Raw genomic sequence first — 60,948 nt, forward strand, 5'->3', positions numbered from 1 at the left:
GGGGTGACGTGAGAGAACTTGGGAAGGTTGAACACCAGACGGGCTGCGGCGTTCTGGATGAGTTGTAGGGGTTTAATGGCACAGGCAGGGAGCCCAGCCAACAGCGAGTTGCAGTAATCCAGACGGGAGATGACAAGTGCCTGGATTAGGACCTGCGCCGCTTCCTGTGTGAGGCAGGGTCGTACTCTGGGGATGTTGTAGAGCATGAACCTACAAGAACGGGCCACCGCCTTGATGTTAGTTGAGAACGACAGGGTGTTGTCCAGGATCACGCCAAGGTTCTTAGCGCTCTGGGAGGAGGACACAATGGAGTTGTCAACCGTGATGGCGAGATCATGGAACGGGCAGTCCTTCCCGGGAGGAAGAGCAGCTCCGTCTTGCCGAGGTTCAGCTTGAGGTGGTGATCCGTCATCCACACTGATATGTCTGCCAGACATGCAGAGATGCGATTCGCCACCTGGTCATCAGAAGGGGGAAAGGAGAAGATTAATTGTGTATCGTCTGCATAGCAATGATAGGAGAGACCATGTGAGGTTATGACAGAGCCAAGTGACTTGGTGTATAGCGAGAATAGGAGAGGGCCTAGAACAGAGCCCTGGGGGACGCCAGTGGTGAGAGCGCGTGGTGAGGAGACAGATTCTCGCCACGCCACCTGGTAGGAGCGACCTGTCAGGTAGGACGCAATCCAAGCGTGGGCCGCGCCGGAGATGCCCAACTCGGAGAGGGTGGAGAGGAGGATCTGATGGTTCACAGTATCGAAGGCAGCCGATAGGTCTAGAAGGATGAGAGCAGAGGAGAGAGAGTTAGCTTTAGCAGTGCGGAGGGCCTCCGTGATACAGAGAAGAGCAGTCTCAGTTGAATGACTAGTCTTGAAACCTGACTGATTTGGATCAAGAAGGTCATTCTGAGAGAGATAGCGGGAGAGCTGGCCAAGGACGGCACGTTCAAGAGTTTTGGAGAGAAAAGAAAGAAGGGATACTGGTCTGTAGTTGTTGACATCGGAGGGATCGAGTGTAGGTTTTTTCAGAAGGGGTGCAACTCTCGCTCTCTATTGTATTGTATTGGGTATTGTGTGTAGATGGTTGAGAAACAAATATAAAATGTAATAAGTCAATGAGTATAAATACTTTCTGAAGGCACCATACAAATGCACAACAACAAAATTCAAAAAATAAAAAAAGGGGATTGTGCCTTAAATTCTCAATTCATGGAACACACCAACTTGGTGATGCTTAGAGGGAAAAAAACCTTTCTCCGTGTTTGTTCTGTGTGCAAAAACCCTGAGGTATTAGGGTGCACTAATCTTTAAAAGGTTAATTTATTCATAGAGATTTTGACAGAGATGTATGGCCAAGCCAACATCTCAGGCAGCTCTTCCCAGAGGGAGACGGCTGGTGCGAAGAACAGAAGGGGGAAAGGGAGGAGGGAGAGGGAGAGTGGTAGAGAGGGAGGGAGGGAGAGATGGAGTGCAAGAAAGAGAGAGAAAGCATAGGGAGTCAACATTCTATAAACACAAAGACATAATTACCTCATAGAGGTTGGCAATGACTCTGCCCTTTCACCCAGTACACTTACAACACCATACTTCTTATTTTAGCTCGGGGAGAGTAGGGGGGGACTTGAACATACATACAGTAAATTACACTTAGTACTGATAACTGTAGCGTAAAAATGTAATACAGTGTCAATATGACAGATGTCAGTGTGTTGCAGAGTGTAATATAGTACATGCCTTTACTTTGATCTAACAAAATAAATTGAGGTCCGAGCACGCCCCCAATCTCATTGACAGGGCTGTAGTGGAGCAGGTTGAGAGCTTCAAGTTCCTTGGTGTCCACATCACCAACAAACTATCATGGTCCAAACACACCAAGACAGTCGTGAAGAGGGCACGACAAAGCCTCTTCCCCCTCAGGAGACTGAAAAGATTTGGCATGGGTCCTCAGATCCTCAAAAGGTTCTACAGCTGCACCATCGAGAGCATCCTGACTGGGTGCATCACCGCCTGGTATGGCAACTGCTCGGCCTCCGACCGCATGGCACTACAGAGGGTAGAGCGTATGGCCCAGTACATCACTGGGGTCAAGCTTCCTGCCATCCAGGACCTCTATACCAGGCGGTGTCAGAGGAAGGCCCTAATAATTGTCAAAGACTCCAGACTATTTTCATTGTCCCCCACTTTTTATGTGGCTGCTACTCTGTTTATTATCTATGCATAACTCTACCTACATTTAACCTCAACTAACCTGTGCCCCCACACATTGACTCTATACCCCGTGTATGTAGCCTTGCTACTGTTAGTTTACTACTGCTCTTTATTTTATTTTTTTACTTATCTATTTTTTACTTAGCACTTATATTTCTTAAAACTGCATTGTTGCATAAGGGCTTGTAAGTAAGCATTTCACGGTAAGGTCCACACCTGTTGTATTCGGCGCATGTGACAAATCAAATTTGATGATAGCATTTCTGTTCAATGGGTCTTTCCAGGTAACGATAGACACCCATTGATTCTCGAAGAACGTAACTTATAAACGTACATTTCAGTTATTTAGCAGACGCTCTTGTACAGAGCAGCTTACATTAAGGCCGTGCATTCACGGTTGTTTCACAACACAATCATTGCTTAATACATCAACTATTATGTAGTGCATAGACTGTCATATTTGTCCAAGTTTGAGAGGGGTTACATTTCCCCAGCCCCATCCCTCAGCTAACCAAACAAAGTGGCAGGGTCAGGCTGTTGAACTGACAGATTGTGCCTTTATTAACATGTCATCTACGTTTTAAATAATTAGGTTTCGGGCGAATATGACCATTAAATATGGACTTTTAAATAGCCAAACCCATATTTAGAGAATGGGCTTTTGTAAGTTTATGACCTTTAGAAAATGAGGTAATACACAAAATGCCTACCTGTGTCAGTTTATAAACTCGCGCTCCACTACAGGAATTAAGCCACATGCATACAATAACCCCACGGTTTAAGCTAAATGACGCTGAAAGCATAACAGTGAGATTTCTCCATTTTTAATGGATAGGTTAAAAAAAAAAAAAAATTTTTAAGTAAAAATAAAACAGCGAAGTCTAAACAATTAGGGCTTTTGCTTCGCTGACCAACAAGAACCTAAACACCAGAGGGGTCCGCGTAGTGGCATGTACAAAAGGTCCCCCACTGGATATGTCGGGGCAGAATGAAGTGATTCTTTGTGAAGCTGGGTTTACGCCATCCATAGGAGGGTTCCATACATATCAATCATCCATGTCAGACTCTATAACCGATGATCTGTTGCTGCGACTGACTCGCTAGGTAACACATGATTTCATTTGTCCCATGTTTTTTTTTGTGTGTGTGTGTGTGTGTATGTGTGTGTGTGCGTGTGTGTGTGTGTGTTTGTGTGTGTGTAAAAAAAAAAAGCCCACGCATCACTTCCCATGGCCACATTCGACATTCAAATGTTTACCCAGGGCCTGCATTCTCTGGCTACGTTGTTCCAACTGCTTTGCTTTAAACCAGGGTGGGGTCATCATCATACCCAATTCTTTTACTTTTTGAATGAATGACCCGTCTTGTACAACTACTTCAGTAAATGGTTCTGTTCCATTCAGAAGTTAATGAGGAACTATTGTGGTACAAATGTCAACGTAAAAGGTGGCCATATGGCAGTCACCTAAAGTGTGAACGTACGACAGATGTACAGGACACTCTGATCTTTTGGAGTCTTCCTAGCACTAGAGAGGTAGAGATTGTACATTGGTCAGCTTGCCTGGAACATGCCTAAGTGACATCAGTGAAATGTTCCATTGCCTCCGACCCACGTTCGTTCTATTCCTGGTTTCCAGATTGAAAACGGCATCATAAGGCTGGCATGGGAATCCAGCACAAATGTGAATGTGCCATCACTGATTATGTTTAAGTGGGCCATGTGAAGTCACACTGACACAAGCTAGTATCCATTAGTCCCAGCCCCCCTCCACCTGCTCCAAAAGCATACAGAGCCTTTTATAAGGGGGGGGGGGGTGACATGCCCTCCCTCTTTCACCTCTCACTCCTTTCTCCAATCTTAGGCCAGGTTTCCCCTTCTCCAAAAACCTCCCTTGCCCTGGGCGCATCTAATTGAAAGCCATCTCTGGGCTGAGAGAGTTCCGTTTCTTCTTTAATCCTTCCACTGGGGGAGGCTCACATGGTCTCAATTACCCCAGCACACTGGTTCTCCTCCGCAGTACCCTCTCCCTCTCTCCCCTCCTGCTCCAGCCTGCTCCTCTGCCAGCTAGCGCACCGGCCTGGGCCCTTTTTCAGCAGTTTATGTTATTAACCGCACGCTGCCTAGTTCCTGTCCGTCACGGGGGCCTGGAGATGTTATCGCCAGCGTATACAGTTACCTCCAAAATATTCCATAAATTAGATTGGGATTGGCAATTCGGAATATGGAAGTAGGGTTTGGGGCAGCGGGGGTGGAGGGGGGCTGGTGTTGAGGAGGGAGGCTGCAGTGCGGTGTAAGTAATAGCAGGAGAGGATCTCTCGTGTTTAGGTTGGACGGAGAACCGGCTGGGAGGTATGTCACTGGCAAAATGAAGGAGAAACACACGAGAGGGAGAAAGCGCTTAAGGGCTTTGGGACGAGAGGGAGAAGAGACCCAAATTCATTTTCTATTTGGATAGAGATTCCTTCTGGTGGGGATTTGAATATCTGGATTCCAAAGACGAAGCGGGCAAGGGTCGGACATCGGGATATATCGCCGGTGATAGCCGTGCATTCCCCTTGTAATGAAACAAGGCTGTGACTTTTCAACCCCCGGCCAGCCCCTGTCAATCCCCAGAGCATGGCTAAAGGTCCTGAGCTGAGACAGCCATCTGAGATTGGATTAGTAGGAACCTGTGAGGTCTCCAAACAATGGGCTCTCAGATGATCTGAACGACACAAACAGACAGTCTAAGTCAAAGAGTTTCAAAATGCACAGTGATAACCAAACATTCATTAGGGATGGAGAGTATTCTGTCAGACTAGATCACAGATAACACACACACACACACCTACCTTTGACTGAGTTTCAACTAGTCTGTTCCTAGACCTAGCCTCATCCCATACTGTTTCACCTCATTTCTACCAGTATGTCACATGTACAACCAGAGGGGGGAAAAAAACACACAAAAAATACAAATAAACTCTAGACCACCTTCACTCCACACACAGAGATGCATACAAAGCTGACCATAATTCTATCCTCCTGATTCAGATGACGCAGATGCTACGCGGACTGTTTTGCTAGCACAGACTGGAATATTTTCCTGGATTCATCCAATGGCATTGAGGAGTATACCACCTCAGTCACCGGCTTCATCAATAAGTGCATCGACGACGTCTTCCCGACAGTGACCGTATGTACATATTGAAACCAGAAGGCATGGATGAGAGGAAAAATCCACACCGAGCTAAAGGCTAGAGCTGCCGCTTTCAAGGAGCAGGACACTAACCTGGAAGCTTATAAGAAATGCCGCTATGCCTTCAGACGAACCATCAAACAGGCAAAGCGTCAATACCGGACTAAGATTGAATCCTACTACAGCGGATCTGACGCTCGTCGGATGGGGCTGGGCTTGCAATCTATTACGGACTACAAAGGGAAACCCAACCGAAAGCTGCCCAGTGACGCGAGCCTACCAGACGGGCTACATTTTTTATTTTTTATGAATGAACCTTTATTTAACTATTCAAGTCAGTTAAGAGCAAATTCTTATTTACAATGACAGCCTACCAAAATGTAAAAAAACTAAAAAATAATAAAGGACAAAACACACATCACGACTAGAGACAACATAACACTATATAAAAGAGAGACCTAATACAACAACATAGCATGGCAGCAGCACATGACAACAGAGCATGGTAGCAACACAACATGACAACATGGTAGCAACACAACATGGCAGCAGCACAACATGGTAGCAGCACAAAACATGGTACAAAAATAATTGGGCACAAACAACAGCACAAAGGGAAAGGAGCTATAGACAACAATACATCACACAAAGCAGCCACAACTGTCAGTAAGAGTGTCCATGATTGAGTCTTTGAATGAAGAGACTGAGATAAAATCGTCCAGTTTGAGTGTTTGTAGCAGCTTGTTTGTTGTAGTGAACTGAGATGTGTGTGCTTTGGGGACCTTTAAGACTTTTATGCTCACTTCGAGACAAGCAATAATGAAGCATGAGAGCACCGGGTGGTCCGGATGACTGTGTGATCACGCTCTCCATGGTCGATGTGAGCAAGATCTTTAAAACAGGTCAACATTCACAAAGCCACAGGGCCAGATGGATTACCAGGATGTGTACTCAAAGCATGCGCTGACCAAATGGCAAGTGTCTTTACTGACATTTTCAACCTCTCCCTGACCAAGTGTGTAATACCGACATGTTTCAAACAGACCACCATAGTCCCTGTGCCCATAGTCCCTGTGCCCTGTGCAGGTAACCTGCCTAAATGATTACCACCCCGTAGCACTCACGTCGGTAGCCATGAAGTGCTTTGAAAGGCTGGTCATGGCTCACATCAACAGCATCCTCCCGGATACCCTAGACCCACTCCAATTTGCATACTGCCCCATCAGATCCACAGATGACACACTTTCCCACCTGGACAAAAGGAACAACTATGTGAGAATGCTGTTCATTGACTACAGCCCAGCGTTCAACACCATAGTGCCCTCAAAGCTCATCAATAAGTTAAGGACCCTGGGACTAAACACCTCCATCTACAACTGGATCCTGGACTTCCTGACGGGCCGCCCCCAGGTGGTAAGGGTAGGTAACAACACATCTGCCACTCTGATCCTCAACACTGGGGCCACTCAGAGGTGCGTGCTTAGTCCCCTCCTGTACTCCCTGTTCACCAACGACTGTGTGGCCAAGCACGACTCCAACACCATCATTAAGTTTGCTGACAACAGTGGTTGTCAGCAAACAACGATGACAACGATGAGACAGCCTATAGGGAGGAGGTCAGACTGCCAGGACAACAACCGCTCCCTCAATGTGAGCATGACAAAGGAGCTGATCGTGGACTATAGGAAAAGGAGGCCTGAACAGGCCCCCATTAACATAGACAGGGCTGAAGTGGAGCGGGTCGAGAGTTTCAAGTTCCTTGGTGTCTACTGTATATTACGAACAAACTGTTATGGTCCAAACACACCAAGACAGTTGTGAAGAGGGCACAACAACACAAAAAGATTTGTCACGGGTCCTCAGATCCTCAAAAAGTTATACAGCTGCACCATCGAGAGCATCCAGACCGGTTGCATCACCACCTAGTATGGCAACTGCTCGGCATCTGACCGTAAGGCACTAGAGGGCAGTGCCTACGGCCCAGTACATCACTGAGCCCAAGCTTCCTGACATCCAGGACCTATATACTAGGCGGTGTCAGAGGAAGACTCCAGTCACGCAAGTCATTTACTGTTCTCTCTGCTGCCACACAGCAAGCGGTACCGGAGCGCCAAGTCTAGGACCCCCAAGCCATATGACTGCTGAACAATTATTCAAATGGACACCCGGACTATTTACATTGACAAACCTCCTCCCCCCTCTTTGTTTTTACACTGCTGCTACTCACGGTTTATTATCTACGCATAGTCACTTTACAAATGACCTCAACTAACCTGTACCCCACGCACATTGACTCTGTACCCACTGTAAATAGTCTAGTTATTGTTATGTAATTATCGTGTTACGTAAGTAAGCATTTCACGGTAATACAACACCTGTTGTATTCGCGCATGTGACGGATACAATTTGATTGGATTTTTTAATTGGCTTCAGCACATATAGTATAAGACTATTGGACCTGCATGTACTTCCTAGACGGATGTCAGTGATGAGGATATCACACAACTCAAGCCAAGGTTTCCAAGAGTGTTTATTTGGAGGTTGATTCTAAACGTGGACCAGACCTGTAGAACTATCGTTCAGACCACACAAGACAAAGAAATGTTTACTGCACACACATCTTCTGTCAAAACACTGCTGAACTCCATAACACAAGTTCAAGTTAAACCTGAATTTTCATTGTCATTCCCAGACGCTAAAGTGTCACAGAATTGGTTTAGGGCTGGAATTAGATTGTTATCAAAGCTGGAGTACAGACACCTGCACTACTGCAAGAATCTCAATACCTTTCTCATTAACACCTGCACCAATCCCCAGGGGGGGTCATTAACAATCCTGTAACTATCCAGTATCCACAAGAAAGTAATCAGACATCCAAACAAAAATACCGGTAGACACTCCCTCTCTCCCCATAACACAGTGTACACATGCACTGGAAGACCTACCCTCGTCTCCCCTCCTCCTCCGAGGTGCACTGCCATGTCAAAGAAGAGGAAGCTCAGTGATTTCTGTCGTCGTTAGGCCTGTTGGGGTGGAGGTGCCCTCTGAGAACAGATAGAGCTCAGAGAGCCTGTTTCACTGTGGAGAGAGGGGGGGGGGGGGAGAACGAGGAAATGAGAAACTGTTTAGTCCCCTGCTCAAGCGAAAGCAGGCAGGCAGGCAGCAGCTCAACTAAGGTAAACACAAGTGGGCCGCAAAAAGGGGGTCAGGGGTTCAGCCGCCGCCCGGGGCCAGACTGATCTAAATTCTGTTACCTGCTTGACTGTAACTCCATGCATGACTAATGTGGCGCGCTGTCCCTTTAATTAGGGCTGACCTCCTGTAGAGTCACTGGCGTTTTACAGCCGGGCATCTTGAGAACGGGGGCCGCTTCCAATTTACCCAACACTTGGATTTAAGTTGTTCATCTGCGTATTGAGCATCTACCTGGTCAGGCAACCCTCTGTGAGGGGAATCATTGAAAAAACCCTTTATTTGACTGAGCGCATCATGGAACAGCAGCTAACCATTCACTTTTAGGGATTTCTCAGCACGTCAGTTTTACAAGGGAAAAGAGCACAAGCAGAATTGTGCTGGTTGTTAAGACAGCGGCCGTTAAGCACAAGCAGAATTGTGCTGGTTGTTAAGACAGCGGCTGTTAAGCACAAGCAGCAGCTCTGCTAATAATCCGCAATTCTGGTGACCTGGTAATGGCACAGGTTATGAGACAGGGAGAGAGGAGATCGGGATCACTCTTCAGGCCAAGACAGCCTACAACAGCTAAGATGATATGACCACTGAGAAACTTTGAGAGGATGGGTGGAATAGCTGAACTAAATGAAGGACATTTCAAATGAATTTACATTAAGATTCTGATCAATAAATTCCAGTTTAATCTACTAACATCCAACATTCTTGAATAGGTCAAATATTCCGTCCTCCATAAATTGCCTACATATACTTTGTGTGAACAGTAAGAAGACAGAAAAAAAAAAGAGGTAGGAATTTAAAATCAGAAAATTAGCATTTAGGCTAATTGCCTCTGACCTCAGATCTGAACAGGGGAAGTGAGCGGGAACAGAGGATGTCAAGCAGTGAGGCTCGTGCTTCAACAGAAACTGCAGGCTTGTTCCCAGAGGACAGATGACTACCTCTACATAATATACCTTGACCTGTTGATCCCAAGCATTTAGGAATTATGTCTAGTCTCAAACAAGGCCATTTGAAACTGTTACAAGTGATGGGTGATGCCCTATATACACTTTTGTTGTGTTAACGTTGACTTTAAAAACCGCTAACTGATGCATGATCTTCTATGCCCTGGTCAAATCAATATGCCAGCTGACATTGACGATTTGCTTAAAAAGTTGTACATTGAAGCCATATTATCTTGCCCACTTCAATTATTTCTGTTGGTCAAACGGACTGTTGTCGAATGGTATTTTGGTGAATTACAGGAAGTGTTTTGATTTGGCTTGAGCTGGGAAGTGCATCAGAGAATACAAAAAGGTCAAAAGGTCATTTACACTACGAGACGTAATGTGGCATTGAGATCGTCGCTTGTAAATCGACATGATTTGATTTGCAACATTTGTCCAGACCAAAGGGCATGGCCTTGCCAAGTTTACATGCGTCATTACATTGGTTTCACTGGAAATAACATTACGTGTTCATGTACAAGCATCTGCAGCACCAGCAACACTTGCAATGACGCTTAAAGCCTCAGAAGATATGACAGTCTAGGAAGTGTTCCATTCTGTTAATAATCCAAACTCATCGCGGTAAAAATGCCAGGCTCCTGTTAAAAATCATATATATTGTACAACGTCAAAACATTCAGTGGTAAACGACATGTTCAACTGTGGTTCAAATGCATTGAGCCAAATGTGCTTTTTGCCTGCACATCATTGATGGTGAGACAACCGGGTCTTCATTTTGGTTTCCTGATCCACGTGAAATGAACAAGGTCTAACAAGAGTGTGGCACTGGAGTCAGAGAGCCCCACCGTCCCAGACAGGACTACAGCTCCCCTCTGCTCTGTGGAGCATACTGCAGGGGCCTGCCTGCATCTGTCCGTCTGTCCTCCACTCTGGAGTCAGAGAGCCCCACCGTCCCAGACAGGACAACAGCTCCCCCATGCTCTGTGGAGCATACTGCAGGGGCCTGCCTGCGTCTGTCCGTCTGTCCTCCACTCTGGAGTCAGAGAGCCCCACCGTCCCAGACAGGACAACAGCTCCCCCTTGCTCTGTGGAGCATACTGCAGGGGCCTGCCTGCGTCTGTCCGTCTGTCCTCCACTCTGGAGTCAGAGAGCCCCACCGTCCCAGACAGGACAACAGCTCCCCCTTGCTCTGTGGAGCATACTGCAGGGGCCTGCCTGCGTCTGTCCGTCTGTCCTCCACTCTGGAGTCAGAGAGCCCCACCGTCCCAGACAGGACAACAGCTCCCCCCTGCTCTGTGGAGCATACTGCAGGGGCCTGCCTGCATCTGTCCGTCTGTCCTCCACTCTGGAACATGTGCTTTTGGTTACAGAATGTTTTACTGCTGAACAATGTGTCTGCCTTGGAGCTCGGCACAGCGCATAAAGGGCACTTTGTCCCTGGTGCCCACACGGGAAGAAGTCCACCCCATCACACACACACACACACACACTGGGCCATGATGACATCAGCAGCCCGTGCTGGCGAGGCCCGCGACGATAAAGCCTTTTTCACCCACCTATCAGAGCGAGTGTGTTAGTGCCGTGCCCCTCGTAGTCCCATAATTCCTCCCCTTTTTCCTTTGTCTGACTGACGTCTGTGTGCTGATGTGTCCATTTGCAGTGAGGTGATGTTAAGGGAAGTGTGTCTGCTGCTGCACCAGGTCCTGGTTGTAAAAAAGGACCGAGCACAAGCTACCAAACCCCTGCTCTATGACAGATGGATCATTGGATCAAAGTGAGAACAGCAGAATTCTGCAGAGAGCCAAGTGCTCCGGACTGAAACGAATAAAGATCAGACGTACTGAGCGGTAGGGTCGTATAAAAAAAGAATGAAACAAGAACTACAAAAAAATTGAATTACATAGGCGCATGTAAAAGCCAAATAAAACTACAAAGGGAATGACAAATTACCAAATTATAACAATGGGATCGCAACAGCCAATATACTGCGAGAAAAACGGCACAACTTCAAGAGATGTGACCAGCAAAAACATGACCAATGTGGCTCCATTCATCCAAAAAGGTGTAAAGTGAATGAGATGATGATGATGAGAGCGCAGGTGACTAGTAACCCCAGGGGTGCAGGGGGAAAGGGGGCCAGACCTGGCATGACGTCACTCCTGTTTCTCAGCACCTCTCCATGGCTCAAAAAGAATCATTCACATGCATTGACACAGCTGCTGTATGTAACGGCTAGTGATGCACGGGTTGACTCGTAACCCACAGTCCACCCGGTTATATACGCGGGGAGGGCAGGTTTAGGGCCATGAAATATTGTGTGGATGAAGGGCGGGTGGGTGGTGGGCGGGTTGAATACACAGAAACATTTATGGATTTATTTATTTTTAAAAGGTAAAGTTATCATTCTAGTGCAATTTATATCTATAATGTAATTGAGTTTTTTTTAGCACCTCTACAGATGGTGTCCATCTTCATCAACATCATAAAAGCTGATAGTATTTCAAACAGCATTCATTGAAGCATTCCTTCTACTGATTTATGATATTCTGGTGAGTAAGGGTTTATTTTGTCTTCTAGGGCAACATCAAATCAAATTTGATTTGTCACATGCCCCCGAATACAACAACTTTAGACCTAACTGTGAAATGCTTACTTACAAGCCCTTAATTAACCAACAATGCAGTTAAGAAAAAAAAGTGATAAAAGTATTTACTCAAATAAATTGAAGTAAAAAATAGATCGAATTTTTGCTATTTCTTATCTAAAATCACTTCCCCAAAAATCTGCACCCCCTGTCGACAAATTGTTCCGCTGTCTGACTGTAGCTTCAGATTTTCACATATAGTTTGGGCGGTTGCGGATGGGTTGGTTGTTAGCCATTGTGGGCAGGTACGGTTGAACAAACAACTGACCCGCACACCACTACTAACGGCATCACATTCAAACTCCATTTCTCAGCCGCATCCCTACTGCTCACATGACGGGTTCAGTCCAAATCGAGAGCACCCTGTGACACCTGTAAGGCTAATGCTATTGCATCGAGTTGCAGCGAATACTCATAATGGGACTGGGATTTCACCTCTCACTGAAAGTTGCTGTCCATGGTTATGATACCACACCATGATCCAGATATTGTATCAATTGATAGGGAATATTTTACACCAATAAAATAAACCTTGCAGAGTTTCTGACGCTGGTACTTTGATACCCCACAGAGTATAGGTTAAACCACTTGAACTTGGTTGATGGGCAGACATACATGTCTACCTACTCCTTCACCATGTCCATATCACTTTCTCCATGTGATGGGAGGTCATCATCTAACCAGGCCAAAAACATGTGACACACACTCTGCCCTCCCAACCCCTGAACACGCCAACAGATGGAGCCAGGTCAGAGTAGAGCAGCAGAGCCACAGGAATTCTGCCAGTGCCCAAAGCTCTGCCATTGTTGTCACTTGAGACTTCGCCTCGGAGGGAAAGCGCATAATATCAACACAGACCACAATGCTTCTGTAAAGGCATTAGATTTTCATGTATTCAGCTTGACATCTGTGCAGTTGCTTTAGCTTTGACAGATCTCACAAATCAAACATGAACGTGAATAAAAATTGAAATGTTTCCGTTTCATCGCCCTCAAAGCTTCTTATCTGCTGACATGTGAACACAGGCAGCTGAAATGTCTGTGATGTGATAAGTGTGCATGTGTAAAGTTCACATGCGTCATTACATTGGTTTCACTTTCATGCCATAACATGCAATCTACTATACAGTCAGATTCACAGGGATAATCTGCAGCTGAAACAACAGTGTTTCCCCGCCTCTGCTTCGGTATAAAAGTTGAGAGATGGGGCTGGGGAAATGGAACCACTTACATTCCTAAACAGTTCAATGGATACAAGGAGAGAGCATCCGTGACACACTACAGGGCCAAAAGTATGTGGACACCTGCTCGTTGAACGTCTCATTCCAAAATCATCTCTCCTGGGAAGGCTTTCCACTAGATGTTGGAACATTGCTGCAGGGACTTGCTTCCATTCAGCCACAACACCATTAGTGAGGTCGGGCACTGATGTTGGGCGATTAAGCCAGGCTTGCAGTCGGTGTTCCAATACATCAAGGTGTTCGATGGGGTTGAGGTCAGGGCTCTGTGCAGGCCAGGAAAGTTCTTCCACACCGATCTCAACAAACCATTTCTGTATGGACCTCGCTTTGTGCACAGGGGCATTGTCATGCACACATTTCCACTTCACAATAACAATACTTACAGTTGACCGGGGCAGCTCCAGCAGAGTAGAGACTTCATAAACTGAATTGTTGGAAAGGTGGCATCCTATGACGGTGCCCCATTGAAAGTCACTGAGCACTTCAGTACGGACCATTCTGCTGCCAATCTTTTTATTTAACCTTTATTTAACTAGGCAAGTCAGTTAAGAACAAATTCTTATTTTCAATGGCGGCCAAGAAACAATGCGTTAACTGCCTTGTTCAGGGGCAGAACGACAGATTTTTACCTTGTCGGCTCGGGGATTCGATATTTCAGTTACTGATCCAACACTAACCACTAGGCTACCCGCTGCCCCCATGTTTGTCTATGGAGATTGCTTGGTTGTATGTTCAATTTTATATGCCTGTCAGCAACAGGTATGGCTGAAATAGCCATATCCACTCACTTGAAAGGGTGTCCACATACATTTGGTCATGTAGTATATCAAAATGATAGTTTTAATCATGCAGTGTTCGTTTACATTTGCTTTGTTCACAAACAGAGTAAAACAAAGATTATATTTTGAGTTCTGATGGGGTACAACAGTTGAACTAAACTTATGTGGCATTTTTATAAGTTATATTCTTCAAGAATCAATTGCTACAAATAATTCATTTATAAATCCAAAAAATCATGTCGCACCCACAGATTGTCCCTTTAAAGTAGGGCCTAGGTCTACAGGAAATTAACAAGGTTTTATATGGGTGTATTCATTAATTGGATTCCGATGCAAAACGTTTTGCAACGGAAATCCTTTACCGTTTACTTTGAACCAAGCGGACACAAACTTAGCCAAACAGGGAGGGACCTACCTACATTGTCCAATAGAAACTCTGGTCTTTGGAGTAAACGGTTTCCGTTGCAAAAACTGTTTACCATTACTCTAGGAACCAAACGGAATCAAACTGAACGAGACCTACCAGGGGTGTATTCATTACACCAATTCTGTTGCAAAACGTATCTTAAACAGAAGCAAACGGACGAAACGAGGAGGGACAATAGGTACATTTAGAAAACACTTTGCCACAAAAACGCGAGTTTATATTGGACAAATTCAGGTAGGTCCTGCCCCGTTTCGCTTACTCGGTTTGCTTCAATATGATTCCTAGAGAAACCGGTAAACATAAAACGTTTTGCAACGGAATCTGACTAATGAATAGGTCTAGACCCCAGGTGTTATGGGGTTGTACCTGGCCCACTCAACAAAAGTGAATGGGAGAAACTCATCCTCTACAATCTGTGTGAATTGTCATATTGATAGCATAATTGTTCTAATATATAATCCAGGAGGGTGAACATTTGGTGGATAGGCCTAAAAAGGTCCCATAAAACCAGACTAGACCTAATACAATTGAAGGGATAACGACCTGACTGAACTATCCAATATAAACAGAGTTAAGAAAATGGAATTAACAACAACAAAAAACTATTTCAATTTAGGTTTCGAAATTACACCAAAATTCAATCTAGTGATAAAATAAAAATCATTACTCACTCTGTCTGGTGCTTGTCGATTCGGTCTCGCGCAAAGGGTTTTCGTTGTCATTTAAGCATCTTTTCATTAATTGGAAACTTCAATTATCCCCAGTCCCCACAAATCCACCGAGATTGAATAAATTACCTACTACTACGGTCACTGAGTTGTAAACAGACATTTGTAATTTAATGGTTTTGGATCGTTCAAATAGCCCGTTGATAAATGTTGCTATTGTGGTGGTTCCTCCTCAATGCTCGCCTGTTTAACTAAAATATTATTACCTGTTTAACGTCATTACGCACCATTCATTCAGGTATGCGTCCTGAAATAAAATAAAAATACTAATAGCCTATTAATATAATATTCAATAAATAAACATATTTGACAGATTACATTTCATCTTATAAACAATTTTGTCCCTCATGTTATATCTGTACTTTGAAAGTTAGGTTTTAATCCTAAAAAGAGTAACCTGCTCTACGCAAATGTTATATTGATGTTTACCATAATAAAAAGCAGTAGTATATGACATTAAAATGTAAATCGCTCTTCTTAAATATAGGTTTGTTTCAGTTGGACACATATTACTCCTCTCTCAGACGGAGGAAGTGTAGTGGCCAAAAACTAGATTTTGTCGCCCTCCTCTGGTAAGTGTGGGCCACGCATCACCACAGAGCATAGCAAATAAATTGTAAAAAATCAAGACAGAAACTGTACAGTAATATGCATACTATTTTGTACACTTTTACATATACAGACATTAAAAAAAGAGTTATATGTTCTATGACTTTCCACACAGACTTTGTTGGCTTAGACAGAGACAGTATATGCTGTAATATATGCTGTATTCTTTATTCTCACACTACCACTACTTAAATGCAAATTTGTGAGTCTTTTCATTGAAATACATTAAATGTGATTTGCATCAAAGCACAATTAAGAGAGATATAGCTTATAGAGAATGAATTATGGGGAAATTACATGTAATAATGTTGACCTCAGAGCCATCCACAACAATGGCAACAAAGGTAGCAAAACCCTAATCTCATTTAATACATTCCCGGGGCTTACAGCGAACACTTCAAATCTGAGAGAAATGTTGGTGGAGAGAATTATTAAAATTGCTAATTTGGCTGATAGGGCTTGTTTCCCCCACCACTAATGATAATTAACATGCAAATGAGTCTGGGGATCGTAAAGGAGGCACAGTGGTTCTCTGTTCATTACTGACTTAATTACTGTTTGAACAGTGGAATATCATGGTTATAAATGGGAGCGTTTCAGGTAATGGGCAGGACAATAATTAGGGTTATGACACCTAGAGAAATGCTCCGTTGTTGGTGCCCCAGCGAACTGATGCCACAGCCATTGAGCACATTACTTACTTGGCATACTGTAAAGGTGAAGTGGACAGTGGTTAATACACTCTATTTGAACTGATCATAAGACCAACTAAGAGATTCTGCAAAGTGACAGCTGGACTGATGTTTGATGAGACAAAGTTAATGTTCATTTATTAGGTGCTCAAGTGAATGGCCAGTAGTCCTAGAATTTATACTGAACAAAAATATAAAATGCAACATGCAATAATTTCAATGATTTTACTGAGTTACAGTTCATAAGGAAATCAGTCAATTGTAATAAATTAATTAGGCCTGAATGTATGGATTTCACATTGCTGAGCAGGGGAGCCAGGCCCAGCCAATCAAAATGAGTTCTCTCCACAAAAGGGCATCATTAGACAGAAATACTACTCAGTTATCAGCTGTCTGGGTGGCTGCTCTCGGACAATCCAGCAGGTGAAGAAGCCAGATGTGGAGGTCCTGGGCTGACATGGTTACATGTGGTCTACGGTTGCGAGGCAGGTTGGATGTACTGCCAAATTCTCTAAAACAACATCAGAGGAGGTTTATGGTAGAGAATTGAACATTCAATTCACTGGTAACAGCTATAGGGGACATTATTGTAGTCAGCATGCCAATTGCACACTCCCTCAAAACTTGAGGCATCTGTGGCATTGTGTTGTGTGGCATAACTACACATTTTAGAGTGGCCTTTTACCCTCCCCAGCACAAGGTGCACCTGTGTAATGATCATGCTGTTTAATAAGCTTTTTGATATGTCACACCTGTCAGATGGATGGATTATCGTGGAAAAGTAGAAATGCTCACTAACAGGGATGAAAACAAATTTGTGCACAAAATGAGAAAATCTTTGTGCATATGGAACCTTTCTGGGATCTTTTATTTCAGCTCATGAAAATTAGGGACCAACACTTTACATGTTGCGTTTATATTTTTGTTCAGTAAACATATGAAGTACTCGCACCATCGAATATTCTCTCCGGTATAGTAACATTTTACATTTGGTTAAACTTTTCTCTCTCTAGATTACATTCAACAGCAATTTAAATAAGTTATCTTTAAATCACTTTAAATTCTATAGTTCTTTAATTAAGCACTATATTTCCATATCCAGCTCCTGACAGGTGCAAGAGGACTCATTAGTGATTTACAGCCAATAAAAATGTATCTTAAAGCAAAGGAGCTAATTGGACTGTAAATGTCATTATCCTGTGTATTCAATTATGCTCCCCTGAGCTGAAACTAATGTTAATCAATACAAGTCACCGATTCCACCATAACGCAGATCCCTGCAACTCGAAGGGTTAAGCCAAATACAATGAACACCTTCTCCATACACATTTCATTCTTCTTCATCAACACTCCTTTAATGCACTTAACTAGCTTTTTTACATGAATGGTTAACATGACAAAATTACAGTAGTCACTGCATGCAAGTTTACACATTACAATCTCTCAAACATCTATCCAACATAGTATTTGCTTTGTAACTAGGGGGGAAAATAAACTAAAAGCCAAATTGTCAAGTACAAAAAAAACAGAAGCAGCAAAGTATAAAGTGCACATTTTCATTCAGAACTTTCCAGACCACTTTCCAACTGCCTTGGCACAACCACGACCCCAACGCGCGCACAGCCAGACATATACCTGAAGGACAACTGCCATTAGTGACACTATTCAGAGACATTAAGGTTGAGAGACATTTACAAGTCATAAATAGGCCTTTCAATGATAGTGCTAATGCCTGAATATCAGATTTAAAAGAGAAAGAAGGATTATGCCAACATAGCAAGTACATGTACCTTTCGCCATCTAAAATATCACCTGCTAAGAAGCAAGGCTTTGGGGTGCAGAGGTTTGATCATGATAAATAAATGGTGATGTTTCCACTATAACGATCCTTTAGAGTCACTATGATGAAAAAGCACAGGCTCAATGACCACACACTGAAAGTTCTTTTTTTAAAAGATCCTTACTTGTAGTTTATTTGCATTTGTCATTTTAAATAGAAGCCTGTTTGTAAATTATTATAAAGCCCAAAAGGGTTGTTTAGTGTCTTAGCGCTAAACAAGCAGTCTAAACAGCTACAACTTCTCAACAATGATGGCTGAATTGCTACAGGCAACAGCTCGGACAGAGCGTGATCCACTCTGTCCAACACTGATTTACACGGAGCAGCAGACAAATCAAAGAAAGCAAGCAGGACATAATACAGTGCACGACCCCAAGGCATGCGAGTGCATTCAGAACGGACTAACGCCTCCATCACCTAGTATGCTAGTCTACGCTCTTTCATATAGCCAGTGTCATTTCATAGTCTGAATATAGAGTTACCACCACACCGTGGTGCAGTAAGCTTATAGGAATAAATCACTTTGCATTTCTGCTGCACTTTTGGATGTTCCCTGGTATTTACAACAAAAAGGTTTAGTTGTTTTGTGTGTGACCACCTTCAGATTGCCATCATTTCAGGGTGGCACTTAAATAATCTTCTGTGTTCAAAGGCATGTAACGTCAAATCAAGTACACAAACGATCTGCAACATCTTTTGCAACGCATGACAACATATCATATGGCTGTATTTGGTATCAAATCAATTCCTCTTCCATAAAATGTACTGATAAAAGATGTTATCTTTAAATTAATGGGAGTGCAACAAAAATATTCTAAAACGTCCTAAAGGAGAGAGTGAATGATTTGAAGGGGTCGTCCATGTCTAGCAGGGTTGGGTGTCAATTCATTTTCAGGCCATTCCAATTTCTGTTGTATTTTGTTACGATACGGCATTTTCAAATTCATCCATTGAATTTCAGTTCACTTCCTGATTTGACCACATTGAAAACCAAATTGACCCCGACCCCATTGTCTAGGTAGCGAGGACTCCCTCGGGTTAACACAGAACAGTCGTGGTCTTTTCGCGGTCAACGTTCTCTCCACGGTTCATCTCACGGCCGGTCAGTGGTCACTTCTACCGGCCCTGCTGCAAGTACTGCTGGGTGAACATGTTCAACTCACTGTCCAGCCAGCCAGCTTTATTCCTGCCAGGGGACAAGGCAACAACATACTCAGATAGGTACACACCATCAAGACAGTAGTAGTGCCTTGTCTTCAATGAAAACAGATGGTACTTTAATATCACACTGCACAAAAATAAAATCGCAACATGCAACAATTTCAAAGATTGCGTTACAGTTCATTTAAGTAAAATCAGTCAATTGAAATGACTTCATTAAGCCCTAATCTATGGATTTGACATGACTGGGCAGAGGCACAGCAATGGGTGGGAGTCAGGCCCAGCCAATCAGAATGACTTTTTCATAGGTGAGAATTGTCTGGTAATTGAATGATTCGAATATTCGACCTGAAACATATAATTGTATGGAATTGATTAGAATGTATAAAATCATAATCAATAAAAATGTTTAGTCCTAGTCAGAATTAGGGTAAAACAATATGTCTTTATGGTATTTTAAACACAGACCGTCTGAGCTTGGTGCCAACCTGACTAGAGATTTGGGAGAGAACGGGGAGTACGTCTCAAGGACAAGGTCACCATCTCTGTCGGCTGGGTAGTGAGACAGACAGTGTGTGCGTAGCAGGATATGTGTGTGCGTCTGTTTGTGTGCATGTATGTGTGTATGTGCGTCTGTGTGTGTGTGCGAGCATGGCTGTGTGAATGTGGGGGCGTGAGAAGTCAGAATTGTATTCTTGACTTTAGAACGTTCCGTGAATAAACCTTTGACTATTTAGCTGGGCCGCCGTCTGTTTCATTCAGATCTTACAAATTCTGGTTTGCAGACAAGAGTATTATAATTCAATTGGGTGATGAACCTGGAGAACATAATTCTCTTATCAGTTTTTCCCCCACAAAAGGTCTTTATTACAGACAGAAATATTCCTCAGCACCCCTCACAATCCCACAGGTGAAGAAGCTGGATGTAGAGGTCCTTGGCTGGTGTAGTTACATGTGGTCTGCGGTTGTGAAGCCGGTTCGACCTATTGCCATATTCTCTAAAACATTGGAGGAGGCTTATGGTAGATCATTTCTCTGTGGTAACAGCTCTGGTGGACATTCCAGCAGTCAGCATGCCAATTACACACTCCCTCAACTTGAGACATCTGTGGCATTGTGTTGCATGACAAAAATGCTCATTTTAGAGTGGTCTTTTATATACCCCAGAACAAGGTGCACCCGTTTAATGATCATGCTGTTTAATCAGCTTCTTGATATGCCTGTCAGGTGGATGGATTATCTTGACAAAAGGATAAATTGCTCACTAACAGGGAAGTAAACAAATTTGAGCACAATTTTAGAGAAATAAGCTTTTTGTGCGTACGGAACATTTCTTATTTCAGGTCATCAAACATGGGACCAGCACTTTACATGTTGCGTTTCTATTTTTGTTCAGTGCAGTTAAGCCCAATTATTTTCTCCCCTTTACTATGAGCCCGTTGTAGTTATTGAGAATGCCAAGGAGCCTTGATCACTGAGCAATGTTGACTGAGCAGTGTCCGAAATAGTACCCTATCCCCTATGCAGTGCTCTACTTCTGACCAGAGTCTTTTGGGCACTTGGTTTTATAGGGAATAGGGTGCCATTTCAGATGCAACCAGTGTGCTACCGAGCGTCTTACCGGAGCAATTTGGCCTTGCTCTGCAGCGCATCCAGCAGCTCGATCTTCGTGTTCATGTCGGTGATCTCATCCTCCAAGTTCTGCCGTGTCACGTCCACCTGCTGACACAGCTGAGCAAAGGTGCCGGCCAGCTCCCTGCAGACAGACACACACCAGCAGCTCAGGGCCACGCAGTCTCAACTCTACTTAGTGAACTCACTGAACAAAATTCCTGTAGAGCCATGTCAACTTCAGCATGTCCTCAAGCGTTTAGGCATTTTGAGGAACAGCGCTCTGAGATTCAGGGGCCATATGTGTACCAAGCATCTCTGAGTAGAGGTGCTCATCTACTTTCGGTTTGCCCCTATCCGTGTCATTTTAGGCCTCGTGATATAGAAAACGAAAACTGATCGTAAATCAGGAGTCCTTGGGTCCTATTTACGACTGTTAAGTCAGCTTTGTTTTCAGAATGACCTACAACTGCAAAGAGCAATAGGCTCACTCAGTAGCTTATAGGCAAACCAGATCCCACTGCCAGTCCCTCTCACCACCAGAGGGCTTCTATGAGGCATGTTCAGAGAACAACTCCCACACGGCAGGAGACAATCTATTTATATAAAGCAGGCTTACATAACGTTGTGTGACAGATTGACTGGCCAGTGGTTCTATGAAGAGGCTTTAGCAAATTCTATACTAGCTGTCAAACATGCAGAACTGAACTACGGAGAGTGGCAGTGTGGAGCCCTGGCAAACATCCCCATCTCTTTGTTGAGGGGATTATATTGGCCTTGTAAGACTCGGTTGTGGTGGAGTAGGAGGGCAGCGGGCAGATAGAGAAATAGATGGAGAGCAAATGGATAGAGGGAGAAGGAGAGATAGATAGGAAGGGATGTTTTTTTGACTTTACCTCCCTTATCTCACCTCATTTGCTCACATTGTATATAGACTTATTTTTCTACTGTATGTTTGTTTTACTACATGTGTAACTCTGTGTTGTTGTATGTGTCGAACTGCTTTGCTTTATCTTGGCCAGGTCGCAATTGTAAATGAGAACTTGTTCTCAACTTGCCTACCTGGTTAAATAAAGGTGAAATAAATGTTTAAAAAAAAAGAAAAAAAAAAAAAGAGGGGATGTAGTGAGAGAAGGAGTCAGACAAAACAGACCGCTGTAGATGGGGTGTCCATTACTCACTGCTGAACCTGGTGGCTGCAGTTGGAGCCGGTGTAGCTGACGATGAGCTGCAGCTTCTCGCTGGCATAGTCCACAAACTGGCGCTTGAAGGCCCTCTCCTTGGCCTTGGTGGTCCAAGTGAGGCGCTCGTACACGTACAGCAGGCCGTACAACCCTACCGAAAGGGCAATCAGACGCCAGCCCACTGCCTTCCAGATCTGACACACACATTTTCAATACTTAACATTTTCAAATGAACCGTTGTTGAGTGCAAAGGAAGAACATACATTTCATGCCTGGGTTAAACAGGGAAAAACATTGAAAGTGTCAACTCCTTTCCTACTTGTTTTCGGAGACGATACTTTTGGTTTAGGGCATTGTCAACAACCATTTGCACATTCTTTAAAGCCTTCACGGAGTGTCTCCTCTATCCTTACCACGCCACCGACGACTATGATGCCCATGGATGTACGGGAGGTGAGTGAGGCCAGGCCGGTCACCATGGAGACCATCAGCTCCTCCTGGGTCATGGAGTTCTGGGGGAACGGGGGCATGCTGGTGCTGACCGGGGTGAGGGCCATGGGCCGAGGAACCTACAGGACAGACACCAATGAAGTAAATAGACTGTGCGTAGCTGATGCTACGTCTTGACCAATAAGAGCCATCAAAAGCCACCGTTACGCCATCATCATACTCCTCCTTTGAGATTTGATAACCGGAAGTGAATCAGGGGGGGGAATGATATCCCCACATTAAAATAACCAACTTGTCAGCAATGCCACAATGTGCGGAATATGGATGCAGCCAGCACCAATTCAAGCGATGCGGGAAGACATTTCATATGCAAATATCGAATGTAGTACTTTATGGTCCATTTTAAGAGAGACTGCTCCTGACAGCTTGTGTGGTACGGTGTAACCATAGAAACGCACGTAAGCCAATGTATGTATGCTAGCTAGCTTAAAAAGCGATACTAAGCATGGATGACGTGGCGATACGTGTGTGTGGAATTAAACTGCTATTCTTATGGATTTTCTAATTGTCCTTTCACAGCGGTTGAACAAATATTGTGCATTGACAATGAATGTTGTTCACGTCAGCAGCCAGCCTGGTGCTGCTCTGTGACATGCTGTATGGAAAGAGGCAACCAGTGAACTCCGTGTTTACAGTCTATAGATGGGTTAGCTGACAACGTCACAAAACCACCTGCGCGCTTCAAAATGGGGCAGAAGTCAGAGTGCTGTTGTGATTCTGGAGGGCCAGATCGCTTGCAACAATGACAAACTGCCATGTGGGGAATCGGAAGTGGCTCGTTTCAGCTCATTTCACTTCGTTCTTGACACCATGTCTTGTTTTGAGGCGTTTTGACTGGATTTTATGTCAACGTCATTTGGGCAAAAATTCACTCGCTAACCAACAACTGTAACAAATGTATTTGAGAGACAAGTGCTCATTGTGCAAATGTATTTGTTTTCAATAAACATAGATGAAATATAGCTTACATGTCAACAATCTCAGCCAACAGTCCATTCTGACCCATAGTTGCGCACACGTCGGTTTTGTAGCTAAACAACCAACCCATCCATGAGTGAACCAGTTCCTACGTTTATTGTACTGATAGTAATTCATGGCTCTTTTTACTGCCTTCGTGGGGGATTAACTTGACAGAGTGATCTCAAAGCACTGAGGAAACACAGGAATAACAACCCAGAATGGAGTATGCTTGTCTGCTCCCAAAGAGGATTCGCCCCTTGTTCCACTGAGAAAGGTATTATTTTATCTTCTCTCTTTACAGGGACAAGATGCTTTTCAAACAATAACAAAGCGGTCACCCAGCCAATGACTTGGTAAATAGCTGAGGGATGGTGCTGGAGAAATGGGACCACTCAACATGAATAGACAAGAGCTATGGATGACCATCCATGAAATCAAAATGATAGTTTTAACCATGTTTTGAGCCTATACAGTGTTTGCTTACAATTACGTCATAAAACAAGCTTATATTTATTTTTGGGGGTTCTGATGGGGTAAGAAAATGTAAATAAACTAGAGGCATTGTAAATTCTATTCTTTAAGAATAAATACATTTAAAAAGTCGAAAAATTGAGGAAGCAATCACAATGACGCCTTTAGGGTCAGGATTGGGGGCTGGTGTAAACCTGATCCTATATGTGTGGTGAAGGGCTACCTCTACCTAACCCTTTTCTTAAGGAAATAACACGCACACACACCTGGTCGTTGTAGCCCATGAGGGCACGTCGTGTGTTCTTGGGTCCCAGAAAACGGTTGACCAGCATGGTCCAGCCCAGGGAGAAGTGGAAGCCAATGTCCTCCTGGAAGTCACTGCACAACTTGTCGCAGGCCAGGTCGTAGCTGAGGGTGAAGATCTGCTGCCTCGGCACCAGCTTGTCCACCTGCTCCTGGACCGGCCCTGGCAGCAGGGGCTTCAGACCATCTGAGAAGGGGGATGCTAGTTGAGAACATCTCCACGTGGTTTCAAATATTGAACAACAATTTAATTTACTGGGAATATTTCAGCCAGTGTGGCTGGTGGACCAAACGGTTCCTTTAAGAATGGGATGGGGTTTGGAATTGTGTGAGTGCTGCTGCTGCGGGACTGACCGATCATCTCTGTCTGGGTGGACTGCAGGGCGGCGGTGATGGCTGTGGAACACCTCTCAGACATGTTCCTGCCCAGGCCCTCCTCAATGTGCCTGTGGAGCTCCTGGAAAGAACACGCACACAGTACAACATCACCACCGCAATCTCAATGGTTCAGTCCAAAATGGACACCCTATTACTACCTATGTAATGCACTAATTTTGGCCTGACCCTTACACTACAGCCACTTCCAAAATGTGCACCCTATTCTGTACATAGTGCAACACATTTGGTCAGAGAGAAAACAAACGGCACAGTATGACATTCTGAACAGACACGAAAATATAAAACAATCCAAGTTCATGGAAGTTTGCCAATCTGAACACACCCTTAAAATGTCAAAGGGTGTGTTCAGGTAATTCCAGGGTGTGTTCAGGTAATTCCCTGCAAAGGGTTGTTCTCTTAGAGAAGATAGACACCAGGACAAAACAGGCCCTAGGGAGAATTCCACTAACAATCTGAAAAGGATTGAGGCCTACGGCAAGTGGCCCATCCTCCTCCTAGAGACCTACTTGGTATACAGGCTTTTGTTCCAGCCCTGCTCAAACACACCTGATTCAGCTAATCAAAGTACCGATGACAGCCGATTAGTAGAATCAAGCATAAACACCCGGTAGCAAAAGGAGCAGGAGGAGTTGTGTGTGTGTGTGTGCTCGTCCGAGCGCGCGCTCGTTTGTGTTGGAGGCCAGGGAATCACTCACGTTCTTGTACACCTTGAGCACCACCTGAGACGGATGGAAGTCCATGTGGAAGTCATCCACCAGCACAAAGAGTCGCCTGATCTCCTCTGCCATGGCGTTGGACACCTACACACAGGTAAAAACACACACACACAGGGAAGGAAGAACAAAGTTCACTAGACCATTCTTAGAATTAAATCGTAGCGCGGGAGCCCATTTTAAACCTACCTGTCGCTCTACTTCCTCTGTGATCTTCTTGATCTTGCTCTTGCAGTCCAGCGTCAGCAGGTCCAGCTGTTTGTCGATGAACTCCATGCGGTCCTGGCGCTCCTCCCTGGTTTCTAGGCAGTGAATCCTGAACACACAAGGTTCACAAAACATGGAGCACAACCGGTTGCCTCGCACGGCAGCCGTTCCCCATCACTTCTATCATATCGGTTCAAATGAAGGAAAGGAGACAAGGAAGACCTTAACAATTGAGGCAGCCTGGGTACTTGGCTTGACCTGAGAACTCACCTCTGCTCCTGAGCCGCCACGTGCACCGAGTCCATGATGAGCCGTAGGGTCTCCGAGATCTGCTTGGCCCTCACAGTGTGCTGCTCAAACTTGGTCTTCACCGCAGACTGAGAGATACACTCCTACAAGAACAGGGAAAAACAGAGCGTTTCAAAAGAGGGCCTAGTGAATGGGCAGAAATATCCCGACACATTCAATGGCTTTCAACTGTAGAGCTCACTCTCTCCTAACTAGAGCATGCAGACATGATGTGAAACAAGTGATAAAAGAATGGTGTTGGATTGGAAGTGAACTGCACCGGCACTTGAGCAGAGTTCGGTACATATCTAATGGGAACCGAGACGAAGTATTGTAAACTGAAAACCCCATTCACTCAGGTTATTTCATTAGAAAGCCTTACCTCGAAGCGCCTCTCAAAGTTCTGGAACTCAAACATCCTGGCCTGGAATCCCTCGGCCAGAGCACCACCTGAACAAGTAAAGAGTGTGTTTATTTTTTTTTGGGGGGAATCTCATTTTCTTGGATATTAGATCATTGTTTTTCTGTGAATGTCTACCTGTGTGGCTTACAATGCATTAGGGAAGTATTCAGACCCCTGGACCTGTTCCACATTTTATTATGTTACAGCCTTATTCTAAAATTGATTAAAATCTTAATCTACACAGAATACCCCACAATGACAAAGCGAAAAAAGGTTTAAACATTTTTGAAAATGTATTTTTTAAAAAAAAACTGAATTCACATAAGTATTCAGACCCTATACTATTGAGACTCAATTTCCATTGATCATCCTTGAGATGTTTCTACATCTTTATTGAAATCCACCTGTGGTAAATTCAATTGATTGGACATGATTTGGAAAGGTACACACCTGTCTATATAAGGTCCCACAGCTGCATGTCAGAGAAAAAAACCATGAGGTCGAAGGAATTATCCGTAGAGATTGTGTTGAGGCACAGATCTGGGGAAGGCTACCAACACATTTCTGCAAAATTGAAGGTCCCTAAGAACAGTGGCCTCCATCATTCTTAAATGGAAGAATCTTGGAACCACCAAGACTCTTCCTAGAGCTGGCCGGACAGTCAAACTGAGCAATCGGCGGAGAAGAGCCGTGGTCAGGGAGGTGACCAAGAACCCGATGGTCACTCTGACAGAGCTCCAGAGTTCCTCTGTGGAGATGGGAGAACCTTCCATCTCTGCAGCACTCCGCCAATCAGACCCTTATGGTAGAGTGGCCAGACAGAAGCCACTCCTCAGTAAAAGGCACATGACAGCCCGTTTGGAGTTTGCAAAAAGGTACCTGAAGTACTCTCAGACCTTGAGAAACAACATTGAACTATTTTGCCAGAATGCCAAGCGTCACATCTGGAGGAAACCTGGCACCATGCCTACGGTGAAACATGGTGGTGGCGGCATCATGCTGTGGGGATGTTTTCAGCGGCAGGGACTGGCAGAATAGTCGGGATCGAGGCAAAGATGAACGGAGCAAAGTAGAGATCCTTGATGAAAACCTGCTCCAGGACCTCAGACCGGGGAAAAGGTTCACCTTCCAACAGGACAACAACACTAAGCACAGCCAAGACAACGCAGGAGTGGCTTCGGGACAAGTCTCTGAATGTTCGAGTGGCCCAGCCAGAGCCCGGACTTGAACCCGAGCGAACATCTCTGGAGAGACCTGAAAATAGCTGTGCAGCAAGGCTCCCCATCCAACCTGACAGAGCTTGAGAGGATCTGCAGAGAATGGGAGAAACTCCCCAAATACAGGTATGCCAAGCTTGTCGTGTCATACCCAAGTGTGTGTGTGTGTGTGTGTGTATGTACCTGCTTCTGGCATCCCCTGAGCCTTCTGAACGCGGGCCTGTAGGACCTCCTTTGCAGACACAAAGAAGATGCGGTCGCTGGCCTGGGCCCGGTCCACCACGCCCAGCTCGTCCACCAGGAAACTGCTGCAGCGGTCCATGTGCTGCCTCCTCACCTGGGGGGGGGAACAGAGTGACCGGGTTCAATAGAGCTATTTTGTGTTTACCATCAAACGTCACGTTCGAGTGATGTGTGCGCATCCCGACGTCAGAACGCTCTGTAGCTGGATAGCTGACGTCAGGACCTTGACAAATTTGCAGTGCGTGAGTGAGGACCATGAGGACATGTAAGACTGATGGCTATGTTCAACAATAGTATTCATCTTGCTTTATCTGGGATATTGTACCTTGCCTCACTGGCATGTAGCAGGTTTCTAGGTTATCAAATCTCTAACATATGTTGACAGTCTGATTACATGTTAACTCACACGAGCGCCATTTGAAGTTGCAAGTGGCCGTATCAACTTCTATGTAAACAAACCGCTTTCTGATGCACACGCAACTTTTCAAACACACACACAGCAGGAAAAATGGTATATACATACATACACACGTGTAAACAAGCCTACAGGCACATGCTCTTCCTTCAACAAGTTGTATTGGCAGCCCTGAAATGATCACAACATATGGGATGTTCACTAAAGGGCCGGGACGTTACCAGTATCGCGATACTTGTTAGTGTCGTGCCAAGGAAACAAAAACGCCAAGCGGTATTAACTTCTTTAGGAAAACGGGCCTAATGTTGAAAACAAACATCATTATGTTGTCATCCAGAGTCACGATTATTTATTTTCAAGTCTATAGCACACAATAATTTACATACAGCAGGTTTTTTTTAAGTACCAGAGAGTCAGTTATGTTTTTATTTTTCCCTGTGGAAAAAGTATTGCGATACTGGCATCGTTACAGCCCTCATGTTCAACCTGACATTTATTTCAAGGACATAAAGCCAGACTGAGGACAGTCAGTCTCAGTTCAGTCTCCTGGCCAATCTCCAGGTGTCGTGTCCGTGTTGTGTTGGGTTGTATTATATCAAACAGCTCAAGTGTTTCCCTTGTTGGACGACTCAGATAACCGTTTAAAATTGATAATTTCCCCAAGTTACCTAAAATGTCCATAACCCTTGAGAAAGGCACTTTAACCTAAATTGCTTCTGTCAGTCTCTCTGGATAAGAGCACCTGCTAAAATGACTCAAATGTAAATGTATAAGTTATTAACAAGACTGTGGTGGATTACAATCTCTCCTGGCCCATAGAAGACGTTCAAGATAACATCCAACTTCTTTGGGTGAAGTAGACGGCACAGAGAGAGGTGGGTTGAGTATCACAAGCCCGAAAGGCAGGCAGTCCCACAAGGTCTCGCTCAACCACCGGCATGATACGGCCATGGGAGGTGCAACCCTATACTTGAAATCAACACTTTGGCAGACCCTAGTGCCAACCCTACCTCAACATTAACTTAATTGCTGAATCTAATACTGTACTCTTGCAGGGAGTAGTTACCCCATGTACTCGGCTCAACCACGACCCAGAATCTGGCACAAACCCATCTAGCCTCTCCTTGTATAATGTTACCCAGAACACCTTTCACCTCTTCCATTTACTAGTGCAATTATTAGCCCAAATAAATATCGCTAATTCTCACCAAAACACTGGTATCTGGTGTAACCGTGATCTAAGGGTCAAAGCTAACGCTAATTCAGCTCAGAATTCTCATTGTAACCCTGACGGCGAATTCTAACTCACAGTTCACAATGTACACCATTTTAAAACCGTCCAAACTCCATTCGCAACCGGATTCATTTGGTAAGAGAGATTCAGTCAATAATAGGAATAGACTGTTCACCATCTATTTTAAATACGATTTGAGAAGGTCCGGTCTGGGTATGTGACAAATGTTCATGTTTCAAACTTCTCTCGTTCAAACGATAATTTTTTTTTTTAAATGACGTGAATTCACAATTCAGATATGGTCCTGTGTATGACTGCAAATCACGCAAATCAATCTACCGCAGTTCTGGCAACATACCATAGGGTTGTCACTAGTTACCACAGCCACAAAGTCATAAACCCTGTCTATTTTTACAATTGATCGTCTTAAAAATTTGATTTTAAACCCAACCACACCTGGATGGTGTGTTTACGGACATATTCAATCAATCCTTATCCCAGTCTTCTGTCCCCACATGCTTCAAGAGGGCCACCATTGTTCCTGTTCCCAAGAAAGCTAAGGTAACTGAGCTAAATGACTACCGCCACGTAGCAGTCACTTCCGTCAACATGTTGTGCTTTGAGAGACTAGTCAAGGACCATATCACCTTCACCCAACCTGACACCCTAGACCCACTCCAATTTGCTTACCGCCCCAACAGGTCCACAGACGACGCAATCACACTACCCTAACACATCTGGACAAGAGGAATACCTATGTGAGAATGCTGTTCATCGACTACAGCTCGGCATTTAACATAATGGTACCCTGCAAACTCGTCATCAAGCTCGAGACCCTGGGTCTCGACCCCGCCCTGTGCAACTGGGTACTGGACTTCCTGACTGGCCGCCCCCAGGTGGTGAGGGTAGGCAACAACATCTCCTCCCCGCTGATCCTCAACACTGGGGCCCCACAAGGGTGCGTTCTGAGCCCTCTCCTGTACTCCCTGTTCACCCACGACTGCGTGGCCACGCACGCCTCCAACTCAATCATCAAGTTTGCGGACGACACAACAGTGGCAGGCTTGATTACCAACAACGACGAGACGGCCTACAGGGAGGAGGTGAGGGCCCTCGGAGTGTGGTGTCAGGAAAATAACCTCACACTCAACGTCAACAAAACTAAGGAGATGATTGTAGACGTCAGGAAACAGCAGAGGGAACACCCCCCTATCCACATCAATGGAAAAGTAGTGGAGAGGGTAGCAAGTTAAGTTCCTCGGCATACACATCACAGACAAACTGAATTGGTCCACTCACACAGACGGCATCGTGAAGAAGGCGCAGCAGCGCCTCTTCAACCTCAGGAGGCTGAAGAAATTCGGCTTGTCACCAAAAGCACTCACAAACTTCTACAGATGCACAATCGAGAGCATCCTGGCGGGCTGTATCACCGCCTGGTACGGCAACTGCTCCGCCCTCAACCGTAAGGCTCTCCAGAGGGTAGTGAGGTCTGCTCAACGCATCACCGGGGGCAAACTACCTGCCCTCCAGGACACCTACACCACCCGATGTTACAGGAAGGCCATAAAGATCATCAAGGACATCAACCACCCGAGCCACTGCCTGTTCACCCCGCTATCATCCAGGCGAGGTCAGTACAGGTGCATCAAAGCTGGGACCGAGAGACTGAAAAACAGCTTCTATCTCAAGGCCATCAGACTGTTAAACAGCCACCACTAACATTGAGAGGCTGCTGCCAACACACTGACACTGACTCAACTCCAGCCACTTTAATAATGGGAATTGATGGGAAATGATGTAAATATATCACTAGCCACTTTAAACAATGCTACCTTATATAATGTTACATACCCTACATTATTCATCTCATGTGCATACGTATATACTGTACTCTATATCATCGACTGCATCCTTATGTAATACATGTATCACTAGCCACTTTAACTATGCCACTTTGTTTACATACTCATCTCATATGTATATACTGTACTTGATACCATCTACTGTATCTTGCCTATGCTGCTCTGTACCATCACTCATCATATATCTTTATGTACATATTCTTTATCGCCTTACATTGTGTATAAGACAGTAGTTTTGGAATTGTTAGTTAGATTACTTCTTGGTTATTACTGCATTGTCGGATTTATTACATACATCACTAGCCACTTTAAACAATGCCACTTCATATAATGTTTACTTACCCTACATTACTCATCTCATATGTATATACTGTACTCTATACCATCAACTGCATTTTTTATGTCCGTATTCTTATTCATTCCTTCACTTGTGTGTGTGTGTAAGGTAGTTGTTGTGAAATTGTTAGGCTAGATTACTCGTTGGATATTACTGCATTGTCGGAACTAGAAGCACAAGCATTTCTCTACACTCGCATTAACATCTGCTAACCATGTGTATGTGACCATTAACATCTGCTAACCATGTGTATGTGACCATTAACATCTGCTAACCATGTGTATGTGACCATTAACATCTGCTAACCATGTGTATGTGACCATTAACATCTGCTAACCATGTGTATGTGACCATTAACATCTGCTAACCATGTGTATGTGACCATTAACATCTGCTAACCATGTGTATGTGACCATTAACATCTGCTAACCATGTGTATGTGACCATTAACATCTGCTAACCATGTGTATGTGACCATTAACATCTGCTAACCATGTGTATGTGACCATTAACATCTGCTAACCATGTGTATGTGACCATTAACATCTGCTAACCATGTGTATGTGACCATTAACATCTGCTAACCATGTGTATGTGACAACTATTTTTATTTGATTAAAACCGAAAAGCAACAAAAATTCATGAATCTTTACAATATAGCCAATTGACTGTGGTTGTGCCATCTAGTCCAAACCCTTACCAGTGTTCCCCACCCATTCAGCAACAATTCTCTGCTGTGTGCCTCTCCATGTTCTCACTTCTAATCATTGTGATGGATCGTTGCAGTGCTATATGTAACAGCGTGTTCGTAGACGTCCAACAATCTGTTAACGCCACGTATGGTGCGCTTTGTACAATTTCTCCATCCGGACCGTCACAATTTTTCGACATGGCATCTTGTTGTATGTTTCTAGACATTCCATTAGGGCAACATTGAAGCTGACATCCTCTACCTTTGACAATGGCTGCATATCAAATGCAATCATTTCTGTAATCGGTGTTGTGATTTTCTCAGTCTCACAGTGCCTCCCTTTCAGCATTGCACCTCTACTGCCACAGTAGCTCAATTTCACCTCGCAAAGTTTGCATTTCACCACCTTCTCCTTTAAAAACTTCTCAAAGTATTTCCATACAGGACTTAGCTGCTGTCGCTTCCGTCTCACTGACAATTTTTCCAACTGTTAACAACGATGACGTGCGGAGCGCTTTATATCCGTGGCAAATCATTTGAAAGATGCATATCTCCTACTAATGTAACAATGCTGTAAGTATTTAATCAAACATTTTCCCTTTATGATGATGATCAGGACCTGTTAGTGGCAGCTTTGTGATCCTAATTCTGTAAAAAAATAAAATTAAAATAAAAAAGGGCCCGCGGTCTGTAATGAACCAGTGTTTTCCTTACATGTCAATATGTCAGTGTATTCTTTCTGTTGATTGGAACCGTGTGTTGTGAAAATGTGAACATATTATAAAGTTGTTTTGTCAATTTTAAAGACTCTTGGAAGATTAGTCCTAAAATAAAAATACGTTTAAGCCCTGAAAGCCAACGCTAAAACTAACCTCGGCGCGGCAGTGACTGCCAACGCTAAAACTAACCTCGGCGCGGCAGTGACTGCCAACGCTAAAACTAACCTCGGCGCGGCAGTGACTGCCAACGCTAAAACTAACCTCGGCGCGGCAGTGACTGCCAACGCTAAAACTAACCTCGGCGCGGCAGTGACTGCAAACGCTAAAACTAACCTCGGCGCGGCAGTGACTGCCAAAGCTAAAACTAACCTCGGCGCGGCAGTGACTGCCAACGCTAACTCACCTCCTCCATGTACTCCGGCTCCGAGGCAGAGGCATCCCAGCGGTTGTTTAAGATGAAGATGTTTGGACTGGAGAGACGCTCGTTGACCTTGTGGAAGAATGACTTCTCCTGCAAAGAGTAGCATTTGTCTATTCAAAATCCAATATACAGTATACCCTCAGACATGGCATTTGGTCAACAAGCAAGTTCGGGCCGAGTGGATTTCTTTCTAGAGTAGAAACATGTTTCTTACCGTCTGCATCAAAGTGGACTCAGAGTTTGCCACCAGGACAAAGACGTCGGCGTCCAGGCAGAACTTGTCGATCCAGCTGTCCAGCTCTGTCGTGACGTCAATACCGGGGCTGTAGGAGCAGAAATATGGGATGACTTCAGGTCACAAGGCCACAGTAGAAACTATACTGAACAAAAATAAAACGCAACATGAAACGATTTCAATGATTTTACTGAGTTACAGGTCATATCAGTCAAATGAAGTAAATGACTTGGGCCCTAATCTATGGATTTCAGATATGCATATCTTAGTCGGACACCTTAAAACAAAAACAAAAAGTAGAGGCGTGGATCAGAAAACCAGTCAGTATCTGGTGTGACCACCATTTGCCTCATGCAGCACGACATCTCCTTCGCATAGAGTTGATCAAGCTGTTGATTGTGGCCTGTGGAATGTTGTCCCACTCCTCGTCACTGGCTGTGCGAAGTTGCTGGATATTGGCGGGAACTGGAACACACTGTCGTACACGTCAATCCAGAGCATCCCAAACACGCTCAAATGGGTGACATGTCTGGTGAGTATGCTGGTCAAGGAGGAACTGGGACGTTTTCAGCTTCCAGGAATTGTGTTCAGATCCTTTTAACATGCATTATCATGCTGAAACATGGGGTGATGGCTGTGGATGAATGGCACAATGGGCCTCAGGATCTCGTCACGGTATCTCAGTGCATTGAAATTGCCATCAACAAAATGCAATTGTGTTTGTGGTCCGTAGCTTATGTTTGCCCATACCATAACCCCACTGCCACCAGGGGGCACTCTGTTCACAATGTTGACATCAGCAAACCGCTCGCACACACACACACACAACGCCATACACGTGGTCTGCGCTTGTGAGGCCGGTTGGACGTACTGCCAAATACTCTAAAACGATTTTGGAGGCGGCTTACGGTAGAGAAATTAACATTCAATTCTATTCCTGCAGTCAGCATGCCAATTGCACGCTCCCTCAAAACTTGAGACATCTGTAGCATTGTGTTGTGTGACACAACTGCACATTTTAGAGTGGCCTTTTGTCCCCCAGCACAAGGTGCACCTGTGTAATGACCATGCTGTTTAATCAGCTTCTTGATATGCCACACCCGTCAGGTGGATGGATTATCTTCGCAAAGTAGAAATGCTCACTAACAGGGATGTAAACAAATTTGTGCACAAAACTTGAGATAAATACACTTTCTGCGTATGAAACTATTCTGGAATCTTTTATTTCAGCTCATGGGACCAACACTATACATGTTGCGTATTAGTGTATATGAGGATAATGTAGTTTGTAGAGGAGGAGTAGGCATACAAAATTTAAGGGCGAAGTGAAGAGTGGTACCCATTCCAACATCAACCTCCGAGCACTTCCAGAGGACCCCTGGTTGTGCTAAAATAACTGAATGCCAGAAGGGAATGGTCTACCTGATCCTTTTAGATGTGTGGTGCCCTCACCTGTCCACCAGCACCAGGTCGTCCCTAAGCAGGGCACACTTGACTTTAGGCCACATGACACACACCAGGCTTCCTGCATCCAGGTCCTCATCCTGATGTAGAGCATGGGCTAGCTGGTTCACCGTCTGAGAAACAGTGAGCGAGACAGAAATAGAAAGTGATTGTGCAAGAGAGAGACAAAACATGCAATAACATGTGTTCATATTTGAACTTTGACTACATTTGATTGTATGAGTTATTGCAATAAAAGGACAGATATACTAGGAAGGAAATATATTCATAATCTATTGGCATGTGTTTCCCTATTTAAACCCATAGCAACAATACCACGATGACATAACATATTTCCATAGAGATAAGGATTAGAGGGAAAAAGGTTGCATCAAAAAGGTTACTCATCTGTGCCAACAAATAAAGTAGCCAGGCAGAGATTTTTCCTATGAGCAGAGCGGAGGTCTGTGTTGATCATTAGCCAGCGGAAATGACCGGCTTTCCGGGGTTTAGTCCCCATGGGGAGAGAGGAGAGGCCTGGGGAAGCTGTTAGCAGCCAACATGCTTCACACAGACCTACAGTACAGTCAAAAGTTTGGATACACCTTCTCATTCAAGATGTTTATTTTTACATTGAAGAATAACAGTAAAGACATTAAAACTAAGAAAAAAAAGTGTTATATTTTGATTTGTTCATTTTATATTTGAGATTCTTCAAAGTAGCTACCCTTTGCCTTGACAGCTTTGCACTTGCTTGGCATTCTCTCAACCAGCTTCATTGCAGGTAGTCCCCTGCAATGCGTTTAAATTAACAGGTGTGCCTTGTTCAAAGTTACATTTGTGGAATTTCTTTCCTTCTTAATGCGTTTCAGCCAATCAGTTGTGTTGTGACATGGTAGGGAGGTATACAGAAGATAGCCCTATTTGGTAAAAGACCAAGTCCATATGGCAAAGAACAGCTGAAATAAGCAAAGAGAAACGACAGTCCATTTTTAGTTTAAGACAAGGTCTGTCAATACGGAAAATTAAGAACTTTGAAAGTTTCTTCAAGCGCAGTCGCAAAAACCATCAAGTGCTATGATGAAATTGGCTCTCATGAGGGCCGCCACAGGAAAGGAAGACCCAGAGTTACCTTTGCTGCAGAGGATAAGTTCATTCGTTTACCAGCCTCAGAAATTGCAGCCCAAATAAATGCTTCAGAGTTCAAGTAACAGACACAACAGATCTCAACATGAACTGTTCAGAGACTGCGTGAAATCAGGAATTCATGGTGGAATTGCTGCAAAGAAACCACTACTAAAGGACACCAATAAGAAGAGACTTGCTTGAACAAAAAAATATGAGCAATGGACATTAGACCAGGGGAAATCTGTCCTTTGGTCTGATGATCTCGGCATGTGTGGTTCCCACTGTGAAGCATGGAGGAGGTGGTGTTATGGTTTGGGGGAGTACTTTGCTGGTGACACTGATTTATTTAGAATTCAAGGCACACTTAACCAGCATGGCTACCACAGCACTACACCATCCCATCTGGTTAGGACTTACACAGCTGGAATGTGAACACATGATAAGAGCGGCTGAGAGCATTCAGGGTTGCTGGTGTTTTGTTGATTCTGTTGCTATGTTTGGAGACGCGGGTCAGTAACAGGTTTGATCAGGATGCATATCATAGGCACACGGCCATTTCTGGGTCATAAACTACAGTCAACAGGGAAGTGGATATTTCTGGGTCATAAACTACAGTAAACAGGGAAGTGGATATTTCTGGGTCATAAACTACAGTCAACAGGGAAGTGGATATTTCTGGGTCATAAACTACAGTCAACAGGGAAGTGGATATTTCTGGGTCATAAACTAGTCAACAGGGAAGTGGATATTTCTGGGCTCCTTTAGGTGATTATGTGATACATTGCACCAGCATTCCGGGATGCTGGTATTTTAAAGAATAAAATAACATTGATAAGAAGTAGCTATATTCCATTAAGAGAGGTCTACTTTCCAAGTGAAAAAAGGTGTGGTACTCGTTAAACTGTGGTGGAACTGGCTAAGAGAGGTTTGCTTGCGTACAATTACAAAAAAAATAGGTGCTGGATAACCAGTGAGAGTCATGGTTTTGATGGAGGACTATTGGTTTACCGGGCCACCCACCGTTTACTAAATAAGACAACTGCTCAACAGAAAGCCACCGTGACAGATCTGACTTCATCTGCTGTAGGACAAGTAGAAATGTATTCATACAGTACAGAATTACAAGCCACCTGTTTTACTGCTGTTATACTTAGATGGGCATTGCATCACAGTAATTACAATGCCTAAACTAAGATGGGCTTGGGAGATTTGAACACATCAAAAGGTTGAGAGCATGTTCTTATCTCAACAAACTACATTCAATTTAAATCTTAAACTTCCTCTCAAAAGATGTGTGTGTTGTGCTGAGCAAACCCCGAGGAAGGCGCAGGGCCGAAACGTTTGTTATCTTCAATACATTTCTGGGAGGACACATGTGCGACTTTATTTTTCATAAAGTAGGTTTCTCCCCCCCCCCATTAGTCAGCACCTCGCAAACGTATTGTGTGTGTGTGCACTTAGCTAGCGTGCGAAGAGTTCAGAGAAGTCTTCCAGGGTGCAGTATCCAACTTCAAAGAGCTTTAAGTAACGTCTTGTTTGTTTTTTTACCGACAATTAAATTTATTCCAAAAAAGAAACACTTGTTCCTGTTGCTATTTTAAAAAGTCTCTCTTTAACCTCGTGTGGAGGTACTGACTTTGATGCTCTTCTTCTCCTCTGACCCCTCTGTGAGCAGGAAGGACTCGTTGCCGTCTGTCCCCTCCACCTGCAGGAAACAGTTGGTGGTATGTCCTATCCCAGAGGGGAGCACCTTATCACACAGCATGGCGTTGATCACTGAGCTCTTCCCGTTACTTGTCCTATAAAGTAGAACACACTGATGAGTGAGGAACATTTAAAACAGGTCTAGAGCATTTTCCAGAAATGTGCAGTAGTCCAACCCATTTTTAGAAAGACTAATTTGATTGTGTGATTCATTGAAAAATTAATAGCGGGGAAAACGTGCAGCTTCCGAACTCCAATGACTGGTGGCGGCATCGCCAGTGGTCATTACGCGGTGGAGGGAATGTACCTTCCGAAGAAGACACACTTCATGTGTCTGCGTGCCAGCACCTCTCCGATCCCTGCCACCTTTGACAGGTAACCGTGCACCTCCTGAACCTGCTCCTCTGTCGTGACCGGGTCCAGCTCCTCATTCCTATAGGTGTCTGTAGGCGGTAGAAAAAAATTAATCACACAACCATTGCAAACCCCTAGGAACTAGACGAGAGGTTGACCGTTTAATCGAAATGGGCGATTAATAAGGGCCGATTTGAAGTTATAACAATCGGTAATCTGCATTTTTGGACATCGATTGTGGCCGATTACATTGCACTCCATGAGGAGACTGCGTGGCAGGCTGACTACCTGTTACGCAAGTGCAGCAGGGAGCCAAGGTAAGTTGCCAGCTAGCATTAAACTTATATTAACATAGTCAGCCACCAATTGTGCAAGTCCTTCCACTTAAAAAGATGAGGCCTGTAATTTATCATAGGTACACTTCAACTATCTGCATGGAGGAATGGGCCAAAATACCAGCAACAGTGTGTGAAAACCTTGTGAAGACTTACAGAAAACGTTTTACCTCCGTCAGTGCCAACAAAGGGTATATAACAAAGTATTGAGAAACTTTTGTTATTGACCAAATACTTAATTCCCCACCATAATTTGCAAATAAATTCACTTAAAAAAAATCCTACAATGTGAATTTCTGGATTTTCTTTTTCTCATTTTGTCTGTCATAGTTGAAGTGTACCTATGATAAATTACAGGCCTCTCATCTTTTTAAGTGGGAGAACTTGCACAATTGGTGGCTGACTAAATACTTTTTTGCCCCACTGTACACACACCTCTAAACTGGACCAACACTGAGAGAATGTGGCATAAATACACTGTAATCAGCACTACAAAGCAAACTGGAGCCGGAAAATTCACTTAGTGAATGACATGTGTGGGTGTTAAGTGCCAAAGACAGACGGAATAATATTTCCGTTGTACTCCACACACAGTACTGTTTGGACTGAAACCTAGTTGCCAATAGAACAGGCAAGTGTCAATCAATTCCACACCACAAAACATTGTGCTGTTCATTGGTGTAAACGAAAGCCAGGTTTATCGACCACAACTTGTGGTAAGGTGGAAGGCTGGTAGCTACCTTCCAGAAAGTAGGAGCTTTCTTTGATGTACGCGGCCAGCTGCTCGAAGATGCCGTTGATTTTCTTCTTGGCCGTGACAAAGTGCTTGAGCGGGCTGGCGTTCACTTCCGCCATGAGTCTTTTGTCTTTCTTGCCAATAGCGTTGGGGTTAGGTCGTGTGAAAACCAGAGACATTGCACTGAAAAAGAGAGAAAAGAGACTAAATGTGTAATACTGAAAACAGATCATCCTAGGTAAAAAAAAGAAAAAGAGAAAAGGAAAAAAAAAAAGAGGGAAAAAAGGATGAACTCATTTACAAATGTAGGCTGTCACTAATATGTAGGCCCTAGCATCCTCTGAAACGGTGATGGCATTGGAAGGATAGGCTTAGCGAGCGACTAATCCGAACTGAAAGTTCAAAACCCAGGGAGAAAATAAAACAAAGCCAAATCCTTATCATATTCCAGTTGACAAGGTCTTTGAAAAAAAGATAATACCATGTTATGTGATTAGGGTACATTTCTTAGCCTACCTGCTGTAAAATACAAATTGTAGAAGGCATTCGAAGTGTTTCAACAGTGAAAACAGAAGGAATGACAAGACACCTTACTAGTCAAATAGTAGCAGAACAATGGCTTATGTTCAATGAAAAACTAAACTTCATTAACTGACCCCTATTTAAAACATAGGCCACATTGTTCATTGGGGAGTCAAATGTAGAGTAGAACGGTCCTTTGAATGCCAGCTGCTAATAGGAAAAATGCTGCTCTGTTCAAAATGGTGAGGATGTAAACAATACATTCACTCTACTATTAGGATCCCACAGAAAGGAAACCGGGATGTTTCCAGATCCCTTTTCTGCTAGTAAGCCTAGGCTATAGGCTAATATCCACTCTAAACTTGTTTTACAGTTGACTTTTTCAGGAGATTGCTTTAGATTTGGGTACCATATGCAAGCAAGATAGATTGTGAATATTTTTGGAGCTGAACGACACCTCATTATCAAATGACAATTACACAGGAGAAAAATCAACTTCAGAATGAAAACCAGCTAGAATAGAATCAGTTTAGTTTCCATAAATAACATTGACAAACAATAGGCTAATGGTCAATAAGCTAATTTTTAACTTGTGATGGGGGGGGGGGGTCAATAGTCACATATCGGGATATTATTTAACGCTATAACGCAATATTACTTGTGTTAGTTGGCTGTAACTGCATAAAAAACACGAGTATTTTCCTTACATATCTTGTTCTCCATCTTTTTCAATAGTGAGCGAATTTGTTTTCAGCACTTTTATTTCCATGACGGATCAAAGCTTGTTTTCTCATGTCTCTCTTGTCCCTCTGGGTAATTCCACATTAATAGAGTGATGCCGCGAGTCACATTTTCCACTTTAAAATGTTTCAGTGCATATGCATAGTTTGGTAACAGAATGACGGCACCAAAAGCACAAACTGTCATTATTTTAACAAACTTCGCATCTGCACTGTTCTTCAAGTAAAATGTGTTTGTCAAAGTCCGAGGAGTTTCTTTTTAAATGAGTCCTTGTGCATCGAGTTGTTGTTTTCACTTTGAAATCATTGCTTTTTGTTTGGCATACATTTTAAAGTGAATAACGCGAGTCTCAGCATCACTTTGTTACCGTGGAATTGGCCCACTGCAGCAAACATATGGTGAGCAATATTTTTGGAACATAAAATCACAATAAATCTTGAGAATCGCAATAGGCCTACATATAGTATTGGCACCTAGGTGATAATGTCGTATCGGAAGGTAGCCTAGTGGTTCGCGCATTGGGCCAGTAACCGAAAGGTTACTAGATCGAATCCCTGAGGTGATAAAGGAAAAAAATCTGTTGTTCTGCCACAGAACAAGGCAGTTAACCCACTGTTCCTCGGCCGTCATTTTAAATAAGAATTTGTTCTTAACTGACTTGCCTAGTTAAATAAAGGTTAAATTCCCGGCCCTAGTTTTAATCTTAACTAATGACATTGTCATATAGCCTATATTACTCATGCAGTAGCCTAGTCAATCACACAACCATCATAAACACATCTCAACCGGTTTCATTTTGAATTCCTGATAGATATAAAAAAGATAGTGTCTTCTATCAAAGCATTTTTGTAGTCCTGGAGACAGACAGTATGGGCCTACAGGTCTAAGCCAAAAAGCACATGCACTGGCACCTGCTCTGCAGGAGTGCCAGACTTCACAGCCAATTGACTGTCACCAGGAGCTCTTGGCACCAGGTTACTAGTGTCAGGTGTCAACCTAACAGAAGCCTTAGACATTGCCATCTGATAATCTACCAAAACTCCATGGTAATCTGTGATTAAAGTGCCTGAGTGAGTTAACTACAACTCCTGAAACCTTATTTTAGTCATATTGTAGAGTTGACATCAGCAAGCAATGCATCAACTCATAATATCGAAAAGGATCTTAGAGTGCACTCTTAATAATGATAGTAAAAAGCTCAACGTACAGAATCTTAATTTATTATTGTTCAATATGATCCTAAACCTACCCAACCCTAGTGACTCAGCCAATAAGTGTTCAACAGAGAGCGAGAGAGAGAGAGAGCGAGCGAGAGACAGCGAGCGAGAGAGAGAGCGAGAGAGAAGCTCTGAGTCACCTTCAGTAAGGCCTACACTGTAAGGACAAGCATGATTTGCTTTTGGCAGCTGTCCCCATTCCCAGTGTCAGACAGCCGTGGTTCACATGGACTGCTGCCCTGTCAGTAATGACAAAGTTCAAGCCACAAGCATGTTGTAGCCCATGTAAAATTCAGATGTCTTTTTCAGCCACAGCCGACTCTTTGCAGTCAATTCTCAATTGCAATCTCAAATGTGTTTTGCATTAAAGCAGTCAAACGTGCAATATCTTGAAAATGTGAGTGCTGACATGCAACACAATTTGGGACTGTATCAACAGTTGACTAATGAAAAAAAAAAAAAAAAAAGAGTTTGGGTAGATTTTCCCTTTAATGCCGCTTTCGAGACAAAAAACAATGGCTCAGTTTCCCACTTGAAAAATATCAGAATCAACTAATAGGAAGCTATAGGCAAAAAGAGTATGCAAATGTCAACTAATGGATTCCTAGTTGTCTTAAAAGCACTAATCACATTATCTGGTTTATGTACAATCTGTAGCTAACCCCCTGACTATGTGCATAGGCACCACTCCCCCTGGATGACTGCCTGTGATCCCTGGCCCTTGACCCAACAGTCCGAGGGTGCCTCAGGGAGAGCTGGATTTGCAAAAAAAAAAAAAAACATTTACATTTCACACTTGTACATATGTGAAAAAGGACAACTATAAGCGGACCCTATTTGACCTTTTGTGTAAAGAGTAGAAAAATTCCCATCAAAAGCGATTCAGCATTGAGTAAAACTGAGGGTAGGTGCCACTTACCTTACCTACTTGTTAGATCAACCTTCAGGGAAAATATTAGGCTAATGTTACTTTAGCTAGACAATAACTTGATCGTTACCATTCACCTACATTTCGCAAGAGACACAGCTGAGGCTGCAGTGGTCAAACAGACTACATTAACGTTACCGCAGTGACCTAAGGGATAATCCACCCTAAAAATGAAACGTGCGACGTCATGATAACGTTCTCATGACTGGAGATAGGGGATAATTTGCCTAGAGATAGACCACAGACCTTGTATATCGTCATGACGGAGTATATATATTTCACCGACATATGCTAAAACGAAACAGTGAACCAAATTAATCAGCTCAGTTTTTCCGTGATTTTCGCTTCTCGTCTTGTCCTACTCGCCCTGTTTGTTTCTGTGTGAAAGGGCCGTTGGCCTTGGGAAAACTGTAATCACGTTGACAATTGTGAAATTTTATAGCTAGCTAAATATTTCACATGCTGATATTGACTTTGGTATTATTGTGGGGTAGCTAGTTTGTGTAGTCTGGGTTACCGGTCTTTTAGCGAACATCCCACTCCTGTCATTTGCCAAAGACTAGCTAATGGCGGGTAGCTTGCTGCCGTTAACTAACCACAAGTGACATTTGCGCTGGTTTTACAAGTTTCTCTCTGACTTTGGACATGACATAGCTAGCTAAAGAGTTAGCTACAAAGGTAGATAGCTAGAAAGCTCCGATGCTTCCCGTTGTCTCACGTGAATGTAACAACGTTAGCAGCTAGCTAACATTAGCCAACGAACGTTAGCATCACTGGAGAAGTCTTACCACGAAAGGGTGGACTGATTTATAACCAGTCTTCTTGCATCTTGGTCCTTCGATTATAGCAATGAATATGTACTTAAATGTTACAAAATCTAGTTAGTTAGCTGTTTTCTCCGACCTATCCAATTAAATGACATAGCCAATGAATGGAAAAGGAGTAAATTTTGTAATTTTCACGTCCTTGTCAGTTTTGTGGTGGTTGACAACTACAGCAAAGGCACGTTATCGCCACCTACTGGAGTGGAGTGGAACTATCTTGTAAATAGATGAATCAATCATTTAACGTAAATGTGGGTATACAGAAATAAATACAATCGATAAATCAACACATTTTAAAATAATTCCAGATAAAGAAACCATATACGCCTTGTATCTCGAGAGACAATACTTTGTGGCTTGAGAGTAAAAAAATAAATAATTAACTAGTAAGATCTATCAATAAATATTTCTAAAAATATGTATGGGAATAGAGTAATCAAAAAACAAACTGTAATCACTATAACGACAACACATCAGTTGAAAAGTCACAGCCTAAAAGCTGTTTCCCCGAGATACAGATATAGGATTATTTTCCCCTCCCCAATTCAAACCTTAACCATTAGTGGGGAAAATGCTAAACTGACCCAAGATCAGAATCTAAGCCTAGGGGCAACTTCACCCTACCCCAGCCTAAACAGCAGCTACTGTCTAAATATTCATCAAAGTAAAGGCATTTGGCCATGAGATTTGTGGAGAAGCAGGTATTGTATACACTATGTTGGGACCAATCAATGAATATACATTTATTTAGGACATGTCATTGGCATAACCTCTGACTGAACAGTCTATTATGTAATTCATTCATTCCTCTATCTTTGTTAGGGCCACAATAAAAACGGTGTTTTGGCTTTTGATACAGTACCAACTACTCAAAGGATTGGTTGCACAATGGAATCATAGTTTGGTTCAGTGTTTTATTGACAAATGACCAAAATATAAATTCTCACAACTATCTCTACTAGTGTTTACAACATTCTTCAGAGTATGCCCAGGCAGCATCAGATGAATTCAGTCAAACTTTGTCCTCAATGATTACTTGTCATGGAATGTTAAAAAAATGTAGTTATTTAAGAGAAACATACAAGTATATGTTCTGGTGCGCTTTCAGCAGGATGCAACGTTTTGGAACATTCTGATAAAAGTAGGCAATGTAGAACAAACATGCCTGTCTGACATGTAGAATAAGGACTCATGTCGGCTCTATTCATTGCATCGACAATGTTTGGGTGCTGAACATGGACTTGTTTTCAACATGAAAATGACAAGGGGACTGAGAATGTGTTACGAGCTGTGTTCTTTAGATATTACACATTCGAAAAGCCACACGGAATCTTTGGAATAAACTCCTTTTATACAAATATCAAAATAATAAATAGGACAGATGTTTTAATAATCTCCAAGACCATGGTGCATTGCATACTGTATTAGGAGTGTATTTAGAAATGAAGGGCACTTTACAAATAAAGTTATTCTTATTGCCTCATACTGTATGTAGGAGTGTCTTGATTCAACAAAACAAGTTATTATAATACTAAAACAGTACATTTGTCTCACAAAAGTTTCAAATGAAAGGGGTTTCAAGAGAAAAGGTCTCCCGCAACGCCCACTTGGATTTGGCTAATGGAGTTTTCCTGAATTAACAAACGTTCAGTAAAGGCACCATAGAAACAACAGCTGACACCTGGAAATGGCAGCACATTGCCATTGGCACTCAGGGGTCCACAAATGACACTGCGATGTATCGAGTGCCTGCAGTGGTTCGCAGGCCCTCGTGATAGTGGGTGAGCCGTCCAGGGTGCATGAGGGCCCAGCCTTTGCGGGGTGCCTCGACGGAGCAGTTATACCGTATGAACCTGCATCCCCCACCCTTCAATGGGAAAGCAAACAGAGATGAAGTCAGGAAAGGTATATCCAGCCAGGAGATTCACACATGCTTCACATTCTATACATAGAGAAACGTCAACTTGTCTAAGACTCAAGGTCATACTGCACAGGAGAACACTGAAGGCTTTCATCATAGGTACATAACTATGTGCAAATAACACATTGTGAACAGTGGAGAAACAGTAACTGTGCGGAAAGCACTTTCTTCTCAAAACAAACCAGATTATGCACCTATTCTTGTCCAAGTTCGAAAGATGCAGGGTAATGACACGGATGCAATACAACACATCTTCAAAAGCCTTTCAAATGATGGTTGGGGTTTTTTTACGTGCAAAGGAGAAAGAATGAGTCACCAAAATGATTCTGATGAAAGCAATCTGGGGTGAGTTTCCCAGAAACATAATTAGCAATAAGATCATCTTAAATCCATTGGTGGGCAATGGAGGAACGAGTATCTTAGTGCTAAAGACGGTCTTGATGTTTCTGGGAAACTCACCCTGGGATAATTGTATTCATAGAAACAAACAGTGATGAAAACATACAAAGCAACTAGTGGTCTGCATGCTTAGAACATTTCAGAAGACATACTGTACATTCATACACTTGCATTCCTACTTGAAATAAGTTGATTGGCAAACTTGATTGCAACATTTCAGGAAAACACACAACTTCACTGATCTTTCTGTTCCAATTTCACACTAAATGACCGTATACAGTAGTCGGGTTATCCTAACCAATTGTAATAGATGTTAATAATAGTGGGGCGCAGGGTTTTAATTACAGAGGTGCCTGAGGGTATAACAAATCAGGGCGCATCCATAAGTGTTACAAATATTACCATGGGGGTAGCCCTACAAGTGTTCACATATCAAAGTTGGTCCAACCCAGTCTTTAGAGGCCAACTCCCCAAGTCAATGTGTAAATCATCACACAAACACACTCACCTGGTAATCAAGCACTTTTTGATTGAGTGCAATATTTATAGTAAATGTGGACGCGTCATGGTGTGGCCTTAAAAAGGGCTGCTCGTCTGGCTTATATCTAACTACAAACGCCAAGTCAAACTGAGCCTGCAAAGAGAGAGACAGACAGAAAATACCAGAGTGATGCAAAGAGTCATGCAGCATTCACAAACGAGCCGGGAGGGCTGCCGGGACAGGCCGCATGCCCCTTGACCTCCTGGTTGAAACCTCAGCTAAGAAAAAGAAAGAGCTCCCTGATTCCAGCATACATTCCCAGAGAAGAGACAGGAAAGAGGACAAAACACCTGCATCCTGTCCTCAAACAAGGGCTTAAGGGGTATTTGTCTAGGTTACCTGCCAGTTTAGTGTGTCTTACTGGACTGGACCCCTAATACTCATTTACCTCATAGTCAATTTCTTTGCTGTTGAGAGCTACATTAATAGTGAAAGTAGATGCATCGTGGTGCGGGGTGAGCAGGGGCTGCTCGTCAGGTTTGTACCTCACTACGAAGTTGAGGTAAGAGATACACTGATAAGAGAAGAGACGCATGTCAAGGTCAACATGGTAGCACAGAGGGACCCTGTTCTATACATAAGATTCTATTCAAAATATATATTTGCAATATAATTAAACACGTCTGTTGCATTTGAATTAAATGAATGATGAATTGTATAAATGTAGACTATTCTACTGTAAATCCTGCAGCATACAGTATAATTCTACATTTTGAAAACATAAATAAGAATATTAATATTGTTAACCTGTGAACAAAGTAATATTCAAAAGTTAATCAAAATAACAGGAGAGGTGTGCATTTAAACATATTTAGATGTAAGTCGCTCTGGATAAGAGCGTCTGCTAAATGACTTAAATGTAATGTAAATAACTCTACTTGGCTAAATCAACGGATATCAGGCCACAAGGTGGCGATAGGTAACAGAACGGTGCACAAATTTGCAGAAATATTTACATTTTGTGGGACTTACTAAAGCAAGAACCACGATGTACCATTATAACCACACAAACAACCCCCCAGCTGAAAGTGGAATGTAAAATAAAACTTTCCTGATCATTTATGCATTCTCTATTGTTCTCCACGTTGTAATGATATAATTCAGGAGTTCAAAATCCATGAAAAATGTGTAGAGTAATGAAAATATGAATTTCTGTTGAGCTGCACATAAATCCATCTAAAATGAGTACAAATGTGTGTTGATGTTTTTTTAAACATACCTTGGTGTAGTATCCAGGATACATTGTCTCTGTGATTGGGGCTATGTAATCCAACAGAAGCTTCTGCCACTCTTTCTCATAATTGATTTGAGTCATGTGGATATCAATGGTGGGGACATTCTCATAGCCACCCTGGATCCTTGTGTCCTTCAGTAAATAAGAACATATAAAAACATGATACAATGCTCAAGTTACTACATTTACAGGTTTGTTAGGTAAGATAATAATTGTAGGCTACATTGGTTTAGGAGTATAAATACATACCGTATTTCGGCCACCTGACCACTGTCCAAAGTTTTCCATTTCTTGAACAATGTGGTCACATCCGATATCAGAGAATAGCGGGAACCAGTATACATCAGGGCAAGGCTGGAAGGGAGCAAAAAAAAAATGTACAATTGAGTGACCTTGCATTTTCAAAGAGTAGTAGATAGGCATGGAATTTCTACTCTCTCCATAAACAGTCAATTCTATAAATATTTTGAGCATGCAGTTTGTGGTCTTCATTTGTAGCCAACTGGACTTTGACCACCAGGAAATAGTCTTCTGTAGCTAAGTTGGTAGAGCATGACGCTTGAAATAGTGCGTTAGATTTCCGAGGCCACCCGTACGTAAAATGTATGCACACATGATTTGTAAGTCGCTTAGGATAAAAGGGTCTGCTACATGGTATATATTATTATATATTAAGAAACTTCGGTTGTCACCTTTATTAGCCATTATCATCATTTTATATAGAGCAATAGGCAATGTCAGTGATCTTGAGTGAGCATTGAAATATTATACTTTGATAGAAAAACAAGTACTCACTGTTTCAATCAGTTTGTCTCTCATTATCTTTGTGTAGTTCTCATGGATGTAACGCTCCTCCCAATCCTGAGGAAAATGAAGAATATACAGTGAGTGTACAAAACATTAGAACACCTGCTCTTTCCATGACACGGACTCACCAGCTGAAACCAGGTGAAAGCTAAACTGAAAGCGCGAACCACCGCATTTAACCATGGCAAGGTGACTGGGAATATAGCAGAATACCAATAGTGTAGTTATTCCCTCCGTAAGGCAATCAAACAGGCAAAACACAGACGTCTTGCTTCTGGACAAGCTAAACATCTTCTTCGCCCTCTTTGAGGATAACACAGTGCCAACGCAGCCAGCTAGCAAGGACTGTGGGCTCTCCTCCGTGGCCGACGTGAGTAAGACATTTAAGCGTGTTAATCCGGCCCAGACGGCATCCCTAGCCACGTCATCAGAGCATGTGCAGACCAGCTGGCTGGAATGTTTACAGACATATTCAATCTCACCCTATCCCAGCATTCAACACCATAGTACCCTCCAAGCTCATCATTAAGCTCAGGTCCATGGGTCTGAACCCCGCCCTGTGCAACTGGGTCCTGGACTTCCTGATGGGTCGCCCCCCAAGTGGTGAAGGTAGGAAACATCTCCACTACGCTGGTCCTCAACACTGGGGCCCCACAAGGTTGCGTGCTCACCCCCCCCTGTACTCCCTGTTCACCCACAACTGCAGGCCACACACATCTCCTACTCAATCATCAAGTTTGCAGACGACACTACAGTGGTAGGCTTGATTACCAACAATGACGAGACAGCCTACAGGGAGGAGGTGAGGCCCCTCGAAGTGTGGTGTCAGGAAAATAACCTCTTACTCAATGTCAACAAAACAAAGGAGCCGATCGTGGACTTCAGGAAACAGCAGAAGAAGTACCCCCTATCCACATTGATGGGACCGCAGTGGAGAAGGTGGAAAGTGTGGAGTTCCTCGGCGTACACATCACTGATGATCTGAAATGGTCCACCCACACAGACAGTGTGGTGAAGAAAGGTTGGCTTGGCCCCTAAAACCCTCAAACTTTTACAGATGCACAATTGAGAGCATCCTGTCGGGCTGTATCACTGCCATGTACGGCAACTACACCGCCCGCAACCGCAGTGCTCTCCAGAAGGTAGTGAGGTCTGCCCAATGCATCACTGGGGGCAAACTACCTGCCCTCCAGGACACCTACAGCACCCGATGTTACAGGAAGGCCAAAAAGATCATTAAGGACATCAACCACGCGAGCCACGGCCTGTTCACCCCACTATCATCCAGAAGGCGAGGTCAGTACAGGTGCATCAAAGCTGGGACCGAGACTGAAAAACAGCTTCTATCTCAAGGCGATCAGACTGGAGTCAGCATGGGCCAGCATCCCTGTGGAACGCTTTCGACACCTTGTAGAGCCCATGCCTCAACGAATTGGAGCTGTTCTGAGGGCAAAAGGGGGTGCAACTAAATATTAGGAAGGTGCTCCTAATGTTTGGTATACTCAGTGTAGAGATGCATTACTATATTTATTGTGATTAGACAAGTTAACACATGAACAGATACAAAGTGTCTACATAAGCAGATTTATATAAGACAATGGCATTCTTACTGTTGCAAAGCACTGCAGAAAATACACACACTTGCATGTAATGACATGCAATAAGCCCTTCTTCAGCTGAAGTGCTGCAATTAGTCTTCAAACTAATTCAAAGTTGTGAGGTATATGATGCTGTCTAGGCCTGAATTGAGTCAAGGGGAGCCTTTATTTTTTTTCCCCCCAATGACTACTTGACAACCCAATTCTCACCTTAGGGTTTTCAAAGATCTGCCACAAATCGTTGTGGAGATGGCTCATCTGGTAGTTTTCTGTCGACAGCATCCGCCCAAAGGTGTGCATATTCGTAACATACATGAAGACTCCCTGAGAAATTGAAGCAAAGGGCGTTAAAACTTTTTTTAAATCATTTAGTTTGAAGCTATAATTTTAAAATATTTGCTACCTGGCCTAAGTTTTGGGACTTCTACGGGTTCGACGCTGTTTGGGTGTCTCACTTCTAATCAGAGTTTTGTAATCTTTTGAAACCTAAGCACCCGTGACTAATACTGGACAGTGAAGGACTGAGAGCAAGACGAGACTTCAGAATAAATTACGATGGAATCCTACATGCCATTGCCTGCCGGTGCCCCCTTGAGCAAGGCACTTAATTCCTCAAATTTTTCCAAAGGGTGCTGCTGACCCATTGCTTTATGTTGTGAGCATAAAGACACATTTAAGTTCTCTGCAAGGTAATGGACAGTAAAGTATTCTTACATTTTTTGTTTAATTTTATATTTTACCCCTTTTTCTGCCCAATTTCGTGGTATCCAATTGGTAGTTACAGTCTTGTCTCATCGCTGCAACTCCCGTATGGACTCGGGTGAGGAGAAGGTCGAGAGCCGTGCGTCCTCTGAAACCCAACCAAGCCGCACTGCTTCTTGACACAATTCCCACTTAACCTGGATGCCAGCCGCACCAATGTGTAGGAGGAAACACAGTGTCAGCGTGCACTGCGCCCGGCCCACCACAGGAGTCGCTAGTGCGCGATGGGACAAGGACATCCCTGCTGGCCAAACCCTCCCCTAACCCGGACGACGCTGGGCCAATTGTGTGCCGCCCCATGGGTCTCCCAGTCGCGGCTGGCTGCCACAGAACCTGGATTCGAACCCAGAATCTCTAGCGGCACAGCTAGCACTGCGATGCAGTGCCTTAGACCACTGCGCCACTTGGAGGCCTGTCATGCATTATTTTATGCCCAAAATGAAATGGAGAATTTGTCCATAGCTTTCCAACACTGACTTTGTTTCTGGCGTTGTGACAGAAGGCCATGTCGAGGTCCAGAGTGCCCGAGCTGAAGAGGTCGTTGTTGGAGAGCTCCTCGTGAAGGAGGCTGGCCTTCACCAGGTACACCTTGGTCAGGTAGGGGACATTCCACACACCACTGTAGTGACAATAAACTATATTTAGAACAGGCTTCCCATACATTGTGCTGGAAGCGCTCTCTAAAACAAGACTATGATACTGGCATGGAAGCTGTAGTAGTGTTGCCGAGTTTAGCAAAATATGATCCTACAGCAGGAAACAAGCATTTCTGCCCCCCGGGGAGAGTCATAACAAAAACCCATCAGACCTCAGCTCTCTATAAAATAACATTGTTCCATAATGACCATATTGGTATAATCAGTTATGGGAAATAATGTGTGTGTGACTTACACTCTGCGTCCTTGCACAATGTCCACATAGTCCTCCGACCTAGCGTAGTAACCATCAGCACTGAGTGCTCCCCAGAAGTTGGTCCACAGGCGGCCTTCTCGGGTTATCATGGGTGCAATTATAGGCCTGAAGGGTGACATGGGATGATTAATCACGTCCCACTGAAAACCAGCTGAGCTTTGAAAGTGTATCCACCCAAATACACATGTGTGTGTGTGTGTGTGTGTCCAGTATTTTTAGGAGAGCAGTTATTGCATGCGTCATCAGAGATCGGGAATCTGGTCAGGCATAATCGACAGGCTCATTTTTATTGCCGCTTACTCATTTTGCTCGATGAGAATCTTTAGGGTGTCCTTGTTCTTCAGAACCACTTCGATATCCATGCTGAAGAAATACTCACAGTCCTTGTCCTGTCGACACATATCACTGGGAACCAAAAAATAGGAAACATAGTAAACACACATTTATGGGGCAGTCCCAAACCTAACATTTTTTTTTCTTCATTGGGGATTCGAACCCAGATTGATACAGTGCATGTATGCGCTGAAGGCAGCGGCCCTAATCAGTAAACTACCCCATGTCACATGCTGAACATATTTGAAAAACATGGGAATAATGTCAAGCTAGGTTGTATGTGCACATCCAAAGCTAGTGTGAGAGAGAAAGCCAAGGTGAACTCACAGGCCGAGGTTGCGGGAAGCCACCCTGTCCATGTTCTCCTCAGGCCCGATGACCTTTACATCCTGGTACTCTTTCCCATGGTCCTTCAGGAAAGAGCTGACCGCTACCTCGTGGTGCTGCTCCTGTAAGAGGACATTGTGGGACAGTAGCAAAGACAAGAGTTGTTGTGCTTCTGTAACAGTCTTGGTCACATTCACACATAGGAAAAATAAAGAGTTACAATGAGAGCATTACAGCCCACCAGATGCTTGAGGTTGATATTAAACAAAGCCATTGAGCTACAATGTGGGATATGGTAATCTGTTCAATGAATTCTGTCATATCAATTCTTGATAAATATGGCTACCTCGCTCTCCAACCAAGGTGTATGAATTGAGGAGCAAAACTGAAGTAGAGATTCAGCAACTCTTGATGGAAATTAGAAGTGAATAGAAACGTTTTTTTTTTTTTAATGAAAGGAAAACCAGCGCGTTCCAGCTTTCGGCCTTCTTCAGGGTTTTCCCAAACTTCTATTGTCCACTAAGAGTTGCTGAATCTCCTCTCTACTTCAATTCTGGCAGACTAGAACTTATGAAAGCATCAACTTTTAACAACAAATTTCAAGTGTTGTAATACGACTTTGATTCATGTCAACATATCTCATGCACGGACCCTGAAGTTAAGTCGGTTGACCCTTGACTGGTACTTGCACAGATCCGACACATTCCTCGTCATTGTTGTACTATCCACAGAGGCATGTGAGCACATGTGTGGATTGGCAACAATTCGGAGGGAGAAATGCACAAGAGGTTACTGGGTGTAACTAACACGGTGTTCCATTCATACAAGACCAAACGGTTACTCAAATCAAAAGGGAAAATATTTAATTATACACATTTATTAAAGGGATACTTGCATCTACTTACAATGATCTACTTCCCCAGAGCCTGATGAACTCGTGGATACAATTTGTATTTCTCTGCGTGCAGTTTGAAGGAAGTTGGTAAGTAGCGATAGCGCCATGACTAGAAGTCTATGGTAACAGCTAGCTGCGCTAACAATCAATAAACTACCTGTATACTGGATGCAGAGACATCAAAATGGTATCCATGGGTTCACCTGACTCTGGGGAAGTAGATAAAAGGCCTCATTGACAAAACCCCCAAAGTATCCCTTTAAATGTTAGATGGATGGTACTATGTAATAAAATATGTTTCTCTCACCTGGTTGTAGATGAAGAGTTTGAGTCGGTTCTTTGGGTATTCCAGTTTGAGCAAGGTCTCAAAGAACACACTGACAAAGGGGGTGGGCTGCTGAATGAAGATTCCAATAACCACCAGTGGGTATTCGCTCTCCTGTACGGTATTAAAAATAATCATGTAATGACATTGTCATGTACATTGCAGTCGACTTGAAAACCTTGCATATAAAAATCAAATGCCTTTTCATCCAATCCCCCCCAGAGAATCTTGTCACCCAACTTGCAATCACGCTCCATTGGCACACACCACAGGTGACCATTAATCGCACCGGTATACATTGCGTGTCGGCCGTGCGTGTTGTTTCCGACGCAGTTGTATTACAATTCATCGTAAGAGTGTATTCTCACTACGAGAGCTACATTAGAGGTTTAGAGAAAATAACCTCGGCTAGACCTTTTAGTGGAATGTAAACTTGTCACTTCTCCTACGGAGGTTGCAGGCTATCTGAGCAGTCAACAGTAAACAGAATGGTCTCTTCAAGCGAAATGCTCCTACAGTAAATATCGAAATGGCAGAGCAATGCTTTTGAAACAGCTGAAATGTGTTCCTTATATTTAAGACTTTTTTTTTTACCTGAAATATAATGAGTGTACGGATAAGAAAATAAACCCTTTAATACTCTGCACACGGTTGTGAATTGTTGCATTATACAAGATAGTGTAATATGCTTAAGATGAAAAGTTGGTTAAGATGAAGTTGCTTGCATAGTTGAATAATTTGTTAAAAGGATGCTTACTGGCTGGTGGCTATACTGGGATATTTACGGTAAATTTAAGCTGCGAAGCAAGAATGTCCATCGCCAATCCACCGAACCTTCTATAGGCACGTGAAATTCCGTTGCTCATGTCAATTGAAAAGTGTATGTACATATTAGGTCAATTGAAATTTCATCACGATACCTCTGCTACAACTCTCTTCAATGAGAATACGCCCTAAGAGTGTATTACCAGAATACTTCACATAAACAGACAGGCAACCCACCTTGAGTCCTGAGAGTGGCCGCAGGTCCTCAAGACACACACTGCATCCCGTCTCAAACGTCCACACTGTGGGGATGTAGTTGCTCAAGTAGTTGATCTGGAGCTTAAACAAGAAACATTTATTTTATTTTTACCACTTCCTGATACTGTTTATCTACCTTTTTCCAAATATTTGGATGATTTTTCTGGTCTTACATTTACATTCTATTTATTGTGTCTGAATTTCAATGGTCAATAGAATTACAATGGTCAATAGGGGTCAAAGGGTCAAAAGTTGGAAGGTTACCTTGGTGGGCCCGTTGCCATGAATAACGACGGGTAATGTATCATACAACACATTTCTGGCCCGCACTTGCCCGTCCTCAAACTTCAACACCACCTCATCTAGGCGCAAACACACAAACCGTAACATCAGTACCAGTCCTGCGACAAAATGACTGGAACGAATTGCAAAAATCACTGAAGCTGGAGACTTATATCTCCCTCTCTAACTTTAAGCATCAGCCGTCAGAGCAGCTTACCGATCACTGTACCTGTACACAGCCCATCTGTAAATAGCCCACCCAACTACCTCATCCCCATATTGTTATTTTTTATTTTGCTCTTTTGCACCCCAGTAACTCTACTTGCACATCATCATCTGCACATCTATCACTCCAGTGTTAATGCTAAATTGTAATTACTTCGCCACTATGGCCTATTTATTACCTTACCTCCCTAATCTTACTACATTTGCACACACTGTACATAGATTTTTATATTGTGTTATTGACTGTATGTTTGTTTATCCCATGTGTAACTCTGTGTTGTTTTTGTCACACTGCTTTGCTGTATCTTGGCCAGGTCGCAGTTGTAAATGAGAACTTGTTCTCAACTGGCCTACCTGGTTAAATAAAGGTGAAATTTTAAAAAAATAAACGTGTACATGCCACTGCAACCAATTTTCCCCATGGGGACAATAAAGTCAGTAAAGCCTGCCAATTGTTGGCCGGCCACGTGTCTTCCAAGAGAGACTTGAAGCATGCCACTCAGTGGCTAATCAATCCACAGTACTGAAACATACAATACACTCAGGACATCATGTATTGGAGATGGATTTCATTACACAGTAATTCAACAGATTTTGTTACAAAACTAACAAACTCTGTATTTAATGTGTTCAGGGCTCACTTATAAACAATGCCTAGGTCTCAATGTAATTTACCTGTGTAAATTAAGGTTAAAAATAAAACACTTTTCCAAAGCTGACCTGCACCAAAAAAACATGTAGCAACTGTGAGGCGTTGCAGTTGAAACCGGCAAACCACCAGAGACGTCACCACTCACTACAGTTTGCGAATGATTGCATGTCTCTCTCTGGGAAGCTGGGTTCTACAACGATGCTGTGACAATTTCAGCTCTCTCCTTTTCACCTCAAGTAGGTTTCAAGACATGAACACAAACAAGCATGATCTTCCTGTCCCTCTCAAGAAGCTGACTATTATAGGGAAGTCTATAGCTATTAACAGGAAGCCGTTGCTGTGGAGTTGGTAGGATGTAGCGTTTACTCAGCACGCCCACCTAACTGCAGCTGCTTAAAAAGTTTATACACATCCAGCCCTGTGCTTTGGGAGCATCTGGAAAAAGCATGGAGGAGCTGTGCCCGACCCCTCCCCCTTCCCTCTCTGGTCTACGTGAGCTCAGACACATCCCTCTCTCACAGCAAACTCATAAATTCCTAACGCAGGCTCAGCCTCAGCCAGCGGCATACAGGAAAAAGAGAGGGCGGGGAAGAGGAGAAGAGAAAGAGAGTAAAAGAGAGGGAAGAAAGGCTCAAAGCAGTCTGTCGGCTGAACCAGAAAGCCTAAGGATATGACAACCTGCATCACACTCATACACCTTCATCAAAGCCTCAATCAGCCAATCACGACTAACACAGTCAGGAAGTGAAACCAGAGGGAGGTCGCACTTTCCTCTTTTCTTCTCCAAGCATTTCTTTACAGAACGGGGAAAAGTGTAAACTGAAACAGCCGTTTTGATGTCCCAGGAGGGGGGAGGATCAACAATTTAAAAGCTGATGTCAGTAGCTTTCAGTGGTGCAGTGACCTTTTCATTCGAAAATGTTGAAGTACATGTGTATACTTGCTGGCTAGAGGTGAAGTGGGAGACAATGGCGAGACATGCTCTAAGAGATAAAGAGATGTGTAATTTGTTAAAAACTCACCAAGGGATCCATGAAGATTATGAAACATTCGGCATCTGTTGTCCAGTGTTATATTGATGGATTTCTAGAGAGAAAAAACATATCACTTATTATGAAAAGAAAAACAGCATGAGGAAACATACTGCATAGATATAATGTTACAGTATAATACACATACAGTACTCATACCAAGAAGAAATGCATAGATAGTAAAGTGCTAAGGTAGTTCTGAGAGAGACCACTTAAAGAACCATAACAAGATCAGTATAGAGGTAGATTCCTACTCTTTTCTCTGGGTTGATATAAATCTTGGTGAAGAAAAGTTGATCACTGTCACTGTCCTCCCCTGTCCAGTCAGCAACCATCTCTTTGAGGTTAGGAACATAGCCAATGAATCCTAGGGACAAAGATAGAACGTGTGAACGATACGGGTTCTACCCCAAGCCATAAGACTCCTGAACAGCTAATCAAATGTCTACCCAGACTATTTGCATTGTCCTCCCCCCTCTCTTTTACACTGTTGCTACCCTCTGTTTATTATCTATGCATAGTCACTTTAACTCTGCCTACATGTACATATTACCTCAACTAACCGGTGTCCCCGCACATTGACGCTGTAGCGGTACTCAGTGTATATAGCCTCGCTAATGTTATTTTACTGCTGCTTTTTAATGATTTGTTATTTACATTTTTTACTCAACACTTATTTTTCTTAAAACTGCATTGTTAGTTAAGGGCTTGTGCGTTCTACACCAGTTGTATTCGGCACATGTGACAAATAAAAGTTGATTTGATATGACAAAGACAAAGCAGTTTGAACAGTAGAACCGGAATTTCAAAAACAAATGGTCAATGTAATAGAGGTCCAATTCATGTGATTTCATATTCATGTTTGGACTTCGGTCGCTCTTGTTTTCAGCAGCTGACTTAAACATTAAGATTATAAAACTGCCATTCACAGTCTCAAACCTTAGTGGATAAACTGTCAGGTGAATTCATGCCTAGTTCATATGTCTTAGGCCCAATGTCCTCCTTTCTATAAAAATGACTGAGTCAACTTCTAACTGGACTGTTGCATGTCAACGTTTAAAAAGCAAAACTGTGTTTGTTAGTATTAGTGTTTAACTGACAACAACTTGCTGTTGACAGTTAACAAAATGGCTGCCTTCCATTGCTAGGTGATCAAGAGGCGTGTGTTTACATACCCCCTGAGCCCAAGAACCTCTTTCCCTCTCGGAAGTGGGGGTGCTTGTCCTCCAAGTGTCTGTCGGGCCAGATGAGGGTCTCTGCAGAGAAGACCACCTTGTGTCTTGTCTGCTGGAACTTCTTCAGCAGCTCTTTGGGACCGGAGGCGAAGACAACATCATAGCTGGTCAGAGTGAGAGAAAAGAGAACCTTTATGAGCCTCATTGTTCAGGGGGGGATTTATTAGGATCCCCATTAGCCGACGCCAATGGCGACAGCTAGTCTTCCTGGGGTGTGACACATAACGAAAAAGACATTACAGACTAAATACTTTACAATTGACATACATTTAAAAACATTAACATTTAGTGTGTGTGTGTGTGTGTGTGCATCTATCAGTTACACATACATGTCAGTACATACACACAAGTAGGTCACATGGGGAAGAGGCTATGTGGTGTTGCTTTATTTGTTTTTTGAAACCAAGTTTGCTGTTCACTTCCCCTATATGAGATGGAAGGAAGTTCCATGCAATCATGGCTCTGTATAATACTGTACATTTTCTTGAATTTGTTTTGGACCTTGGGACTGCGAAAAGACTCCTGGTGGCATGTCTGGTGGGGTAAGACCAGTGCTGAACCAGTCGTTGGGCAAGCTGAATTTTGATGTACACTGAATTTTGTGTGTGAATATATTCAATAATATATTCAATAATGCTGGTAAGAGTGAAGGCAGATTGAAGGCTACCTGTCAATGAAGAGGACAACCTTGTCTTCCTCCATCTCCTGCAAACCAGCTTTAAGAAGGCGCACTTTCTGACCCCCTCCTGGCTCGGTCATATAGTCCCCACCTTTCCATGGCTCCCCTCTGCCAAGCACCTTCAAACCCAAAGAGAACAACTGCAAAACACATTCTCCACAACAAAAAGATATATGCCTTCTTCTAAAAGGCTTGTTTCCTCACAAAGGTATTGATCTTTTCCAGAGGGAGAGAGTGAATGGTTGCCAGTCATTGTCTGGACACAAATGTTGGATCAGTTTTATCTTGTCAGAACTTTCCATACCTTGATAGTGTAGTTAAAGTGTCGGGCAGACCGCATGAAACGCCTGAAGCCATCTGTCTCTTTGGTCGCAACAGTCACAACTAAAAGGTTGCCTGAAAGAAATGTAAAACAATGGAAGTATGTAATTGATGCGAGAATTGGCCCGTGTAGTGTGTGTGCAGTGTAAAATCACATAAAACTTGAAGTAAACAGTCTGTACCAACCATGCTCAATTGGATAATATATCCAGAGGTGGTCTCTGAGAATGTATAGATGTGTCTACTTGACCATTGAAATGTTCCCCTTCTCTCTTATGATAGCATGCTGTATGTCATTAGTGTATGTTTAATGAGTGTTTTCTTAAAACTGTGAAGTGATACTTTCCATCAATCTCTATCAATAAAGAAAATATTTCCAGCACACATGCAATGTTGATTTATAGCTCAGTAAACATTATGCTAAACTGAAGTAGAAATCAACATTAGTATGTGTACAGTAGCTAAAAATTCCTACAAGAAAAAAAATATTAAACTAGGCTAAAAGTAAGTCACCTAATGTTAACTGATCTCTGCCACTTGCGCATAACATACTTCAACCCCTGATGAAATCCATAATATGCTATCAAGCATTGTAGGCCTATATTGCATCTTTCTTGACATGTATTTGTTTTCAATAGAACATTAGGCACAAGTATAAAATTAAATCAGACACGATCCAGTCCACGTCAGCGGCATGGAACTCTCGAGAACACCCGGTGGAACTTTGTATCTGCAATGCAATTGCTTTTTATCAGTCCGAGAGAGTTACATGCAAATTACAATGTAATAACGTTTGAATAGCGACTTCCATGACTCCATCTTTATATCTAGCGAGATTGCAAAATACTCAGCAACATTTAAAACGTTGGAATGCAAGTTGAGTTGCTATTTGAGCTGTCCTACCTTCGGATAGTTCTCGCTGTTCTTTACAACGTATCACTGGTAAAACCACAAGCAAGGACATCCAGGCCAATATTAATAAGGAAAAAGCTCTCATTTTCGGGTTAAATCTTCACCAATCCTCAGCCTAACACTTCCTTGGCGATACCATATGATTTTAGTCAAACAGTTGTGTACTTAAAGTGTTTCCAGATTTGATTGACACTTAGTAGACCAATCAGACACAAAAACCCGCCCAACCCAGTAAAATAAGCCCACTTTGGAGAAGCTTGATTAGGTTTTTAGTTGACCCGGTAGGCCAGAACAGCTGCATCAAGTGCACGATTTTTACTGCACCATTAGTCTTTAAAGTGAGACCTCCGCCGACCAGGCACAGGCAAATATGAAAATAAAAGAAATAGGCTAAGCAAAAATATCTACTCAAAATATTCTGTAAAAATAAAACACTATCTTGATGAGATAAGTATTCAACCCCGAGTCAATAATAAATGTTAAGAATCATCTTTGGCAGCCCTTACAGCGGCGAGTCTGTAGGGGCAAGTCACTA

The 60,948-nt window shown here is 43.2% G+C and overlaps 2 protein-coding genes across 5 annotated transcripts; both read right to left on the reverse strand.

Annotated features, from left to right (window-relative positions):
- Positions 1 to 17,968: 17,968 nt before the first annotated feature.
- Positions 17,969 to 44,170, reverse strand: mfn2 (mitofusin 2). Of its 2 annotated transcripts, none has more exons than XM_029664267.2 (18): positions 43,964 to 44,170; positions 39,772 to 39,950; positions 38,650 to 38,785; positions 38,275 to 38,437; positions 35,520 to 35,644; positions 34,047 to 34,155; positions 33,815 to 33,922; positions 28,091 to 28,244; positions 26,670 to 26,737; positions 26,270 to 26,391; positions 25,982 to 26,108; positions 25,775 to 25,879; positions 25,035 to 25,137; positions 24,644 to 24,867; positions 22,850 to 23,005; positions 22,434 to 22,630; positions 21,263 to 21,397; positions 17,969 to 19,666 (listed from the first exon to the last, which is right to left on the reverse strand). In XM_029664267.2, exons 2-18 carry the CDS (start codon positions 39,944 to 39,946, stop codon positions 19,597 to 19,599), a joined length of 2,277 nt encoding a protein of 758 aa, XP_029520127.1. In that variant the 5' UTR covers positions 39,947 to 39,950; positions 43,964 to 44,170; the 3' UTR covers positions 17,969 to 19,596. The 2 variants fall into 2 exon arrangements, with proteins under 2 accessions (XP_029520127.1, XP_029520128.1); XM_029664268.2 differs by lacking the exon at positions 43,964 to 44,170 and adding an exon at positions 43,167 to 43,315.
- Positions 44,171 to 44,893: 723 nt separating this feature from the next.
- On the reverse strand, positions 44,894 to 60,599 carry plod1a (procollagen-lysine, 2-oxoglutarate 5-dioxygenase 1a). Of its 3 annotated transcripts, XM_065020663.1 has the most exons (20): positions 60,405 to 60,599; positions 59,485 to 59,576; positions 59,169 to 59,299; positions 58,442 to 58,605; positions 57,521 to 57,633; positions 57,258 to 57,321; positions 55,341 to 55,438; positions 55,056 to 55,157; positions 54,036 to 54,167; positions 52,834 to 52,955; positions 52,474 to 52,578; positions 52,153 to 52,278; positions 51,739 to 51,880; positions 50,710 to 50,823; positions 48,890 to 48,955; positions 48,344 to 48,448; positions 48,080 to 48,226; positions 47,249 to 47,374; positions 46,828 to 46,953; positions 44,894 to 45,866 (listed from the first exon to the last, which is right to left on the reverse strand). In XM_065020663.1, exons 1-20 carry the CDS (start codon positions 60,496 to 60,498, stop codon positions 45,711 to 45,713), a joined length of 2,325 nt encoding a protein of 774 aa, XP_064876735.1. In that variant the 5' UTR covers positions 60,499 to 60,599; the 3' UTR covers positions 44,894 to 45,710. The 3 variants fall into 3 exon arrangements, with proteins under 3 accessions (XP_064876735.1, XP_029520131.1, XP_029520129.1); XM_029664271.2 differs by lacking the exon at positions 47,249 to 47,374; XM_029664269.2 differs by lacking the exon at positions 46,828 to 46,953 and having other exon boundaries at positions 60,405 to 60,598.
- Positions 60,600 to 60,948: the final 349 nt, after the last annotated feature.

The sequence above is a fragment of the Oncorhynchus nerka genome, linkage group LG7 (assembly GCF_034236695.1).
Source record: "Oncorhynchus nerka isolate Pitt River linkage group LG7, Oner_Uvic_2.0, whole genome shotgun sequence".
Taxonomy (NCBI): Eukaryota; Metazoa; Chordata; class Actinopteri; order Salmoniformes; family Salmonidae; genus Oncorhynchus; species Oncorhynchus nerka.

Coding starts and splice junctions, on each gene's coding strand:
- plod1a (XM_065020663.1), bottom strand. CDS start 60,498: ATGAGAGCTTTTTCCTTATTAATATTGGCCTGGATGTCCTTGCTTGTG. Junction 59,577..60,404: donor ACAGCGAGAACTATCCGAAG/GTAGGACAGCTC, acceptor CATTTCTTTCAG/GCAACCTTTTAGTTGTGACT. Junction 48,227..48,343: donor GGTCAGGTGGCCGAAATACG/GTATGTATTTAT, acceptor TATTTACTGAAG/GACACAAGGATCCAGGGTGG.
- mfn2 (XM_029664267.2), bottom strand. CDS start 39,946: ATGTCTCTGGTTTTCACACGACCTAACCCCAACGCTATTGGCAAGAAA. Junction 28,245..33,814: donor AGCCGGAGTACATGGAGGAG/GTGAGTTAGCGT, acceptor TCCCCCCCCCAG/GTGAGGAGGCAGCACATGGA. Junction 25,138..25,774: donor TGCTCAAGGTGTACAAGAAC/GTGAGTGATTCC, acceptor TGTTCTTTCCAG/GAGCTCCACAGGCACATTGA.